The sequence below is a fragment of the Ambystoma mexicanum genome, chromosome 4q (genome assembly GCF_040938575.1).
Source record: "Ambystoma mexicanum isolate Mex_15411 chromosome 4q, UKY_AmexF1_1, whole genome shotgun sequence".
NCBI classification, from domain to species: domain Eukaryota; kingdom Metazoa; phylum Chordata; class Amphibia; order Caudata; family Ambystomatidae; genus Ambystoma; species Ambystoma mexicanum.
The window spans coordinates 907,246,224-907,318,312 of record NC_090928.1 but is presented as its reverse complement, the minus strand read 5'-3'; positions in this window follow the sequence as shown (position 1 = coordinate 907,318,312).

Below are 72,089 nucleotides of genomic sequence, written 5' to 3'. Positions count from 1 at the left end.
ACAGCTCAGGGCTTCTTAGGACGCGCACTCTTGCATGCACTCCTCGTGACGAGGTGACTAGGCCACGTCATGCTGATGAATGACCACCTGATCCAGAAAGGCAAAGTGATTCACCAATGCGGACAGCTGAAAGTATCAATGCATGTGCTATCGTTCACAGGGTGCATATATCCTTCTTGATTGTGACAGGCTGACTCAAGCCTAATAAACCAGAGGGGGCATCATCACTGCTGAATAATGCCCGCCCCCAGCTTCTTAAATTGCAGAAGTGCATTATTGCGTTCATAATGACCCTTCACGAGTTGTAAAAGGCTGTTAACACTTTGCGGTAAAATAAAATGGTGTATGCAATTGCAGCTGTTTAAAGAGCACACCAGATGTATTAGACAGAATTCTTTGGTGTGTACTTAGTTAGTAAACACTATTGTACTAATAAAGCCTTGACTATATCTTTTTGGGGAATTGCAATTTTCTGCAATTACAGTGTGTATATTCTTTAGCTGCAAACTACTAAATGAGACCATGTGGCAGGAATATAGTGAACATTGAATGTATATCAAAATGAAAGGAGGGTGTTTTCCTGTGGATTGCACGCATCGCAATGTTGGGCTTTTGAGCTGTACCTTCCTGTTCATATTGAAAGCGCAATTGAAAAGTAATAGCCCCAGAGTAGGAGTATTTTATTGCCAAACAGGGGGCATTTTGTCTCCATATTTTCTACGTTTAACCTTCTGGGAAGACCTTGCGCCGCATTACGAGTTTGACGGTGATTCTAGGGGAACTATTGACAAACTCGTTTAGCATTATCGCCACCCAGTCTTGCGGATTTACTGCAGGGTTGCGAGTGGGGCAATGGTGGAGTTAGTGCCCAATTTTGGAGTCCATAGGATTAGCTGGGGATTTGGGCAGATGTTCTGCAAGTTTACAGTGACGTCAGTGATTCACCTCAAGCTTTTTGAAGGTGAATTCTCCACTTCTCCTCCAACAGAAGAATTCCTTGTTTAATGGGGCGATATTAATCGTGGCGGCAGGCCGACCCTTTCATTAATGGCCCGCCGCACAAGTTAAAGGCCCAAGAGAAGTGAGGGTGGCAGTGCCGTTGCCGAGGGTCGGCCTGCCACCGCGGTTAATATTGCCATTAGCACCCATGTAGTTCTCAATAAGTGTGCTAACCATGTTCTTTTTTATTTAAAATATTTTTTTTTAAACGTACCCTTGGTGTACGGCTCGTCGCCGTGCAGTGCATCTGTCAGGTAAGTCCATTTTGCATATTGCTTACTGTGACTTCATCAGCATGGAAGACAGACTTTGCTGACAGTAGCACTGAGCGACGCCAGTCCGCACAACAAAGATGTTTCTTTTTTTATTTTCTATGGAAAAAAACACCATTAGCACACATGTAGGAAACTACATGGGTGCTAATTGGTGATGGGTGGGCAGGGAAACGAAGGGAAGGAGAAGCTAGTTGCACAGGCAGCTCAGAACTCAGGATTGTACCATATAGTACAGCCCGCATTTCCGAAGATCCTGATTTAAGAGTGCCCCATCACACGGTGCTAATTGGTGTTAATTCTGTTACCACCATTTTACTGTCATGTTTTCCCTGTATTATCAAACTCATAATGAGGCCCATTTGTTTTCTTTAAGCAGGCAAGTATTCTGTAAATCGTTTGTCTTCTCCCGTGTTTCCAAACATGTTTACAGAAATGTTTACGGGAAATCAGGTTCCCATTGTACAAGTAGTTTAGTGTTAAAGATTAGCCGAGTTGTTAGCAGGGTGCTGCAGAAATCAGAATGTTTGGAATGAGGTCCATACCAGGGATTATTGACTGCATTTTGAGTAGAAGTCAATAATGGCTGATTATGTCCTTGAACAGGAACTATTGTGTTTCTGGGAAGTTGCCTTTGGCCACTTGTAAATCCATTACATCCATGTTCCCCTTCCTCATCAAAGTACTTACCAATGAAGACGATACACCTTCCAAGAGACCAAGTTCCAACAATTCCTATATATTTGTCTCCCCCCCCATATAATCCCTCCCCCTGGGATGTGACTTGTAATGCACCTGAACTGTGCCAACATCCACCTGTTTTTCTTTCTGTGCTTCCCGACAGTGAACCCCGAGGAGCCCTATTTGGCTGTTCTTCTTTTTTTACTGAAGTTTTTCATTGGATCGTTCCTGCATCAGTCCCTGCTGGTCTTGGACAAAGGAGGTGGAGTTCAACCCTGGACCTGGTGAGGATGTTGGGTGCCACAGAGGTTGCAAATGGCAGCGCACCTGAGGTGCCCAAGGCCTGTGGGTGGCCGTGAATCACTCTCTCCAATCCTGAAAGGGGCTGAGGAATAGAGATTGATTTACATCTGAGATTATGGGGCCAGAAACTGTGAGGCTGCTCTAGACCAGGCAGCTTAAAGGGAATTTGCATATCGTTGTGTCCCACCCCTGAAATTCCTGTGTGGATGCTGTGGGCATTCCCTGATCAATGTCACAGATGGAACTCTTGGCATGTGAGGTGAGGGACTGTTCCGAGAGTAGCTTTTAGATACGAGAGTGAGAGAGAGAGCATTGAAGGACACGTGGATGCTAATAGATCCTATTCTTATATCTACTTACAAATGTACAAATGTACATCTGATGATCTGATCCACATGAGCTTGAACGAGGATAGCACAGGGGCAACGTGCTTGTATTGGAAGTAAGACCACGCAGAGCAACAGAGGTTCGAATCCCAGATCCATGCTTAGAAACCCAAGTGAGGTATTAAATGTGTTATAAAAAAAACAATAAAATAAATTAAGAGAATAATACATTGTTACCCTGCTGAGACTAGCCTGTAGAGGCATACATTAAATACCACATTTTGGCTACCAAGTAAACCTAGCTGCTGGCGGATAGGTAGCCAGAAACAAGCCTCCACAGCACCCAGAAAAAACCATCCATTTGCCGTGGCCACTCCAACTCCATTGAAGAGCCGTAGAGCGTCCTGTGTGAAGCAGAGTGCCATGGAGCTAACCAGCTAACAATGAAGCGGACAGAGGGCGCATTGCGCCTACTGTGAGACACTGAAGCCAGCTGTAGAGTCAAGTTGCGAAAAGAGAGAGAGAGCGAGCATCAATGAGAGAAAGGGACACTCATGCAGACAACATGGAAGGCACCAAAGCTGCTAAGCACCTAGCTGCATTGTATGAAGGGACCCTAAGTGAGAGAGGGTATGGCCAGACACGGGTCCCTTACTCGATGCGCCATAGGGAACCAAGTTGCACCTCACCGAGGAGGCCCAACAAAGCCGAAACATGTCTGGGGCTGCTTGTGGTTACGAGCAGAGGGGACCGTGCATGGCAATTCGGGCAGGGCTGCTCCCATTGGTGGCAGTACCTTACTGATTTGCATATGGTTGGACCCCTTTTGCAATGGTGCAGATGGGCTAAACAAAGGTGGTGTGGAAAGTTGCCCAGAGCAATGCCGTGGTTCAGATTAATCTGAAACCTTCCACCTATCACTTTTTTGGTTTTAATTTGTCACCCTATGTGAGAGAGGGTATGCCCAGACATGGACGCCTTGCTCGCTGCGCCATAGGGAACCCAGCGACACCTCACTGAGGAGGCCCAACTGAGGAGGCCCAACAAGACTGAAACATGTCTGGGGTTGCTTGTGTTTCCATGCAGGGGGACCTGGCGTGGCAGTTCAGACAGGGCTGCTACCATTGGTAGCAGCACCTGACTGATTTGCAAATGGTTGGACCCCTTTTGCAATGGTGCTGCCAGGCAAATAAATTGTAGTGTAGAAGGTTGCTCAGAGCAATGCCAGTGGTTCAGATACACTTGAAACCTTCCACCCATCACCTTTTTGGTTTTACCCTACTGAGACTAGCCTGTAGAGTCATCTTTATGTACACCATTTAAATACCACATTTTGGCTACCATGTAAACCTAGCTGCTGGCGGAGAGGCAGCCAGACACCAGCCTCCACCATCCCCAGAAGCAACCAACCACTCACCCTGGCCCCTACGACCCCGTTGAAGAGTTTTGAGTGCCGCTTGCAAAGCAGAGTGTCATGGAGCTATCCATCTAACTATGAAGGGGACAGAAGGCGCTTTGAGCCTACTGTGAGAAACTGAAGCGAACCCAGTGCAAGAGAGAGAGAGAGCATCAATTAGAGAAAGAGACCCTCATGCAGCCAACATGGGAGGCGGCAAAGCTGCTAAACACCTGTATGTATGTCATTGGCTGAAGGGACCCTAAGGCGCCACTGAGCCAATCACCTGCCAGCAAAGTATCTCGCAATTCTCCAGCCATGCTGCACCACAGGGGCCTATACTACAGGGCAGAGGTATACATAATGCCTCCAGGCATCAAAAGCATATTGCCTCTGAACAAGGAATGAACATTTCACACACTATCACCAGATAAATGCCACAATGCAACAAGTGCAATGCCAGTTTGTAAGAAGTGCTTTTCTCACACTGTAATACAGCACTGCAAAGACATGAACAGCACTGACCCACTTGGGGTATCTTACCTATTCCTTGGAGTCCAAGTTCATAATTATGCTCACCTGAAACCTAAGTACACATATGAATACTGGGACTCATTAGGGAGGCTACCAGAGAGAGGGGGCCACTTTGTTTCTGGCATCCCCTCTTAATTTCCACCTCATGTACCCATGGACCGTGGAAGAACCAGGAGGGTGTGTGAGTGCATTAATCAAGCATCTTATGAAATCAAGCACGAGGACTCTCTGTTATTGAAAGGAACTGTATCTGTACTGCGACCACATAAGGTCACCTGGTTCAAAAACGATGCCTTTGCGCATAATAAAAAAGCCAACCCCCATTACTGCGACTAAGGGAAGTGGTGATTGCGGGGGTGTTCCCCGCTCCTCTTAGTCGTGACATTGGGTTTGGGGGTTGCAGAGGTGTCCCCCGCTTCCGTTAAATGAAGAGCGGGGTACAAGAAAGTTTACAGGGGGAAAAAAAGAAAAAAGGGACCCTGTGGTGCCAGCGCCGAGCCACGTAAGTGGGTGGGAACTTACTCTGCATGGATCGAGGGAAGTCGGTGGCACACTTCCGTGTGTGCCGTTATGGTAAGTGGCGAGGGGGGGAGTGCCGTACGGGGATGCAGGCCACAGTGCTCTAACTGATCACTGTGCCGCGCTGTAATGATCATCAACATTTTCGCCGGCGGAATTATGGGTGGTGCAGTGCTCACATAGAGTCAAAACGGCTAGCGTCATTTGAACACTATGTGATCACTGCAAGGACTTGTGTCACTCCCAACCTACACTCACTTCTCATATCTGTAGAGTGCCCCCCCTTCTAAAGGATGAGTGAATCCATCACGGGTTTAGTTGTTTGCCCAGCATCTTTCATATGGAGCTTGTGGTACCAGCATTATCAGACAGGCAATACACCCATTTGAAATAGACAGAAGTGCAAGCATGCCTTGCCAGTACAGTAGCGGAAGCAGTGACAACATTTTTAGAGAAAGGACCCTTCAACATCTTTCACCACTGCACCACATAGTGATGTAGTCCATGGCATTGGCGGTCAGGGAGAAAACGCTGAAACCTAATGGTGTAGCAAGGACCCCCTATTGCAGCACCCTACAGCAAGCAACACCAAACCTTGGCAACCACGAATGTGCGTTATTACATGCTCAAATTGATACAATGTAGAGGAGCAGCCGCATGCCTCTGCAGGAAGTCCCGCCCCCCTACTACCTATATGTTGGGAGCCTGAAATAGTGCCATGTTTGACACCAGCAGTTGTGACCATTCTGCAGCGAATATTCGAGAAAATGTTTTCAATGAGAAAGCCATATCAAATGTATTCCTGAAGAGAAGACAATCTAATGGAGGAGCTCCCCGAAGGAATATGAAAATGAGAGAACGAGAAGCTGGTGATATCACAAGAGACCAGTGTGATGCCCTGAAGAATGGCTGAGAAAGAAAATGTATAGATCACATAGAAACCGATAACGAAAATAAGATTCCAGAAACTTTAAAGTACAAAAGAAGATTGCACGTGTGAGAAGCACTGCAGAGAATGCAAGCCGTTCAATAAATTTAGAGATGCAGCAACGTAAGTAGATTAAGTAATCTTAGAAGCTGGCTATAAGTAGTGAATAGACTGCAGGCCGAGCCGCCATTGTATCGAAACTGGACATCAGTGTCACAAATATAGTAAGTTCAAACCCATGGAAAAGAAGAAGGACCGAAAGCTGTGTTGTAGCAAAGAATTAGCTGTGATCATGGAAGATTCGAGCAGGGCTGTCAGGGTGTGAAGACTGAAGCAGCCAAGACTGGTTATCTATTCCTGAAGGCAGTGAACGTGAGATGCTGACTCATCCCTTGTCAAGGTACAAAGAAAGAACACCATGAGTGTCAACTTTTATTAATTCAAGACAATTAAATGCTGCAAAATGGGCAAAATTGTGGTCTCCAGTCATGTGAGTCAAGGATGGAAATAGAGTTGGGCATGCAGTTCCAGAACTATGATAGCACGTGCTAACAATCCCTTATATTCCCAGAGACAAGAATACACTGCAAGGCCAAGTTCAAAGACAATCTTCATGGCAGAAGGCATGGGTGATGAGATACATTGGGCAGAGGGTAAAAGTCATGTACACCTCCTGGCACCTGGGTATGAGCTAACGTGCTGCTAATGAGCTGAATGTTCCAGATTGGCATGAGCACGCCAACCAATTATAGAGGGCCATATAACGAAGGGCCTTATAGTTGGAGAGCCAATGATATACTGTATACTTAATAATGATGAAGAAAGATTTGCACTAGAGGTGGGCATAAGTGGTCCACCTGACAGTAGATGTCCAATCACAACCCAACCCATTATAGAAAGTATACTTAGATGTTCCCCTTGAGCGTATAACAATCCCACGTTGGCCTCTCTTAGTTTGCCACGTAGTATGACATCACGTATGATGAATTTTTAGTATATTAGTGTGATTTTATATTAAATGCTTCGAGAGCTCTTGTGCAATGTCCGTTGATGTCCATTGTAACTCCGTTTTAGACAATTGATATTAAAAGAGAAAACCACTTTGCCATCTTCCTGAGTTGCTTCGATTATTTGGTGCCAGAGTTATTCTGCATCCCATCCATTGCATGCGTGCTATCCAAAGGGCTCTGACTCTCAAAAACATAAACCATAACGCCAATCAAAATGAAGTTTGGCACAATGGAGATGTGTATTCCTGGTGAAAATTCACTACATTTAACTGAGCAGCACTCATGAGCACCCATATAAAAATGAAACAACAACAAGGCACTTGTTCATGCATTAGTGTTTCATTTTGTTCTGAAGCAATGGCGTAATGGTGATTGTGACAGCACACAATTGAACAAATCATAATTACCAGGACATGTTCTTTTTTACCACTTGTTATGAAAAGGGAATTGTGCAGGTACTGATTGTAACACAAAGGTACAACCAAACTGGACACAGTGTACATTAGTCTAGGGACATACATGTGCAAATTATTATGAATGCAGGTGCTAATTGACAAGGTAGTATTCCTTGCTTTTACTTGAGGCTCAATAGTGCAATTTAATCTAGCTGGAAAGTTGAGGCACAAAGGGGCAATTGAACGTGGTGCAAATGTGCACCACATATATGATGAAGCACAAAGGCACATGTAATGTTATTACAGAAAGCTGCAAATGAATCCCGATCCCAGTATAGCACAGCGAGTGGAGCGCTCGCTTTGACATCTGTGCAGAGCCTGCTGATGCAGGTTCGAATTCCGGCAACACCAAACTCAGCCTTTCATCCTTCTGAGGTCGATAAATGAGCACCACACCACTGGATAATTATAAGTAGTGCCATATATAAATTACTATTATTGATGTACCCTGGCATTGTTCCTGGCACAAGTGGGAGGGTCACTTTTCAAGGCACAAAGGTGTAAGTGGTGTAAGATGGCACTTACATGCAGGAAATCCAATGCAGGCATTAATGTGTTAGCAGTCCAGGCATTATATCAATGACGTTTAGATGGTTGCTGCAGTATAAATGTGGCGGAAAGCATAAAGGTACATATTAAACTGTGTACTAATGTATGCTGGTTTCCTGCCATCGAAATGTAAAGCAACTGCAGGGTTTAGTTACCTTATAATACATGGCAGCCTGCAGTATCTGCATAAAAGCCAGGCTAGTTGTGACATCATAACTGCTCTCTAATCAGTTATTAAGATTCAGTTGTGACGTCATAATGCCTCCTGCTTAAACCAGCAGAGAGAATTTCAGCTGTCACTACAGCACTTAATTAAAGCCGTGAAAAGCTTTCACATTCCTTGCTTAGTTATTTTCTATGGCACATTGCAGCTGGTAATTGACAAGGAACAGTTTGTGCACTGCTGGAGTTTCCATTTGCTGATGTGAGCAAGAACCTGCATGGTATTACTTATTTCAAAGCACAAAATAAACGTTATGTTTTCAATACATTGGGTCTCATTATGACCTTGGCGGTAAGGGGTAAACGGCACCGTAAAAGGTGCCAGCGCCGTTTACCCCGTACCGCCTCATTACGAGGTCCCCTCGTGGGACCCAGGAAGCAATGCCTGGTCAAACCAGGCGTGCTTACCGGGTCCCGCAAGGGGAAAAGGGAGCAAACAACGGGCAAACCCGTAATGGCCCGGTTATTCCTCATTCTGAGGACACGGACCTGGACGCGATTTCGGCGGCAGCCATGCCGCCAATAGCGGCATGCTACCGCCAAACTCGTAATGAGGGCCATTATCTTGAACTATTTTTCTGTGACACATTAGGAGCTGCATTTTTGCTTTTTAAATCCAAATTCTATATTGATTATATGGATCAGCAAATTCGATGATCTCTTACATTTTATTTAGCAAGAGACAAGGTATTAAATGGAATGGCAGGGTGTGGCCATGTATTATAAGAAACAAAATACCATAACATACATGAAAAGGATATTGCAAGTCACCTTGCAGCTCCGTGACCTTATAAATGAACTCGGCCTGTGGCTTCATTCCTCTTTTTGGTCACGAAACTCCTTGGTGATTTGCAATAATGTATAATATGCAGTAGGGGGTACATTGTCCCATATATAAAACTGTCCAGTAAGCATGGGAAATATTTTGAGAATCCTTAATCCCACAGGTCATGGTTACTTCTTCCGTCTGCCAGTGTGAGAGCCATTTTATGCAATAGTCCTAGTAGTTAATCCTGACCACCGTATCTTTCTGCTCCTCCGGGATCCATGCCCTCCAGCCATAGGCAACCTCTCTCTTTTGCCACTATAAGTGAGGAAGGTTTATTCTGAGGGCATCCACAGTGTGGTGTCAAAGATGGAATTCTCGGCATAAGAGGAGAGAGAAAGTCCTGAGAGTAGGTTTTAGATGTGAGAGTGAGCGAGAAGATGAATTGACCGTGAGATGCTAATAGATATTATCCTTATACCAACATACAAATGTACATCTGACCAACATAAAGAGAAAAATAAATCATTGTGCTACTTAGAGCAACCTCCAGAGTCACCTGTGCGTGAATTATTTAAATACTACGCATATTAGGGGTACTACATAATGACCTCTTGATCAAGCATCTCATGTCATACAAGTACAGGGGCTGGAGCAATTCCTTATCTGCAGCTTCCATCCAGGGGCAGGCACGTGCTGGGTACTTGGCCACAGGGCTCATGGAAAAGGGCTGTCCACCCTATGCTGATGAAAGGGAAGGATGTGACTTGTGGGGCCACTTCTCTGGGCCTATATATGAATTCGTTTTGAGACAAGATTCCTTTAAATGTTAATGTACCCTCCATTATTATTGTTTGGTTCTGGAACGTTTCATGGGTGCTGGGAGATCTTTTAGGTTGTGCCAAGAGTTCTGGTACAGGTTTTGATAATGAAGATCCCACTTAGAGCTATAGTGAATTGTTCACATCCAGAAGAAGTTAACTCATCATGGCAGTAGTTTGTAGGGGGTTGAAGGTACATCCTTCTTTTGCCAGATTGAACAACCAGGATGTTTTCCCCGAGATGGGTGGACCCTGCAATACCACCACGAGTTACTTCTTTTCGAGTATGCAGAGACATTAGTCTTACGACGGCTGTTTTTTCCAGGTGAAAGTATTTGTGTGGGGTTGTCTGACATCTAAGCCCATACTTGTGATCTCACTAGCTGAGGACCAGAGGGGGATCTGGCTATTTGACCTTTTTAACTTAAAGTACCATACATGCCTAGCATAGTTTGTTTCCCTACCCTGTCTTTTCATGCCCCCTGTTGCCGCCTCTCCTCCATGCTGATTGGTGGAGAGTGGGGAAACCTTGTTTCCTCACTTGGTGGGCTTCAAACAGGATGACATTTGGATCTACAGCAAGCCAGTGCAAGCAGGTCCTGCTGTTACCGTCGTGCTCCAGGTGAGTGCCCCTCCTCATCCCCTCCATCTTCCCTTCTTTTTCCCCTCTTGTCCTTTTCTCTCTTCTTCTTTTCTCCCGCTCTCCCCTCCCCACCCACTTCCTGATTCAGTTAACTCCTGCCTCCCATCTCGCCATACTGCCCTCTGATTGGGCAGAGCGTCCCCTTCTTAAGTCAACCTATCAGGGCAGCTTTTGCCCAGGTATCTCTCAGCAAATGGCCACAAGGCAAAGGGCAGCTCCCCTACCAAGCAACTCCACTCCTTGTTTGTCCTTGTTTGCCTGGAAGGCCTGACGCAGGCAACCTATAGCAACGGATGGTGTGGGCAAGGAGTACAGCAATTACTGTACTCCATTAAAACCCCATCACCCTGATTACCTATGATAATATAGCCTATTTGTGTAAGGTATCCATATTTTGCTTTTAGCCCATTTGTTTGAGCCAGCAATATCTCGACTTTAGCCAATTGTGTAAGGTAGCCATATTTTGCTGTTAGCCCCTTTGTGTTACTCAGCCATATCTCACATTTAGCCAGTTGTGTAAGGTAGCCATATTTTGCATTTAGCCTAATTGTGTAAGGTAGCCACACATCAGATTTATATAGAATTGTGAAGATTAACCATGCTCACACCTAGATAGATCCGTGAAGATTGGCCATGCACATCACTAGATAGGATTGTGAAGATTAGCCATGCATCACGTTAGAGAATTGTATAGATTAGCCACCAGGAAGATCTTAGAGAGTTGCTAATGTTCTTACTACCCTGCTCCTGCTCCCCTCCAATACGCCACCCAAGTACTATACTCTGGGGTTTCTCCTCCAGCCACCTGCCTCCTCTCCTCAACAACCCATTTTTTATGTGTTTCTCTCAGATTCTCAGATCTACATCTTGCCAGCCTCGCATTATTTCTTAATCCAGCCCCTTTCCCCAGTTTACCAGACCTTTCTTTCTCTAGCCAAGTGTGTCTCTTCCTTTCTCCGGCCTCCTAGTTCCTATTTACTCCAGTCCCTTGCCCCTCCTCTCTACCACATCCCAGGTCTCTCTTCCAGCCCCCTGCCTCCTGATCAAGCGCCTGTTCCTTCTGCTCTCCTCTTCCTCTTCAACCATCTCCAAATGTGCTCCCTCTTCAAACTCCCACGCCATTTTGCTTCTCCAGTTTAATTCTGTACATGCCTTGTCCTGCCCGGAGGGGGGGTTCTTTGTCTAGTGAATTAATGTGTGTATGCTAAGTGGGTTGGATTTCGGATTGGTGGTTCTCTGTGTCTGGGCAGTGCTCTTGCTGTTCAGCATGTTCTGGCCCCAACCCATTTGTACCTGTGAATTAAGCCTTTTTAGTGGCATCTGCCATATTGGATTGTTACATTGAGAGTGCACGTGAGCGGATGCAGTGTGCAAGGTGAACGCCATACAACCCACTTTTGATCTCTGAAGACTCCATCAGCACTCTGTAAGTTAATAACATAGCATTACATAATAGGCACATTTCTAAAGGGCACGTTCACCCCCAAAGGGGCATCTTGGCGCTAATAATAGATGTTTATTGTTACCCAATTTATTGGTACTCCTTTTATCGACCTCAAAAGGATGGAGGTCTGAGTGGACTTCGAACCTGTGACCATGAGGTCAAACACAGGCCCCTGTAGTGAATGCATTAGTCCACAGAGCCACATCCCTGGCTTGTTAATGACACCCTCCATACCATAGCTCGCATACTCATACACTTGCTCTCATTCCTCGTGCGTCTTTCCCAGTGCTCAGAGTACTTTTCACAGTTTAACCCATAAGGATCATGTGCATATTTCACATATTTCAAAAGAGCGGTGGAAATGAAATGTGGGAGGAGCAACTTAATGGTTTGGTGCCTTGAGGGCCATTCAAGGGATAAAAAGACAGGCACTTCTTCCACAATGCCCATACCAGGAACAGCCTCAGATGAGAACCTCCCTTCTCCCTCTCTCTTCCCGCCCTCCTTTACTTTTTTCTATGCACTTACTCTATCAGTATTGTCCCTGGACCTAGTATGATAGCAACAAATGTTTGTCTCCTCCCCCCTTCCTTTACTTGTTCGCCCCTCCAGCACTATCTGAAAGGTTGTCAGCCTAGTACCATAGTCACTTGTTTTGTTCCTCTCCCTCTTTTTTCCTCCCCCTCCCTCACCTCTTGCTAATCTCCAGCTCTACCAGAAATGTCATCAGGCCTAGTACGGTAGTGGCCTGTCGGTTTCCTTCCTATGTGTGTTTTAGCTCTTGCACTATCTGAAATGTCGCCAGGCCAAGTGTGATAGTTAATTTCACATTCTTCTTGTTCATGATCTTTAAGAATGTCATCGTATTTTCCCTCGTTCCCTCCCTTGCCATGAAGCGCTTTGAAACATATTGTGTATAGGAGCTATATAAATAAGTTATCATATCATATCATACTTTAGACACTGTATTTGTAGGGTTTACAACAGACAAAGTTTATCATGAGGCCTGTGAAAGTACCCAGTCCCCTGGGTGATCCCACTATCCTCTATTAAACACTGCCAGGGGACATCACAACAGAAATTCCTTTTGGGAGTTAGCACCACCAGTTACCACTGGCAGATGGGTGGAGGGTGCGGCTCATTTGGCATGGGGTCAGGCCCAGGATAAATGCATTCCTGCTACCAGTCTAACTGGCTCCAATTACTTAAGTGATATTTGAAGGTATTGGCAGCTGGTCAAAAAATTGTTATTTTGAGAGGGCAGCAGTGGGTTTCCCCAAAGCCTAATGCATGTTGCCAGGAGGGTATTAGGTGATTGCTTCCACCCTCGGGAGGTGGGCATACATGGAGCAACACACAGCCCCCTCCACGCTGCAGACATGTTTCCACACATTGGAAATAAAAAACAGCCAGACGTACAGACACAGTGGGGCTTCTTCTGCATTCCCACTATGCACAGGCATTACCAGATAGCTGAAATTATTACTCTAAGTAAAATGGAGCTCACTGACATAACACTTCGGAGTGAAGCACATCATGGTTTTATATATAAAATAAGTAGAGCTCTATGAAATGAGATTATGCATAACTATTAATGATCCGGGCTTTCAGTTTCTTAGTTGCTGTTTTAGTGATGTGTTATGTTGCATCTTACTGTGTCACTATTGAAATGCATTTTTGTATTTTGCACTGTTTTTATGGAATGTTCTGTGCATATCCAAAATAAACATAATGACGATTGATGTAAAATAATTGAGCATCAACGTCTGTTTTTGTAGTTCTTTTGGTGGGGTTGCATGATATTTTGGGACTGCTAATAAGAAATGACAATCTGAAAAATTGACATGGGTCACACATGTAGCAGCAGCATAATATATATGCAGCACACGTACAATACCAAAAACATTCAATAGAAGACCAAATCGGCAAAAATGTCGAACAGGGCGGCCACTTCCAAAGGGCCCGACCGCTCTAATAAAAAGCAAGTAGTGCTTAGATCACCCATAGTAAAAGTAAATGCAACTCCACCGTCTTCATTACAAAAGGTTGTAATTACGCAAATAAGCAAATAGCCAACATGTTGCTGAACCTTTCTGCTTTATCATGGTAGAAAAACATACAAAAGGACTCAGTGTCAGTGCAAGGAAATAATACTAGATTACCCGCAAATGAGAGCCCATATTTGTAGTTTTACACGAAAAAAGCAAAGAAAGTGCAAACGCACTGGTACAACATTAAAACGTCACTGTGCAACAGCGTAATGTGCATAATGCTAAGAATAACATTCTTCTAAATAACAACAATATCTCTAGAGAAGCCAGTGCTTGGAAATAATGAGAGAAAAGAGAATATTACAAATTAAGACAGTTCATCATATTATAGCAAGTAGAAAAAATAATAATATTAAATGAAAACAATTCAGAAGGGGAGGCCTTTAGCTAAATGTGAATCATAAAAAAAAATGATGAAATATTACTTTGATAATAAGCTACGGTACACCAAATCAGAACAGTGTGGCCAGTTATAAGACATAAATGACATATATGAATTAAGTGTGAACTCATAAATAACAAATTATACAATATATATCTACAAACCACTGTATCTCAATTGGAATGCATATAGCATTAAACAATAGGCCTCAAATTAGATAAGAAAAAAGCACCTAACAATGATGTACGGCTTATGAAACAAATTCCACCCTGAAAAGCAAATTGAAAAGAAAAAATCCATAGAATAAAGGAGCAGAATTAAATTAGTTGTAAAACAGCTATGAAAGAATGTCAAAAATTCAGCAAAAGCAAATAGAGCAGAATGATTTATAAAACGACGTCATACCCCTCTACTGCATTTTGTACAGAAGGAAACTTTGTTATTAAATCTAACAATCCGTCTGGAGTCAAAGCGACTCAAGATGAGCTTGTGATTACCCCTACATGATTTCATGGGTTCTCTGCTTAGACCTACCCATTTCAGTAAATTGGTATTCCTCTGATGGAATTCAGCAAAATGTATAGCTTCGGGATAGTTGGGATCTCCTTTTTTAATTGTTGTTACATGTTCTTGAACACGTGTCTTAATCTTTTGTACTGGACTCCATATGTAAAGCCTGGGACAGGGACGGTGAAGACATTGAAGACTACAAACAAAATGGTGCATACTGTAATCAATTCTGTCTATGATGTAGTGTTTCCACTTAACTCCCAGTAGTTTCAAGCAGGAGGTCTTTAACACCAATGTACAGATGCTGCAGGAGCTACAGGGAAATCACCCTGTGAAATATATTACAGGGTCTTTGGTAGCGTTGCTGAACCCTTAGGAAGAGCAGTTATCTGGTGTCATATATCTTTGGCGCTGTTTGATGAATCCCCATGAAAATGTGCAAAATAGGTATTGAGCCAACTCTGAATTATTTTTTTAAGTTTTGCGTGGGGTCATAAAAAGGGGGCAACGTTAAAAGAGGGGTCGCAAAACCTTTGAAATCCGTATAGACAGGCATGGAAAACATTGTTGCATGCAGCCACAGCTCAAACCAATGGACGGATTTGCACCAAACATGCACGAGGAGCAGCGCCCTATTCCCAAATGCAGGGTTTCACATATTGGTGTTAATCCATCCCAAAGATTTTTTTTAAATGTCCAAAATGTAGGTAAAAAATGAGGGCCATCTCCGTCCGGTCTGCAGGCTCACTTCCTAGTTCAGTGTCAGCTGATGCCACTGAGCCAATCACGGAGCCACATAACATTTGCGGACATTGGACACAGCCGCTGATTGGTCAATTGAGAAATGTGTAGTGCATCAAAACCTTTGAAACAGATGCCATGTTGGATTTACAATCTGCGCCCATAGTCCGCGAACATTGTGGTAAAAACATATTCAAAAACACAACATTAGACTTGGCAAACAAATGAAATATGTCCAGAAAAAGGCCAAAATCATGTGTTTTTACTATTGCGGTGCCCGTGAACATCTCATATGTTTGGGGACATTGCTGTGATGCTCGTGAACTTGACAAATGTTCGAGGACATCCATGCGTATGTGTGCATCACAGGGTCGGTGAACAGCAGTTATTAGACAGCTTATAACTTTGGCACTGTTCGACAAAACTGCACCCAAGTTTTAAATCGGAATATAGACCCAACCCTGAATTTGGTGCTGTTTTGTCTAGAAAGGGCAAAATTAGAGGGGGTCCCAACATTTTTTGTGACAGCTTATAAATGTGGAGCAGTTTCACAAATCCGTACCAAAGTTTTCAAAAATATTATAGACCCAACTATGAATTGTACAAAGTTTGAAGGGATGTTTTCAAGCTGGGGTAAATCTGTATGGGGGTCACACCATTTTCGATATGGGGATAGGCTTGAATGGGAAAACAAATTCTGCTTGCAGCTACAGCCTGAAGTTCTGGACGGATTTGCAGCAAACTTGTGCGAGGAGCATTGGCAAAGGCCTGAAAATATGCTTTTGCACATCTGTCCTGTGTTGTATTTTTTTAAAAGTATCAGCATGTGGGTACAAAAAATAGTGATGTAACTTTGGTGCCTGAGGCCTAGCTCGTGGCCAGTGACAAGATTGTGCGGATCACCAGGGACCAGTTATGGGGTTAAAGTGGGCATGGCCAGCAGTGATTGGCTATGTGGTTAAAGTGGGCAGCGGACCTGGCACCCGGCAAGGACAGGTGCAAAAAATAGTAATATAACTTTGGTACCCGAGGCATAGCCTGTGGCTATGGATGGTGGCCAGATTGTCCAGGGCAGGCCATGTCCAGAACAATCTGTCCATTGGCCAGGCAATCAGAACCAGCCAGGGGGTAAAGAAGAGGGCCTGGGCATTGAAAACAACGTTAAATCTACATTATGGTTGCAAGCTAAAATCGAAAAACCAAAGACATTTGCCAGTTATGTTAAGCGATGCAACCATAGCTCGTTCGACCGCCATGCACTGCTTAGACTAACACGAAGGACATCACAGATGGCATCATCAATGACATCAGTGATAACATCACATAGACACCACTGCTCTGTAACAATCCTGAAGGAAAGTCCCTAGAAGTGTCGCTAGCAACATATGAAGGGTTATCTGGAGGCCTCTCATGAACTACTCCATGAATCACAAAATGTACTTATTGAAACAGAATATTTCTACTGATGTTTTGTTGTTAATACAGCAATCTAAAAATACATACACATAGGCAAGGTCTGCAGCATGGACCATAGTAGTAGAGTATTCGTAATCTGGTATGTTGGCCAGTAGAATCATATGTCCAAGCCTATCAGAATCTTGACTAATATTAAACTTGGAATCAATAGCTAAAAATACAAGAATTACTAGATACATGTGCTAGTATAAAAAGGTTATGAAGCGCATCGATGCATACAAATCTGAGGCACATACAGGGAAACTGTAGTAAAGAGGAAACAAATATTATAACCAGAGAATGACATTAAGATTAGAGTTAATCATCATGCATAATCATCGCATTGTCTGTCTGGGGCCTTCTTATTGTTACATTTATGTGCACTGTGAGTTCAGGCCAAACCTTAAGAACATAGCATAAGATTAAGGTGTACATACACAGCCTGTTTAGAGTATGTGTTTCATGCTGGCCATACAGTATGAACTGATCAAGTACTCTGCTTAAAATTCTTACTGTCCCTGAACAAAAACAACCACCCTGGATATGTGTTATAAGTGATGTCATCGATAATGCCATTTCTTATGCCATCTTTGATTTCCTCGGTGTTAGTTTCCGGCGAATTTCATTGTTTTTTCAATTTTATCTTGCAGCCATTACGTTCCATTAGCAAAACATTTTTCAATGAATTTCATAGGTTTTTATTAGTGCAACTTAACCATATTTCAGTAAATAATATGTAAATCCTCTGCAAGAACTCATATTCATATGGCAAAGTGCAGAGACATAACTACCTTCCTACCTTCACAGAAACACCATATAAATGCAGACAGGAGAGAAAAGGTCTTGGGCTGGGTCTTAGGAAGAAGCCCAGAATGGGGGCAGTAAAATAGAGGAAGTTGGAGTATGTCAGGGGCAGGAATTGGAATGCCAGGCCATGGGTGTAAAATGAGGATGCGTAGGCTTGTTAAGCACTGTGTGGCACATTGAGTGATCAAACTTTCACAATTTAAATACAGAACACATGCAATATTCAACTTTTAACTATCAGATAAAATAAGCAACTTGGTACAGTATATACATAGGTTGTACTCTGTGGCTCCATGAAGAGGTATTGCTCTCACCACCATCCACTCAATCCTCTGCACCCAACTCACATTCATATTACAAAGTGCTGAGAAATAAATGGAAGTCCCACCTTCACAGAAACCACAAAACAGGGCAGCCGAGACACAGGAGAGAGAGGGTCTGGGATTGGGTTTTAGGAAGACGCACAGACTGGACCCAGAAGAATAGAGGGATGTCGCAGAATTTTGGGATCAGGAAAGGGAATTAAAGGCAATGAATGGGGAGGCATATGCCTGGCACAGTTTGTTCTAGTTAGCTTTACAACCCTAGCAAACATGGCTTATTTGTGTTCACTATTTGAATTATGGCTCACCTGTAAAAATGACTTAGAATTAAAAAATCTGAACTGAACAATATTTTCAGAAATAAATATCAATAACCTTTTGATAAATACTTGGATTTCACTCAACAACCATACTGTCTGACACATCTGTAACAGGTGCATTAGCCATGGGGTTAGTTTTGAACTGTACCATTGTCTATATATCAATATCCTCATTCTTTCTCCTAAACACCCACGATGTTATTGAGTGACAGGATCATTCCCCTGTTATTAATATAACCAAGCCCGCATTACCTTGACAAGCACTTTAGAAAGTTGTGACATGCATACTCAGAAATCCACTAAACAACGTTAACAAAGTTATCCAGAGGAAGGTGGTTCTGCATTGACGGAATCTAAACCAACAACTGCAGAAGGAACTCATAGTAGGGAGCTCACTGTGACCGTGGTGGTAACAAGCAAGTTGGTATTGGCAATAATGCCTGTTTCTGTGGCCATACTCATTATGAACGTTAAGGTTTTTACCTGACGCAGTATTTGGTTAATTCTTCTTGCCGCAGCTGCCGCATGATTATGGACTGAAATACCTACTGACAATTAGAGTCATTTCCCCATAGTCTTAACTACCCCATTAAGGGTGGAGGTAAAACTTTGTTTATGCTCCTCTTTTTATCGCTTAAGTGAAAGCGGTTTGCAAGCACAGCCCCCTTACTTTTTGGGTTAAATGGTACAGGGGGCTACAATCTCAGATTACCTACCAGAAATGTTAATTGAATGAAGGTCCACTCTTCCTCATCAGAGTACCTGTTCATGGGGGCGTCCCCTCTTTGAGGCAGGCACACTAGCCTCCTAATATCTCAATATCATCTATGCAATATCTTTGCATACATGCACTTATCAAGCCCTCCCCCATAGATCTCCAGGCATATGATAATACTATCCACCTGAATGCACCGAAGGACGGACCAAAGCTCTGGGTGGACTGTCCCAGATTTAACAAGAGGTTGGTGAGCGTAGAAGATGAATGCGCCACAGAATTGGCCACTGTAATCTAGTGACTGCAGCGAGCAGAGGAAGATTTCATAGCACACGGGCTATGACCAAAAGAGATTAAGGGAGAATCTGTCTGCAGAATGTGATAGCACACCCTACATTAAAGGTGACAAGGGGGTAGAAATAGATTATGACAATAGCTTGAAATAAAGAGATGAATGTCCTGTCTGTCTGAGATTACATTCTGGAAGGTCCATAGAACAAAATGAGGGGCACCCTACAAACAAGAGCCCCAAGAGCATCTTATCTCTTGATTGATCGCCAACATGGACATATCTTTCACTGACCTAATCTTCACGAGAGCTGAATCTAAATGTTCAAATGGTGTGGACTGGAGAGCTCGGAGGACTACGAGGAGGCCCCAAGTAGGAAGGGGAGACCTTGCAGTACGTCTGGACAGTGTGTATCTTTTACGCAGTCTAGTAGCATACAATTCCACAAGTAAGCCAACTGGCATATGCAGCAAATGTTTAAAGGTAAGGTGAGGCGCTGGAAGGGTTTTACAGGGTGTGGGGGGTGAAGTTTCAGACTCTGTCAAGTGAATGGAAGTAGATTAGGCGACCAACGAGAAGGTTGGCACAGCATTCAAGGTGGCGGCATACCAGGGACAGGTGGTGAATTGCGCTAGCTTTGTCGATGAAGAGGAGATGGATTGAATTAATCTTTGAACTTTCACGAGCATGAAGTGTTCCTTTCTTGGTGAACACCTTCTAAAGAAGTTGATTTGCCAGAAGTGAATTTATTTGGCCAGGTTGGAACTGGTGCACGTTAAGCCCATGTTTAAGACGCACAAATACATCCACGTCATTGTGTAACTGTACATTCATTCTCAGGATTTGCGTACTTGTGGATTCAAAGCTCATTTGCATTCTAATCTCTGCACGCTCTATGTGCATGTTTGGTGGTGTTGTACATCAGTCCGTTTTCCACTGATACTTTGCTGCATACTCATACTCAGTTTCAGCATTTAAGCGCTTTGAAACACATTGTGTATCGGCGCTACATAAATAAACTATCATATCATATCATGCACTAATTACACACACACACCAAATTACAAACATGGCGGCTACATTTATTTAAGTTGTGTAAATTGCTCAGAGGACACCATATCCATGTGCACGTCCATACCCATGGGTCCCCACAATGCATGTATGTTCATTTGCATGACAAAATGCAACAAAAAAAAGTAAAACGGGTTATCACGTTTTTATTTCACATTGTGATGCAAAATAGTGTACAATCCTACAGCAATTTCCTCAAGCGTTGACAACATTTACAATGGAGAGCTATGAACCCACCTTTCTTGTGCCAATTATAAAAACAGGCAATTGCCATAGGAATCCAATGCATTTATTTATTTATTTATTTATTTATTTATTTATTTACTGTTTGCTTTTTAGGCGCTTTTACAGCAAATTAATTCGGTTTCAAAGGGCCCACAGGGCAACATGGAGGGAACATGGGAGGAAGGGGCGGCAGATCCTACATTGCCGTGTGAGTATTCAGAACGTGCAAGTGCAGCAAGGAAGATGGCAGTGTGGTAGGTGGTTCAATGCATTGGTGGCAATCATGACGTGAGGCAGGCAGATACAGTGATTTTGTTCCATGTCCCTCCTTCCTAAAAAACGAAAATGCACCTGTTTTCAAACTCTGAGGGCTTGCAAGAGGACCCCACATAGTGCATTCAACACATGTAGTGCTCATTTTGATGACTCCACAATTTGTTGTTTACGAATCAAACAATGTTCCTGCATGATCTACGGTGCGCAAAGACTGCATCCGCAGAGAATGCGTGTCTATCTCTGCCCGCATTATATGCCTGTGGGAGGGTAGGCTGAAGATTGCATGATATTCTGCCTGATTTCTCCACCTGCAAAAATTAGGCAGAATCCATTTGGATTCATGTACATTTATGTAAACGCTTCCCACAGTGCATATATTTTTCGGTCAGCATTTTTAAAAGGTTGTCGCTGGGTTTAACTTTTGCATGGATACCTGAACAAAATCTAAGCACAAAAACAAAAGTAGAACAACACCTGCATTCTACAAGGATACCCTGGACTTCACCGGATGAATCAGGATCATTTTCATCATGCACGTCTTATGCTTTTAAAGGACACAAAACAAATAAGCTATGAATTTGACACTATATTTACTTTTAGGTAATAGATTTATTTTGTATTTTCTTTTTACATTTATTATCGTGCTAGTTGCGGTTTATTATTGTGAACATGGAAACGATACCCTGTCTGGCCTTGGGGAACATCTCAAGCACTCCCATCCTGCCTCCCCTGTCCTCTCGTGCTTACATCCACCAGAGAGACGCTTTCCACAAGGGAGCATCAACTCCAGGATAAGATGGCCGCTGCTGTGGCACCCGTATCCACAGAGACCAGCAGACCCGATGTCCCGCCTCCCACACCCTCCGATAGGCCTTTGCAGTACATAACTACTGGAACCCAGGGTAGCCGGCAGGCTATGCCGGCCCCCTATGAAGGACCCTGTGCAAGGATGCACCCTGTCTGGCCCTGTCCGGATCCTGGCCACATACTGCCGGTAAACCATTATGTATGCACAGCCAAAAATCCTCTTTTTGCTCCCCGCCTATGTGTCCCCTCTATACTACCCTTTAGTCACTTAATCCCACCTTCTTGTTTCCTACCTGACGCAACCACAAGCAGCCCAAGGCCCATTCCTGCACACACTGGTGCATGTTCTATGTTGCAAATTCATACGGCCACAGCTCGCAATGCTCTTCGCTATTTGCCAACGCAACACCTGCATATCTAGCCGCACTCCCCGTTCACTAACTCTCTGTGCATTACCCATGCCCAACTCGGCCAGGAACACTCGCATCAGCTCCAGAACCACCCCATAAGGTAAGCCATGCCCTTTTGGCCGACCTGGGTATGCCCACAGCAGTCCCACCTGCATAAAACGTCCCTACTCCAATGGCCATAACCTTAGCCAAAACCTCGTGAAGTCAAGGATCCGGACTGCTCCCTCGGCTCACAGCCCACAAACAGGCTTAATCACCTCTCCAGTGCTCACACGCACACAAAATGCAGGCATCACAGGCATTTCCCTTATGCAAGGCTCCTCAGCCTCTACACAGTACTGTTCTGAAATTAAATGTCAACACTACTACCCTGCAAAATACCAATGCTGCCCCTCTATTGAACCTTCTTTCTACTCCTAAGTCATGTGCTAGTACTACCGACATGCCAAATGTTAGCGTTGCCCCTATGCTGAACGTAGATACTGCCTCCAAGTCAATTGTTAATACTGTTGATGTGCAAAATGCTAGTGCTAACCCGATGATCTTAGACACTGCCCCCAATTCAATTGTTAATACTGTTGATGTGCAAAATGCTAGTGCTTCCCCGATGATGATCTTAGACACTGCCCCCAATTCAAATGTTAATACTGCTAATGTGCAAAATTTGACTGCTGCCCTTATGCTGAACTTAGACACTGCCCCAAGTCAAATGTTAATGCTGTTGATGTGCAAAATATTAGCGCTGCCCCTATGCTAAACTTAGACACTGCCCACAAGTCAAATGTTAATACTACTGATGTGCAAAATGTGAGTGCTGCCCCTAGGGTGAACTTAAATACTGCCCCCAAGTCAAATGTTAATACTGTCGATGTGCAAAATGTGAGTGCTGCACCTATAATGATCGTAGACACCGCCCCCCAAGTCAAATGTTAGCACAGTTGCCTTGTATAATCTGAATCTTGCCCCAAGATCCAATCCAAGCATCACCCCAATGACACAAGCCAACACTGTAACCATGATCAACAACAGTATTTCTCCCCTGTACAAAGCCAACAACTTGAGCCCGGCCCGCACCAGTAACACCTCCACACCAGCTTTAAGCTCAACTTCCATCCCTGTTCACAACCTCAATTTAGCCTTAATCAATAGCCGTTTTCTGACCGCACATGCCCCGGACATCCACAATCGCTTAACTAGTAACAAACTAGACACCCTGGTCATCACTGAAACCTGGCTTCATGCAGCCTCTGGCCCTATGCTGGCACTCTCCATCCCACCAAGTTACACCATCTATAGAAGCGGCAGTCTAAACTCTAGAGCAGGTGGTGTAGCCTTTATTGCAAAGGACTACCACACCATCAGAGAAATACCTGTCACCCACGATAACAACTGTGACATCCTCTCCCTCAAATGGACTAACTCCCCTACAATCACAATCTCTATTCATCTCATCTATCGTCCACCAGGACCTACACACACCTTTGAGGAAGACCTTCTTCTCCTTCTAGGCCACAACCTCAAAACTACATCACAAGTGCTCCTGCAAGGGGATTTCAATCTAGGCCTTAATCACACCCCACCCTCATTTGCCCACAGCTCTTGCAAACTCACTAAGGAAAAACTCATCCCCTTCATCAAGGCCCTCAACCCTGATAGCCTAGAGACCACTGACCCAGTGTTCTTAGCACAACACTACTCCACTACCCTTACCAACGCCATTAACACTATTGCCTCTTTAGCTGCAAAAAAAGCCAAACCAGATGTCCATACAAACACCTGGTACACAGAAGAACTCACCACCCTAAGCTCTAAAAAAGACTGGCTGAGACAAATTGGAAAGACTCCCCCTCTGATTCATCCAAACATGCATTCTCTAGCTTCTCGAACAAATATAAAAAAGCCATCTTACATGCTCAGGCCTCCTCCCTAAACACAAGAATCACCAATGCCTACTCAGACTCCAAGGAGTGATTCTCCATCCTATCCCCCAAGTCTCCTCGATCCTCAAGAATGCTACATGGTGCAACCCTATTCAGAATGCCCTCCTATTCAAATTCAACACATTGCAATAAAAAATCCAAGCAAAAAATCATGCATTCTGCCACAATCCATACCCACGTATACGACGAGCGCCACCACTAGCGCTATCCCTGCTGTTTTGCTTCAGCAAGGTCACCATCCATCAAACATCCTGCATCCTACAAGGCTTAAAGCCCTCAAGATGTAAAGGTGACATCTGCCTGGCACCACTGATCAAAGACTGTGCCCACGAACTAGCCCCCTTCATCCCGTTCCTCCTCAAAATCTTCGACAGAGCAGCATACCTACAAATGCAATGCCACCTAGGAACTAACCAAGTTCTAGGCACCTGCCAATCTGGCTTCTGCCCGGGCCACAGCACTGAGTCTGCCCTCCTAGAGCTTAAAATTCAGATGATACTATCAGAGACAAGGGAAAGCTGGCCATGCTCCTCTCTTTGACTTGTCAGCGGCCTTTGACCTAGTCGACCACAACATCCTATGCCACCACCTCACCTCCTCTGAAGCCTTTTCCAAAAAGCTGCCACCTGGATTGCATCCTTCCTTAATGAGAGAGTGATGAAAGTCTTCTCTGACAATGCTTGTGCCACTCGATCCCCTATCAATTGTGGGGTTCCCCAAGGATCATGTGTCTCGCCTACACCCTACAACATCTACACAAAGCCCCTCTTTGATCACCTAGATTCACATGGCATAGCTTATACGAACTATGCTGATGACACACAGATTCTCCTTCCGCTGCCAGGAAGATGCTGCCACCCGCAGTTCTACCTATGCCACAGTCCAAGCTTGGATGGCAACCCATGACCTCTTCCTTAACGACGAGAAGACTGAGCTTCTCATCATTGGTTCAGAAGCTAGCTTAAAAACCCTTGACTGCCAATACTCCACTTTCAACATCAACGCATCTCTGATTCCCGTTTCCTCCTTGGTAAAAACACTGGGAGTCCACCTTTACTAGTGTGTCAAGTAAATTCCATCTCCTCTGCAGCTGCTTACTCTACGAAGCTACTCAACGCTGCCAGGCCTTTCCTATCCAGAGACAACTGCCTAATGATAGCCCAAGCAGTAATAGGCGCCAGGCTTGACTACTGCAATGTCTTCCTCATGGGCACCTCCTCCAGCAACATAAAAAAACTTCAAGCCATTCAGAATAATGCCTTATGCACTGCCCTCAATATCCCATGCTCTGAGCAAATCTCGGCCGCCAGAAGAGCTGTCCACTGGTTACCTGTTAAGAAATGAATTCTGTTCAAGGCTCTATCTATCACCCACTAGTGCATCTCAAATACCGACCCCACCTTACCTAGGACAGAACATCGCCAAAGAACAATCCAACAGGCCTTAACGAGTCATATATTCCCACAGATTACTCCAACCCAAGTTCAAACGAACCAAAGCAGGAGGTTCCAGTTTCTCAGTCTTAGCTTCCAAATATTGGAACTCCCTCCCACCTGCCCTCAGAGAGGAATAATCCTATTGCGCCTTCCGCAGAAACCTAAAGACATGGTTATTCAACTCACATGGTCCCACTCATCCCAAACTATCATTGCTGTAGGCAGTGCTTTAAGTGGGGTAAGAAATTGAGGGGGGGGCCCTCGTTTGGGGGCGTGGCTTCCATTGTGTGCATGGCCTAAAACGTGCACAAATCATTGTAAGGTGCGCAAACAAATATATAAATGTATGTGAGCATTTATATATTTGTATGTGCACTACTATGGTTTGTGTACCTTTGAAGCCTTATAAACATACCAATGTTACGTATTTCTAGGTTTATAAAAAGGTGGCTTGAAAAGTGCACAAACCATAGTAATTTAGGCACACTTGTGTGCTTACCTTACTATGGTTTGTGCACTTTTCAAGCCACCTTTTATAAGCATAGACATTTATGACATATTTCTATGTTTATAAAAGACGGCTTGAAACGTAAACAATTCAAGGCATCTTTTATAAAGCATTGAGGAAGGACAAAACCCGAGGTGGCTTTGTCCATCGACAAAGCTTTATAAAAGATGCCTTGAATTGTGCACGTTTCAAGCGGTCTTTTATAAACATAGAAATATTTCTACGTTTATAGAAGATGGCTTGAAACGTATACAATTCAAGGCATCTTTTATAAAGCTTCGCCAACGGAGATAGACGCCTCGGGCTCTGTGATCTATCTGCTCTGAGCAGATAGATCACTGAGCCCGAGGCGCCTTTCACCCTCTGCGAACCCGCGGGCTCCGTGATCTAATCTGCATATTAGATCATGGAGCCTGCAGGTTCGCTGAGGGTCAGTGACCTGGCGAGGGCAAACAAAGGAACTGTAACTTCCCTGATGACCCCTCAGATGAGGGGTCATCAGGGAAGTTACAGTGACTGACAGAAGTGCCAGCCAGCCTCAGTGATGCTGTGCCTGGCTGGCACTTCTGTCAGCTCACCTGAAATTAAACTGGCGGGCGCATCTCCCGTTGCGGCTGCGGCCGCGGCGGGATAATGCATCCCGCCAATGTTGTGTGGGATGGGGGGCCCCGGCAGGGCCCCGGCTCAGTCCCACTTTTTGGAGACTGCCCGGGCCCAGCCCCGGCAGGCCCCGGCCCACTTTAAGCACTGGTTGTAGGTATGAAGGGTACCCCATAGATATTGCCTCACTTAACTCTATATTCCAGCAAGCATACCAAGCTATATTTTGTATATGTATATGCTCTACCACTCCGGAGACATTGTAACTACACTTATACCTATACTCACCCTGTGCCCATGTAAATGGTAAAACCCCCTGATGCCTACGGGTTTGTGTGCGCACTACAAACGAAAAACAAAATACATAGATTACAATCATCAGATGTAAGATTGAATACATGAGATGTGCAGCACTTTTCTCACTATCAGCGGCAGGAAATCTCAAGACTACCGCGCATCCACAACATGACAACGTAATATCACCCCCAGGCTACTAATAGCCTCAGTGAAAGTTCTGCTGGCCAGTAAGGGAAGCTCTATACATGCAGCGCAACGATGAATATCAGTGACCTGGAGCCTAACCCCAACCCACTATCCATCTATTTGCATTAAAAAAAAGGTGAAAACTGGTTAAAAAAAAGAAAATCGACCAAACCACATATACCTGCTCACCATTATGTTTTAATTCCTAACAACATAACAGGTGCATTTGTAAAGCACACGTTCACCCCTGAAGGGGAATCTTGGCGCTAATAATAACAGATTTTTATTGTCACCCAACTTAATGGTACTCATTTTTATCAACAACAGAAGGATGAAGGGTTGAGTGGACCCGCCAGGATTCGAATCTGTGACCATGAGGTCAAACACAGGTCCCTCTAGTGAATGCATTAGTCCACTGAGCCACAGACCCAGCTCTTTTGCAATGTTGTCAGTTTAGTTTGCACTTTTATGTGTCATGGACTTTTCCCACTCCTCCCCTTCCTCGTTCCCCTTGGCCCTGTTTCCTTTTCCTCCATAGACCCCGGTTTGCCTGCCTCTCTGGGCAGGGTCACAGTTCACATCTACACAGACAAGACCCTGAGCTTTATGGCCAACATAGTGGTAACGTGAGTAGCATAAACCACTAACAACAGAAAATAATGTTGAAGCTTGTTCTGTCCATTTCCCCCACTTTCCATTTTATTTCATAATTGTAATTAATTTATTGTTTTGTAAGGCGATAACTGCGAACACAGTTGCATTGTCAGATGTGTTTGTGGGCATGTGAACAAAATGGGTTTTGAAAAGGCATAGTGCACAGTGTATGTCTAATGAGCCAGTCAAAAGAAAGTAAATGTGCAGGGAAGTATAGGGTGTTGCAAGCAGTGCAAGTAGAAAATAGGGAGCGGTCAACACAAACTCTACATGGAAGAGGACAAGATGTTCTCAGATACCTTAAAATACGCACCCACCAAACCTCAGGTCGACATGGAGAAATTTTTGGATAGGAAATGTGGCTTGTTTAGGTAGATTATCACTGTACTGCTCTTAACAAGGGTGCAAACCTTTGGTTTTCACTATGTAATTGTAAATTCCCTGCCCCGCGTACTGAATATGAGCAAGCGAGCAAACTAAGCGAGGGAGGATAGTAGTAGTACCAAAAGTGTGTATCGAGCGCAAACATATTACCAGTACTTGTTTCAAGGCACTGTACACGCAGTAGAAACACAATAAATATGTAGTAGAAAAGTACATAACATAGCAGAAATAACAACTCCCTTGTACCCTCTACTTTACGTACACTGAGAGAAAATGTGGGTTCGCCATGAAATAATGTTTTCTTTAATAAATATTTTTTTTTAATCAAAATGCTGAGGCAATTATCAACACTTGAACTATGTCAACAATTCAGATGCCAAGACAGAGTAAAGAAGAAGGAAAGAAACTCTGGTGCGATTTCCCACCAGGGACCACTCTATAACACATTGCTAGCAAGCATTGAAACAAGAGAGCAGGACAAGTGTGTATTTTTTAATATCAATCTATTTAGAATGCATGTACCATCAACTGATAGCAAATATCCTTTATGGTAGTACCCAAACTGATCGTTTCCAATTGATCATATCTGCCCGCCCACCCCCCCCCCCCTCTGATTGGCTGACTGGTCTGCCTCCCTCTGGCCTACTCGACGGCTGCTCCCCCCGCTCGCTTCTTTGTTCATCCGAGCGTGGGAGAGCAGTCGCCGGTAGCCTGAGGGATCTGCGGGCTAAGTGAAGCCCTGCCTGGACCTTGCGGGCCTCCGTGAGTATATTTGCTGAGCAAATATTGTAATTTTTGCATTCGCGCTCTGAGCGCGTTGTTGTGCCTGCATACCCCCTCCCACTTCCTGGTCCTCCTCTCCCTTCCCGCCTCCCTGCCTGCCCACAACCCCCTCCCCTTCTCCTCCTCCCTCTGCCTATATCCATCCCCTTCCTGGGCAGCGCCCCTGGCTAAGGGCCCCTTAGGCAAAGGGCGGCTCCTACGGTTGCGGCTCCCTGTGTGTCTGCAGGTGTCCGCAGGGGACGCCAGGCACCTGTACTTCTATCTCCACCTTCTCCCAGCCCACCCCATCTTTTTTCCTGGTCACTTCGTTCGCATGGTGTCTTCACCTCACTGTGTCCCACAGTTGTGGTAAACTAGGGTTTTCCCCCCTCGCAGGATTCTCAAACTTAGGTGGCCTCTGTACCTAATATGCACTCACTGTTCTGAAATGTGGTAAGCTTGGGCTTGCCGCTCACTTCCTGCCTGCGTGCTCTCGTTTCGTCTGTCTTTCCCTCCCACTCCCTCCTACTCCATGGTGCTCTCTATCTCGCCTATCTTCTCTAACTGCTTCTCTATTGACTATCCTGCTCTCCTCACTAAATCTGGTAGGAAAAAGTTTAAAAAGGACATCCTGGTCTCCAACCCAGGCCTCCCTATCGCTGACACCTACACTAGTTCCTGCTCCAAGGAAACTCTTACTGACATCCTCTTTTTCGTGCCTTCACCTGACCTATGGACCCTTCATATGGTCTCTGTGCTCTCTCCTTTCTCCTCTTTTCCCATTAATGTTGGCACCCGTTGGGATGTCCTCTTGGCCTCCTTCCACTCCTCTAAGGCCATCATTAATGTCTACGCTAATGGGACCGTCTTGGTCTAAGGTCCTCAGGCCAAACTTCACCTCTTTGTTAGACGCTTCCCTCGCCTCATCAACTTCCTTTCCTCTCCTGCTGTCCCGCCTCCTTTGTCCTCCTCTGTCCTCGGCTACCTTGCCTCTAACCTCCCTCCCTGCCCCCTCTCGTGCTCCTTCTTCACCTCCCTCTTCTACACCTCCGCAGGGCGTACCTCTGATCTGTACCCCTCCCCGGAAGTCCTTCAAGGATGGCAACCTTCTCCACATTGCCACTCTTAACTCTCGCTCTGCCATCAAGCATTCCTCTGATATCTGTCACCTTCTTGAGGAACTGGACCTTGACGTCCTCGGTCTCACTGAGACATGGTTCACGGCCAGCTCTGTCACCAGCTTTGACACACTCCTACCTGACGGTTACAAGACCCTCTCCGTGCCCAGACCCAACCGTGCAGGGGGGCGCATAGCCCTTATCTTCCCTGAGTGGATTGCTACCACTGTCACTCCTACGCAGACCTACTCCGCTTTTGAATGCCTTGTCTGCCGTCTCTCTCTCTCTCCTAGCCATTCCCTTACCGTAGCTACTATCTATCGGCCACCTGGTCAAATCTCCTCCTTCCTCTCTGAGTGGGCTGACCTCTCTTCCTCACTCCTGTCCTCAACCACTCAACTCCTCTTTCTTGGTGACTTCAACATCCACTTGGATGCTTCCTGTCCCCCCACAGGACTCTTTTGTGACCTCTGCGACTCTCTCTCACTCTCTATTCTCCCTCTCTGGACCTACTCACTCTGCAGGGCACACTCTTGATGCTCTGATCTCTTCCGACCTTCCCCTCTCCGTCCCTCTCTCCACTCCTCTCTCCTGGAGTGATCACTTTCTCCTATCCTCCCACCTCACCCTCCCTACCCCACAAGCAAAGCCACCCTCATCACTGCCACCCACCTTCTCGGTCATCCGACCCATGAAGCGCGTGTCAGTTGAGGCTTTTTCTGCCACCTTCTCGCCCCCACCTCCCCCTTCGGCTGACTCCCACCCTGACACAGCCCTCTCCATGCTCCACTCTGCTATATCTGAAACTCTTGATATCCTTGCCCCTGTCATGAGAATCCGCCTGAAGCCCAAAGCCAAATGTAACTCTTGGTATGACTCGGATCTCGTCACCCTTAAACGCAAGTGCAGGGTGGCAGAGAGGAAATGGCCTGCTTCATGTTCATCCTCTGACAAACTGGCCTGCCGCCTGCTCCAAAGGCAATACCGTCTCTCCGTTCTCACCAAGAAGAGAGCCCTTATCCAAGCCCACATCTCTGCAGCTTCTAACAACTCGGCTGAACTCTTTAAAATCTGCAAGGAGCTTGCCAACCCTGCTGCTGCCTCTACCTTTCCTGTCCCCTCCCAGGTCCTCTGCACTGCACTGGCCTCTCACTTCATCTCTAAAACACAGGACATCCTGTCTTCACTCCCATCCTATCACCTCCCTCCCTCTCTTCCCGGCTCTTCCTCTGGCCCTTCTACAGCCACCCCTCCTCCCTGCTTCTCTGCCTTTCCCCTTTTTTCTGCTGACGAGGTTTCCAGACAAGTCAGATCTATGAAAGTCTTGTCTAAACAGGTTCACCCCTGTTCCTCCAAAACTATCAAGGACCAAATCGACTCCCTGGCTCCAGCCCTGGCTGACTTTTGCAACCACTCCTTCGCCTCTGGAGTCTTCCCTTCCCTCCTTAAGCACTCCCTTGTGCACCCTCTTCTTAAGAAACCCTCTTCTGACCCCTCCTGCCCGGCTAACTATCTCCATCACTCCCTTCCTGGGCAAGCTCCTGGAGAAACTGGCTATCTCCCAGCTTAACCTCCATGCTGAATCTGTTGGAAGTCTTCACGACCATCAATCTGGCTTCAGAGCCGCCAGAAGCACGGAAACTGCTCTCCTGAACATCCGTGAGGACCTGCTCTTGAATCTCGACTCCAACACTCCGTGTGTTCTCATCTTGCTCAATCTCTCTTCTGCCTTTGACACTGTCAACCATGCCATCCTGCTCAACCGTCTCCGTGATAACCTGGGTATCACTGGTCAGGCTCTGGCGTGGCTGACCTCTTTCCTCTCCAATCGACCCTCTCAGGTCCAACTGGGGTCCTTCCTCTCTGACATCTTTTTCTCCACCTGTGGTGTCCCCCGGGGATCTAATCTTTCCCCCTGGCTGTTCAACCAGTATCTGGCACTCTTTGCCCACCGCATCGCCTCTCTCTGCCCCAACTTTCAGTGCTATGCGGATGATACCCAGCTCATTTTCAGGCTATCCTCGGCCTCCTCCTCTCCTTCCCTCATCTCTGACTGTCTGTCTGCTATCCAGGAATGGTGTGCCGCCAATGACCTCTGCCTTAATGCCAGTAAGACTGAGATTCTACTCATCGGCACTCCCACCCCCTCCTTCCCTGCAGCTCTCTGGCTGGCCTCTCTTGGCCCTCTTCATGCTCCTACCTGCAAGGCAAAAAACCTTGGGGTTATCTTCAACTCCACACTCTCCTTCTCTCCTCATATATCTGACGTCACTAAAAAATCACACTACCAACTGCACCTCCTCAGAGGTACTCTTCCTTTCCTCTCCTTCCCCCAGAAGCTCACTGTCTCCCGAGCCCTGGTTATCTCAAAGCTGGACTACTGTAACAGCCTCTATCTTAATCTACCTACCTCCACTCTCCGCCCTCTGCAACTCATCCAGAACAGAACTGCAAGACTTGTCCTTGGCCTCAAGCCCAGGGACCGTATCTCTCCAGGACTGAAATCTCTACACTGGCTCCCAGTGGCTGCAAGGATAGAGTTCAAAACCCTCTGCATTGTCCACAAGGCCTTCTGGGGCATGGGGCCTAAATACCTTCAACTCTCTCTTCCTAAATATCTTCCTTCCCGAGCCCTTCGCTCATCTGTGTCCAACTCCCTCAGGGTCAGCCGCTTCTCGAAGCTACGAGCTGGGGGTAGATCTCTCTCCGCGGCAGGGGCCTCCCTCTGGAACAGCCTTCCTGCCTCCCTGAAACTTGAGGAGAACCATCTCCGGTTCCGGAAGCACCTCAAAACCTTCCTTTTTGCTTCTGCTTTCTCTCTCTCTCTCCCCTGCTAATTCTTCGCTGAAACTGCACTGAATCTGCAACTGGGCCACTCTCACCGACCCCGGTCCTGGGCCCAGCCACTCTCCACTTGCACTGCCTCCCTGGCAACCTCTGCACTGCGGGACTGTTTCTGTATCCCTACAGCCCCCCCTTCCCAGCACTTGTCTGCACTTACCTTGCACTTGCCACCAGCTGGCCCTCTTTATTTATTTATTGATTTTATTCTTCTTACCTTGTTCTGCACTTCCCCCCCTCCCCTTCCCCTTGCACTTTCTCCCATCCCCATCCCCATGCACTTGCGCGATCTGAATGACACCTGGCCTATTAGGATCATTGTCTGTCTTCCCCTTGTTCCCCTCTCCCTGCCTCATCGCGCCTTGAAACACTTGTGTATAGGCGCATTACAAATGCCATATCATATCATATCATATCAAATATGGACGAATTCGGCCAATATCAATCGATCATTTGAAAAACTATCAGTTTGGGTAATCACTACCAAACATGGGGAGCATGGGTTGCTGGGGTGTCCCCTGCTCCCCATGTTTGGTAGTGATGTCCTTTGGGTGTAACAGGGGTGTCCCCCGCTTCCGGCGGTTTGAAGGTGGGGGACAAAAAAATCAAAAAAATAAAAAAAGCAAAAGCAGACCTTGCGGCGTCGGATCCGACCCGCGTAGTAGGTATGGATCCGGCACCGCAGAGTCAGAAGATGAGCGGGCCCCAAAAAGGTAAGCAGGGGGAAGTGGAGGGTTTCACTTTGGCCAGATTTAGCGGCAGCAAAATTGTCTTCGCGGCCGAATTGACTATGCTGCGAAGAATTGTGCCACGGCCAAATCGTATACATCCATCATTTATTGCACTTTTCTACAAACTATGACTCATGAGGGATTTTTATAATGTTCACTATATAAATGGTTAAAATTATAACTATATATGGGGAATCATTATACAGTATTATCCATATTTGAGCAAGACTTGTCTGCAGCAAACCCTGAACTGAATCATTGCTGGGTGATCTCAATTTTGGCACTTAAAGGAAATAAGTCAAAGTGATGTCAAATTGGTCACTCTGGGACGAATAATATGCCAAGTCAGGAAGCTTAGATTTTACCCCCAGAATTTGAGCCTCTGGATTTGAGTCTTAGTTTCGTGGTCCAATCGCTACAAGTTTAAGACAGCAGAGATGACTACATCTTTTCGTTTTCCATCTTCAGTTTTAGGACCCACATACATTGTTTTCTGCATAGCTATCGTTGAAGGGCAAGCAAGAACTTTGTTCAATACATTTCACTTAAAAAGATTCAAGCTAAATTATACATCAAGCTAACAATATACAGGAAAGCGTCACTTACTGTGTGACAAGGGAGGGACGAATGTGCCTAATTTTGCTGCATGCCATCTAGCTTTCGCTGCATGACATATACAACTGTGTCTGGAGAATTCACCCGACAAATGGACATGTGCAGAGAGCAATATGAACCCAGGGTGGTGCGGATCACAAGGAATGGACATGGAAAATATACCTACCATCGACAGAATTTTTAAGAGACCGTTGTCCAAGTTACTAGACCAGGAACCATTTTGTTCTAAAAATGGATCCATCTGGCTTAACCCAGAGGTGAAGGTCAAAAAGAAAAAGCTGTTCTGGCCTTCCTGATATTTAGGAGGGGTGATATGGATGGGTGATCTCGTAGATAGTGGGGTCTTGATTACATTTAGGAAGCTTAACATAGACAAGAAACTCAATGACTGCAGATATGCTGAAGACTTTGTCCTGAAAGCTGATATTGGCACCACAAGAACCATTGCGGATAATTATCTAAGGGAAACTATTGCAGTTGGAGCACCAAGGTCATATCAGTTCTGCAGTGTATAATCTCTTATTGAGGACCAGGAAGGGGAATTCTTCATTACTGGAGGCTTGGACACAAAAGCGGGGAACAGGCATGACTGAGGGAAGATGGGAGGCCATATGCAGGAACATACCTATGATGTCTTTGAATTGGGGTGAAAGGGCAAGACTTGTTCGATTGCTAAATATAGTTTATTGGACTCCTGATAGATGGGAATGAGTGATTGTATCCTATTTGTTCGATCCAGCAATTTTGTTTTGTTGTTTTGTTGCAACCTGTGTTGTCGTCTTGCTTGTTCTGTCTGGATCCAGTGCTCCTGGCACATCTTTCACTTAGCCAAGTTTGGGTTTGCAGTCAAGGTTTCTTTCGGGATTCCTATCTGCGTCATAATGTCCTTGGACTTATGTTTCGAGACTGATAATGGAAATCTTTCAAGAACGTTGGGATGTTTTTGTATCAAATATGGGTCTGGGGTTTCAGGCATAATGCATGTTCTATACAGTGCCAAGGTTTTCCATGCTGCTATTCCGTGAATGGAGATTAGGCCCATTTTGTGTCTTGTAACTACAGGTGAGACCCTTCTTGGTAGCTTCAAAACCTGTCTCTAAATAGACCTTCTAGTGTGTTCCACATTCTCCACATTCTCCATGGGCATTACAGCTGTGCCTCTGCCCTGTATGTGAGTATTGGGACAACTTTCATCTTGTAGAAATTCAAGATCAGTTCAAATGTGAACTTGCCATATTTTTGATGAATTGCTATAGCCTGAGCTGCAAGGTTTTTTGCACGTATCCTTAGTTTCAGTTGTCTAGACTTATCTTCCATAATTGAGAGTATAGTGAGTCCCAAGTAGACCATCTCTTTCACTATAGGGAGATCAACCTCCTTTAAAGTCCATTTGAAAGTATTCTTATGTCTTCTCGTCCTTTGTATTAATATCATGATGTTCGATTTTCCTTCATAGATTTGCTTGATTTGCAGCCCATTTTTGAGAACATACTTCTGAGGCTTGCCAAGCTTCTCTGTAGGCCGATCAGTGTCTGGTCCATCAATACTAGATCGTCAGCATAGAGTGACCATGCTGGGGGGAATCCATTGATTCTAGGTGGAAATGCCCTGACATCATAAGGAAATAGATTAAACAATGTTGGAGCTAGAGGGCAGCCTTGTTTTAGGCCTCTCCATGTGAACATTTCGCTTGATAGCAGGCAATCCGAATTCAATCTTATCTGGACTTTGGTGTTTGTTTAAAGTGGTTTTATTGCTCCTAGTAGATGGGGGACAGTTCCAATTTGCCCCTTTCTCCATAGTAGTTGCCTGTCAACACTATCAAATGCTTTTATAGGTCTTTGAAGGCAAGATATATTTTGATCTCATTTTTATTGCCTTCAATTTGAGAAGATTGATCAAAAATAGATTGAGGTTTGGTCCTACAACCCTGATGAAGCCCGATTGTCGATGATCCCATCTTTTCACCTTTACTGCCAATGCCTGAAGATCTTTCAGTAGTATAGCTGTGTCGCGTTTTCCTAGGACATTCAGCAAGTTGATCGGCCGATGGTTGTTTGGGTCTGTTGTATTTCCTTTCTTGTAGATGGGGATTACAATAGCTTTTTTCCAGGTCTCTGATATCTCTCCCCTCTTCAGGACAACCTTAAACAGTCACACAATGAACAGAATCCAAACTGCAGGATCAGATTTGATGGATCTATAAGTCACGCCATCTGGGCCTGGAGCAGTTCCTCCATTTGCTCTTTTTATTAGGTCTCCCAAGTCCGTCTCATCAAAGGGTATGACCCAGTTTTCATCTGTTGCTGCATTTCTAAGAATTGCATCCTGGGATGTTGATGATTTTTTATCAGTTGTGATATGCCTCTGATGTTTCTTGACGCCATTGCTCAGAGCATCAATTCTGCTTCGGCCTGATTTTGTTGTACTTTGTGGGGAATTAGCTAATTTTTGTACTTTTGTTTTCTTCCTTTCAAAGCTTCAACATGTGGCTCAGCCTTTGAAAACCTGATCTTCTGGAGATCCGATCTTAATATGGATTTCTTTTCAGCTATAGCATTGTCCTCTGTGTGTTTGTGAATTATTTTTATTTTGCCATGCGTGTTGGTTAGCTCACTAAAATCAAGAAGTAGAAGGAGATAATTTACTCCTCCACTTTACTTGCTCTGAAGAATGTATCCCGAGAGGATTTTATCAACATCATTCGGTAGAATGTAAATCCGATTTCTACCTTCCGATATGGATATGTCTCTGTGGTCAGTATTGTTTGCTGTTAATCCATTGTCAATTTCAAAAGTGAATGGTCGCTATTTGTTGTTTTAATTACATCTAGCTGTTTTTACATAGTTTCTGGTCTCCTGGCAGACAAAGATGTAATCTAGAGTCTTTGATTTGATTCCATTTCACCAGGTGTAGAGAACTTGGTTGGGTAATATACTCGTCCATGATATCTGTGATGCTTCCTATGAACTTCTTAGCTTGTATAGAATCCAGGATCCAATATAGATTGAGTATTAGGAATCTTCGATGGAGCATTTTTGGGTCTTTAGAGATTGAGAGGAGGGTCCCCTTGTATAAAGTGGTTTACATTCCAAGATGAAATGATCCTTATGCCTCTTCCTGATTTAACAAGAATGCGCAGGTCGGATGAGGCACTCCCGTTTTTGCCCTTGTATGCAGGATTTAAGTGCGTGCTGTAGCCATTCACAGTTGGGGGAGTTGTTATCCAGGTCTCTTGTAAGCATAGGATTTGGTATGTTTTTAGGTTCATGTTACTAGCTTTGTATACATGTCTAAATTCTCTTGTGCTTCAGGATATCATTGTTAGCTGGTCTCTCTCATCTGGGCTATTAAGATATTTATAGCAGTCTCAGGTTTATTTTACTGAGCGTCAATCCCAGTTTTCCTTATTGACCTCACCTTGTTTTTTTCTCTGAGTCTTTCTCTCATATGGTCTTGTTGGAGTTACAGCTAAAGGTAATTCTTAATGCTTGGAATTTTCTTGTATCTATTTTGGTCACCCCCGAGTCGTGGTGTTTCACAGGAGGCTTATTTCACTGAATTCTTGAGTTCCAAGATGTTCGTTGGTAAAATGTGCTCTTTCTGATCCATCGTCTTGCATTTTGGCGTGATGTACTTTCTTTTTGTTTGAATGCTCACGTCTGGTGGGCTCTTTTGTATTTCCTCCAGTAGCTCGAGTCCCAAAAGCAGGAGAAGGTTAACTATTTAAATAAGGAGCTTGTAACTCCATTTGAGAATAAGTGCTTCTTTTTTCTTCAGTTTAAGTATATTATCAACTATCTTCTGCCTTTCTGCCATTGTCAAAAAGGGTATTTGTGAGTCCGCAAGCCTTTTCTCATCCTCGTGTGACTGTTCCCCAGTATCAGGTGTTTCTCCCTCATGCCTACTCTCATCGAAGATTTGGTTGTTCTCCTTTCCATCCTCAACATCTTCTATCGAGTAAGTTGAAAGATTTGATAAATCCACTTCTTCATTGTCATATTGGTCCTCCTGTATTCTCAGTTCCTGGGTATTCTCAGTGAAGACGCACCCCATAGCTAAGAGGTCCTGTGATACTACTTTATTAGATGTTTCTTTGTTCCTGGCTCTTGGTTCAGGATTTATGCATTTTGGGGGATATGAGCTATTTCGGAAAAAAGCTTGTGCCCCATTTGTTTTTGTCTTTTTTGTAAGGGGAGGGTTGAGGTTTTTATTCATCTGTTTGATCACCTTGGTCAAGTCGCTGGGTTTCCACTTCTCGCTCTTCTGGAACACAGGATAGGGGATTCACTCTTTGATTTCTATGGGAGAATCACCCTGTTTGTTGCTATAGGCATTTGATTGTTTTGATTTTTAAACGTTTCCCGGTCAAAGATAAGATCCAATTCATTTGTGCTATTTGGGCAGGCTTAACGGCTAAACAGCTGATATCTAGAGACTGTGAGTCTGCCAAACATCCATCTAAAGCAGTGTGAATTCAGCAGGTATCCAAGCTCTCTCGGACATAAAGAATAATAGTGAGACAGCAGAAAGAACCAAACTGTATGAGGACATTTGGTGCAGGAACTTGGAAATGGCTATATTGTAAAATGTTATGTTTCTGTTGTATTCAATAGCTTATACGGAGAGTTGATGGGAGAAGTTTGGGGAGGATGTAGTGGGGACTGAGATATTTCTGGAGTATCTCTTTTTTAAATTAATGTTGTAAAAACGAATAACATTTTAATTTAAAAACTAGGAAATCTTAATAGAAACTGGTTTCCAAAACATGTATGATAAATCTCTTTAGAAAGAAAGAACGAAACAGGTGTGTGCATTGGTATGCAGGATATGCACAGGATATGCACAGATAATAGTGGCAGTCTCCAACCCACTGAACGATCTTTCCACTTGTGCACATTGTGTACATTGCATTACCAACATCACAGTTACTGTAAGTGACTTAAAAGCAAAATAACATTTAATCTCTTGCAACATCACCATTGCCCATAGCTACATTATAGGGGTGAGTGAAACAGTTCATGCAAAACTCGAACCACACGAATTTTGGTTGGTTGGACACACACACTTTCAGAAATTCCCCACAGGGTGGTCCAGGGGAGGTTCAGATGACCTAGGGGTTCAAAATGTGGGCCCTGATAAGAGGGGGGGCACCACTTCCATTCCCAACAGGGCCCTATTACATGTTTCCATTACTCTTGCACTAGAAATAGAAAACTGTTTTAGAAGTGCTGAGAGGTACTGTGGGATGTTGGGCTACCGGAGGATTTCATAGGGGGTCCATGGTGTACATTGTGAGGGTCCTAGTTCACACCTCTAATGTTGCCCACAAACTTTCACATGTTAAAAACATTTGATCATATGACCTGCAAAATTCTGTGAGGAGTCACTTTTGTAGTAGTTCACCCACCCGTACTAAGTTAGGATGAAGTTGGAGCTCAAACAATTCAAGAATGTCTATGGGAGCAGAGTGAGGGTCGAGCTCTGTCCCTAAAGAGCACAAGGGTGAGTCGACCCTGTTGTTCCTTTGTATCTATGTTTTTAAATTTAAGGAACTATTTCATGATCACATTCACAGCTTATTGTAAAGAGTTTTGTGAGTGTAAAGAAGATTTGTTTAACTGAGGATCACAAGAGTCTGCATTTCTGTCACATCAAGGGGCCTATTCACAAATAGTCTCAGGGTGGTGATTAGCATGGCAAGGCACTCCATAGCACTTCTCATTTTTTAGTTTGCAGAAATATGTGTTAACGTTTGGTTTTCAAAAGCTAAAATAATCTCTAGTTGTATAGGGAGGAAATGAGATTACTACATAATAAAATAAACCAACCTGGCAGATCTAGAAATCCTTTAAACATTTTTAAAGAAAAACAGAGTTTTAGTGTATCTCTAGTTTCCCTATCCTGACGGAAAAACTAATTATAAGGACGCCCAGTAACGTGAGTTTAAAAATCTCATCTATTTTTTTACTGCCTTTTCAGGATTTAAAGGCACACAATAAAAGAAGCTGTGTGATAAGAATACCTAGTTCTAGTCACATACCAAACACAGACCGCGAGATATTAATTTTGCACAATTAAAAGAACATAAATGATTCTTCGAATGAAGAAAACGTGTTGTGCCTGTCGAACAGACCTCATTGGAATATCCCAGGCAACGGTTCATAGACTATTTTGTGACTTAGATGTATTGGCTTGGGTGCAAGCAAAAATGTGGGTAGCTTCCAGGAGCCTTGTGTTTTCAGACGTAAGAGCTTGTATCAGTTTCTATCACTGAAACATGAAGAGTAAATTAAGTGTCTTTTCCCCAAACAATTACCATTCAAATGAGCATTGCGACAGTGTCTGCTTACTTGACCACTATTAAGGAGTTACCCTTTTAAATATGCAGAGATACGTTAAAAGGGTGTTCATTCATCGACAGTAATTACTTTGTGATAATTTAATACAAATCAATTACTTCACAATGACTGAAAAATATGAGTAATTAGGGGTTAAGTAGCAAAAAGGGGCTGGGGAATGTTGTGGGTCGGGGTACTAAGGAAGAAGAAGGGGGAATGGAGGGGACCCACAACATTTTAAAACAATGATATTAAATTGAATTAATACATTACAGTCAATATAATGACATGGAACCGTTAAAAGGGCATGATGTAAGCCGAGGTGTTGGGGTGGGGAAGCGGTGTCCAGGGTACAGGGTCATACAGATGACTGTTCTGGGGGTCAGAGAGGTATGTGAGGCCCATGTGAGTTGGAGAGGTCACGCTTGCTAGCGGCACACAAATCCTAGCGAGATTTCAAACTCTCTCCAGAGAGCTGGAGAGAGTTTGAAATCCAGGGGGTTCCGTGACAATCCAGGAGTTCAGGCAGTCATGCCTCTGCATCTGCCCCTGAGATTTCACTGAACACCCACATGTTTACTCTGACCTTTGGTGTGCAAGCCCCCCTCAAGTTCCATCCTTAGCAGAATGCAATCAGAAGTAGGTGCAAAGCAGTCAGGGGACTGCACAAAAACAGTGATTGTTCCCGAGAATGTGTCCTTATTTTACACATGTAAAAAGTAGAACATTTTATTTTCTTCATTAATCATCTATTAAACAAGAAATTTTTAGCAAAATATGTGTGTTCTTTTGTTTTTTTTTGCCGAGGTGCATAAGAGTCTTTAACACGATTCATCTAAGTCTGGAATAAAATCTGTTTGCTTTATTCCCTATTTCGCAAACTGCAACAGCGGTTTGTCAAAGTGTGAAAGATTAAATAAGCAAGGCTTTTATGGAGTGAATGCGAATACTTCTATAGCGTTACAGCATTTCATTGCTTCTCTGTTGTATTTGATCTATAGAAAACCTAATACATATAGCTTAAAAAAGAGCCAATATGCTTAAATCATCTTCGATCCTACTCACAATACACTCTGATTTATTGGCACTGTATCAATTTTTCGTTGATGTATGATGAGCAACTCACTGCTGCTCTCTTCTCGAGATGATTTTTATCAATCTCATTTGCAATGGAAAGTGTTTGGGGTGGTTGCAGGTCAGCATAGTGCTCGTGTGGGGTGGGGTTGAAGCTGTTTTGCACAATTCGCATTATGATATAGGTTGGGTTCAGTTACACCTAAGATCATCTATGTAAAGCTCATTTCGAAGCACCTTCAACCAGCTACCTGCTGCCAGAATTCCTGTTGCCTCTTGCAGTGCGGGCCTCTTAATTACCTATGGTGTAGAGTTTCCCTTCCCTAGCAGTTGTTAGGGAAAGCTGAGGACCTGGACACGTAGTCTGTTCTATCCTTTCCATGGCAGCCATTTCTTTTGTTTATTTTTTTCCTATTTTTTGAATGACCACCATTGAAATGGAGAAGAGACTATGTGGCTATTTTTTTTGTTTACTTTTTTTATTGTTTTCAACGGCTGCAACAAAAAGAGAAAACAGACTTCATCTTCCCTTCCCTGGTGGCCATTTTGTAACTTTTTTATTCTTTTGCAAAACGCCAGAGATTCCCTCAGGCCTATAACTGTGGGCTCCTGGGCATTACCTGAAATGTTAATGCCCCCACTGCTCAGGACTTACTGCTTACATATCTACTGCTGTGTTCTGGAAGTAGTGGCTCTGCTAGGCTTCACCACTTTTCCAGAACCATCCTCCTAGTTGCCCATGTTACGCGACCCCATACCTCCTCACTATAACTGTTAAATTAAACCAGATCAAATTTCTACTCAGGCCCTCATTAAAAGTCTAGCAGATTTTTCACAGCAATCAGCACTTGCAGTGAATAAAGTTACTACATGTGGTAATACTGGGAATCTGCCTAATTATGAGAATACCACCAGTAGGTTACCAATGGTTGCACATTCTCAGAGATACAGCACGCATTATTTTTGTGCTTCTTTTCTATACATTTCTCCCATTGCTTTGTGGATTGAAATATATTCTGTACAATATAGGGCCATATTAATGCTGGTCAATATAAGGGGCAGGCAGGGCCAGTAATGGTCCACAAGCAGAAACACAAAAGGTTCTTACTAGCTCTGTCTAACCCTATATTCTATTAGTCCAGAGTTTCTTCTGGGTTGCTAAATGCATTTTTGATTATTATTGTTTACAGTAAGTGTCTTAGAGTATATTGTGTGTGCCCAATTTCCCTTGAAAAACCCTATGAACAAAGATTTCCATGGTGGTCATTGGGATGGAGCACGCTGGAGACAGAAGAGAACATGTCAGCCGAGAAGGACGGGAGGGCGGAAATCGATGCAGTCCGGGTGTGAAGGGAAAAGCAAATGGAGGAAAGGCAAAAGAGGAACAGGCCAATTTGACTGAAAATAATGCCAGACACTCGGGGGAGACGCAGAAGTGGCAGAGAGAACAAAGCCAGTCACTAATGGATTTCAACTGCATTCATGGACACCTGATTGTCCATATAGTCTCCCCCTGGTGCTATTTCTTAATAATGACCCTCCTCTACATTACATTCTAAAATGGTGATGCTAATTGTGTCATCCCTTTTGGGGGTCCCACTGAAGTTTATTTTACATGTAGTTTAATGGATACTCTAGTGCACCCCTTCACTGCATGCACAAAGAACATTTCAACCTTCTGGATTATGTTCATAATGTTTACCTCCTCCTTTTAGATGTAAGTAAAAATGTAAGCATGCTTTGTGATGTTTTACGCTTAATAATCAGTTGATCTGCACCACATACGTGTTGTGGAATTTCTCCTACAGTAAATACCCAGTAATATGGAGCTGTAAAAACAGTACGCGTTTGAAACTCAGCCTTTTTTATTTGTACTGCCAGATTTTGTACTTTAAATCACTAGAGACCATTTCACATTCTTGGCTTCTCCATAAAAATACATTTAAATATGGTGTAAAAAAGTCTTGTTCTTTCAAACAAAATACTTACTCAAGATGGCCCCGCTTGTATTTCCATAGCGGCCGGCAGGAACGCGGAGCAGCAGTGCCGCCGCCAAACCTATCAGCCAAACGGGGTGAAGGGTGAAGGGGGGTGGGAAGGGAGCACCGAACCGAAGGGAAGGGAGGAGAGGGGTGTGGGAAGCAGCCATCAGGAGGATCGGAATGTGGGCTGAGATAGTGGGATTCAGACTGTGATCTGAGTAACCTGATTGGTTGGCTCACCTATCCCGGGTGCTAATATAGTATTGCTGCCCTTTGCTCAGCCAGAGAATATCTATGTAATAGAAACAGAGTTTCATATAAGACTATGGTATCAGTTAATTACATTTCCTCTACCCCAAGGGCAAGTAATACAGCATGTCATTTTTAGAGAAGGAAGGAGCCAGTGCCTCTTTGCTTGTGGAATTCCTTCCCCTGTTGTTGACTTCTGATCTATGCATGGATGGCTGAATGATTGGCACTCTTTTTCTATTGCACATTTGTAACCCAGGGAACGTCCCACATTTTTCTGTTAAATTCCTGAGAAATTCTCCAGCAAAAGAAAACATTGCTGTTTACCTCTACCTTTAATAAATATAACAAACATCGTTATTTTATTAGCTAAGCAGGATATACATAATATATTTTCATTGCTAAATTCTGTTTAATGTTTCCTAAAATGTTCCTTTTTTTCTGAACAGACTTAAAAATGTCCATACATTTTAAATCACTAGTTAACATGCACATAACACTATGCAACATTGATCAATTTAAAGTTTGTATTGATTATTTTAATGACTGGCCTCTTTATTTGACCAGAACAAAAGGCTGGCTGAAGGAAAACTGTTGTGTCAATACAATGTATAATTATGGTTAAAAAGACAATACAATCTGCAGACTGGAGCTCATACAGAGAGAACCTAAAACTTTAGTAGAGATATGAAGATGATATTCTGATTTTTTTTTCAGGTACTGAAGGTCAGGAAAACAAGTTCAGCAAGTAGGTCAGATTGCAGAATCCTTACTGAAGGATCACATGTGTTTAAAGTAGAGAGGAGGTACATTTTCTGGGCCCAACCATATATGACAAAGCATAGAGGCTACTAACGAGACCTAACACAAAGCCAGCTATTAAGAACTCACTATTATTTTACCTATCGTCCAGCCTAGGCTCTTCAGAGATAACCCGCCTCATGGCCTTTTCTTACGGTTACATAGATCAGCTCAAAAAGAGAACTCAATGAAGTGGAAGTCAAAGGGTCAATAGTTTTTGAAAAGTGATTCCAGAGGGGGGAGGGCAGAACCAAAACAGCTGCTGACTGGTGTTTGTGAGTACTTACACACTTACACCAATCTATCACACAAGCGAATATATTCTCAGCAAACATTAGCATATACTCAATTGTGGAGAAAGAAAGATGGAGGGACCTCCATGTGCTTTTAGGAGAAAGTCCAACATTGAGTGCCTCCTGTTCAGAAGTTACACAATGCGCAAAACTGAGCAGCTGTGGTGGCCTACAGAATGTGGCCCATGTGGGACATGCAGTATGAGTGATTTCACTGGGATTGACAGAAATGGATTGCCTGAATAGATAATGGTGCCAGCAGCAAGACATCAATTGAAATACTGACTGCAATGGTAATATACCAGATAGTCTGGCCATGCTACAAGAGATACATTGGGAAGACCAACTAAAAAGCCTGGATATGCATTACAAAGCATTGGATCTGTGTTAGAAACAAAGTGCAAATAGCTCCCATGCTACCTACAGCAGAGGACAAACAACTGACAGTAATCCAACAAAGAAGAAACAGGAGTGAAAGGGTAGCAGAGACGATACTGGGCGTGAAGGAGCAAATGTTTTTTTTTTATCACAAAGAGTCACGTGGCAGGGTTGCTCGTGAAGATAGAATTGACTTAGTTAGGTGGAAGAGAAAGGTTTTGTGGTGCACAATTCTTTCTGTGATTGTCCCCCTGCAGTCCAATAAACCAGGCCATTTGGCTATGTCCATTCTCAACACAGAGGCTTCCACAGTTGACCTTTAGTTGATGTTTGCACTTAATAGAGTGATCGAGTGCGTTCTGTGACCCTTTCTAGGCTTTACGTGGGCAAAGCAGCAAGGGCCATCCCCACACATAAAAAGGAAAACGGAACTCAAAAGAAAGTTAGCGTTTCCATCTGTATTTCCAGTATGTCAGGAGAATTTAGAGCCTGGGTCTGTGACAAAGTTATATGGAGACCTCATCGGTCCCGGTCAAGAGAGTCTGGGGGCCAGGAAAAGCTGCTTGCTAGGTATTGCAACCCCTGGAGCCAATATGGAGGGGATGCACCACACCACTCCAACACTACCAAAAACTTGAACAGATGGAAAGTATGCCCTTTCCAGACCTCTAACCCCAGTTGCCAGCAAAGTAATGCCATTTTAGGCACTGGGAGAGAAGCACACTGCCATGAGATTTGAGTGCATTATATCCCCTGGGAAGACCTTATACTTAGGGAAACACCACCAGACCCATCCAGAGGCAACGCGGACTTCCTCGATTGGAATACATTTCTTCCTGAAAGCAAAAACTAGGAGCCAATTTCCGAAATGTCCAAAGTGGATATGAATCCAGACATGGTATCAGGGGAACATAAGCAATCAGGGGATCCCATCTCCAAACCACAGGGGTGTGGGCAGGCGGGCTTTCAACCTTCCCTCATAGCATTACAGCACACTTTGGGAACAATACATGTCTCCCTCAGATTCTCCAGTGGATTGAACAGCAACAAACAATTTGACAGGAACAAGAGAGACCCAGCCCTTGAAAAACACTCCTGCGGGTCTCATGGCTTGAATCCAAGTGTATTCATGAGGCTGTTTTTTCTGCCACATTTTTAAGGGTGGAAACCAACATGTATTTGTATATAGTGTGGCACTTTCTGTTATGTTGGTGTTGTCATGCCTATTACACGGGCTGATATTGTGTATTCTGTCAGACAAATGCATTGCACTTTAGAGTAATTGACATTCCAATATGTTTACTTAAAGCTGCCATTTAATGTGCCATGCCACTATTTGGTTGTGCTCGTCCAGACACTGCCCCTTTAAGACATGTGGTAAACAAAGATTAACAACACGATTAATGATGTGCGTGCTGAGACCGAATCAACACCAGAGTTTATATTTAGATGTGCACTTTGCGCTGATAAGAGGGGCAGCTGCTAAAGCCAAATTCTAACTTGCCACCTGGCCTTTTAAAGCTTTGCACTGAATGCTGGACTACCCAGCCTGAAGACCAATCAGAACTCAGGAAGGGCCCATATGACTGCCGCAGCATATCACTGGGAGGTCACCTGGCCTGAATTAAACAAGATACTATTGTGTGTCCACAATGAGGTTGAAGGGGAATTGGAGTGTAGTCAAGTGTGAGATAACTGTGCCAGAGGAAGAAAGAGAGCCGAAAGAATTGGTAAGGGGGAAGTTTCTGCGACAGGAGGGAGAGAACAGGAGAGTGGAGGAAGGAAGGGAGAGCATCATCAGGAATAGGCTGCTTTGACAGAAGAGAGATAACAGAGGAGGGATAGCAGGCAAGTGGAGTAAGAAAGGAGACTGTCACCAGAGGGAGGTTGGTGAAGAAGGGAGGGAGAGAAAGGGTGTGTGGAGGAAACGTGGAGGTGTGTCTTTCAAGAGGGGTTAATGAAGGGGAGGGAAAGAACAAGTGAGTGTCGGAGAAAATGTAGAATGCCATAAAAAAGAAGAAGCAGGGGAACTTGAAATAGCCATGGAGTAGATTGAGGGAGGAAGAAGTCACTAGGGAAAGGAAGAGGCAAGGTCATCCCTAGGAAGAGGGATAGAACCCAGAGAGATCGGGAGGATATGGGAATGGATAACCCAAACTGGTAAGCAAGGAGACAAAGGAGTGGTAATGTCGTTTCCAATTAAGCTGTGGTATAGCCTAACCTGTGCAATACTGGAGGCCGCAGCCCAGAATCTGGCCATAGATACAGGAAGAGCAGGACAGTGAGAGAAACGTGTTAGTCTTCAGTAGAGACAGCCTAGAGCCTGCACTACTAATACCCTCTAGCAATGCATAAACAAATGCCTGTTATTCCTATCAGGCATCCACTTATTACTTTGTTGTACACTCATCAGAAGGACATTATGAATTAATTTGCTGACTCACCGCTTATGCCTCACCAAATGGCTCTTGCCTTCATCCACTTGCTTGCTCATTCACTGAAATCATCAAATAAATCACCACTTCCATGAAACGGCGATGGCCACAGGTGGAACATTTAAAGGAAAATGCAGCTGTAAGATTCCTTATCACTATGTTGTGAGGTAATCAGAGGGGTATGTGGTTCATTGCAAATCCCTCCCTCACCCTCTCACCTGCTTACCCACATAGTTACCTGCTTGTAAACTCACTCACTCGTCAAGTTGCTCATTCAGTCACCTGCTAGCCCATGCGGTCACCTGCGTATGTATTCACTCACTCGCTCATTTACGTTATTGAATATTCCATTGTAGAACGCGGCCACAGATGGACACCTGGCAAGAAGGGCCGCATTGCAGGTACATTTTAAAGGCCGTATAAACTCTGCATTACCGTGTCAAATCGACATCTAAATAACTCGTCAGAATTTGGCTTTAGCAGCGGCCCTCTTATCAGCGCAAAGTGCACATCTAAATATAAACTCGCACGCACATCATTAATCTTGTCATTAATCTTTGTTTACTACATGTCTTAAAGGGGCAGTGTCTGGACGAGCACAACCAAATGGTGGCATGGCACATTAAGGCAGCTTTAAGTAAACATTTGGAATGTCAATTACTCTAAAGTGCAATGCGTTTGTCTGACAGAATGCACAGTATCAGCCCATGTAATAGGCATGACCACGCCAACATAACAGAAAGTGGCAAACTAGTAAATACAGATACATACATGTTGGTGTCCACCCTGAGGAATGTGGCAGAACACACATCCTCATTAATACAGTCTTCACAGCACAGAGAATTTACCAAAAATAGTATTTGTTTTCAAATGTGCAGCTTTCAAGAAACAGAGATTGCCAGGGAAAGTTAAACAAATGAGAATGAACATTCGTGTCTCACCTTATAATTAGAGGAGTGTGAATCTTTTGTTCTGCCAGTGTGATTTGTAAAGTGTGCAATTTTGACACCGCGCAAAGTTGCAAAGTTTGTATTGTTGTCACTTGCGCAGATGGCGACTTTTTTGCCTGCACAATTCACCAGTTCTCTTTGCAACTAAAATCATTGGACGGGTGTGTGTGAATGCAGCAGCTCACACGAAAACATTTGTGCCAAATGATTTGGAAGCATGCCCATATTTGTGAAGTGTTGATCTTGTTCTGGTACACTCCGCAGAACCCAGGAGATGCCCGTACACATGTGTGGAGGATCATTCACGCTTAGTGCGCCTGACATATGCGGAAGCAGACGCCATTTATGCACACAACACATGCTTCAGGATGCCTGACTTCAGCTGCCTCTCTCTCTCGGTGACTGTCCCGGAGAGTTGTGTCTGTCTTCTTTGGGGGAGGTCCCCTGCTTGGAGCACACAGTTTAGTCGTGTAGTAATGGCTTCCCTCATATGTTGCCTCTCATACCCAGAACCCGGAAGTTGGGTGAGAAGGAATACCCTCTCCAAGTAAGAAGCACCATGTGGGAGAAGGGTATCATTAAAATGGAGCCAAGAACTGGTGGAAAAAGCACCCCCCTACCGGTCCGTCATCACTTGGAAGGTGTGTTACGCTGTGAGCCAGACTTGCTTGTGAGCCTCAGCGTGCAGATATGAGAGAGAGGCTGTGAATCCCAAACATGCAACAGCAGCAGAAGTGGCGGGAAGTGAGAGCAAGCAAATTGTGAAATCTGTGTCTCATTTAACTTTTAAATTGTTTGAAAAACTTTAAACTTTAAATTCTGAACTGTAAACTAACTGTACACTCTAAGCTCCAAATTCTAAACTAACTGCAAACCGTAATCTCTGAACACTAAACTGTAAACTGTGAACTCGAAACTCTAAGCTCTGAACTCGAAACTATAAATACTAAACTCTAAATTAACTGTAAATTGTATACTCGTCAAACTCTAAATTATACTATATTTAAATACACAGGGCCTCATCATGAGTTGGGCAGTATCCCGGCGGTATTACCGCCCCATGTTAATAGCGTTACCGCCACCCGGGCCGGCGATATTAGCGCCGGATTAAGGGTTCGGCGGTAATGGGTATTCCCCATTCTTTCCATTGAACCCAATGGGGAATTTTCGGCACAATTAGCGCACGCTAGCATCTCGCTAATTGCACCCTATGCATTTACCCATAGCTTAGAGCTGGGGTAACTGCTGACAGACTCGTGATTGGGCAGACCGTTAAATGCGGCGGTAATAGCGTTACCACCGCATTTAAGGGCTACCGCCCAACTCGTGAGGAGGCTCACAATACTGTCATATATTGTATGCTATATCTATACTAAATACTATATAACTATCGGTGGACAGTCATAATATCGAAAAAAAAATGTCGACAGACAAAAATGTCGACAAAAAAATGTCGAAAAAAAAAATGTCGACTTTCGTTTTTTTTAATTATATATTTATTTTAGGGGTTCGGGAGTTAAAAAAAAGGGAAAAATTTTAAAAAAAATTTAAAAAGGGGGGTTGGGGGGAACCCCCCCATTTAAAAAAAAAATGCATTGAAAAAAAAAGTCGACATTTTTTTTTTCGACATTTTTTTTTCGACATTTTGACTCGACATTTTTGTTGTCGACATTATGACTATGAACCATAACTATCTCCTTTCGCAGAAGGAGCTGCTGCAGGGATCTTGCAGAGTCACAAGTGAGGCTTTGCAGCAGAGGAAGTTTGACCTAGTGTAGGAAGTGTACCCCAAGAAGAGATAGCAACCTTCAGTGACCCCTGAGAACAAGAAAGAGTAGCCCATCTGGCACCACCACCTATCAGGACCTGCCACCACACCCTTCAGGCACTGCGGAAGAACATACACCGGAAGTTCCAACAAGTGCAAGTCCAGCTGGACTTCATTGTTCCTTTTCTTGTATATTTACTTTACTTATTTATTTTGTAAGGTCATTAGGGTAGTGGGCCACTCTTTTTTGTCCTTTTGCTTTTTCTTTTGTGTTTCGGTGGGCTAACAAAGTTTATTTTTTTCTTTTGTAATAAAAATGTGTTTGCTCGCCTTTGTGACATTTTCTATGTTATGTTTTGTTGTTTAGCTCACTGGAGCCAACATATCAGTGTCACACTGTTCAGGGGGATGGTAGCAGAATGTGTCGGTGATGTAGGGCCTAAGTCACATGGACTAGTAGGCAGTAGTAGTAGATTATGTTGATCTCTTCTTCAATAGCATTTGAAGGCTAACATTTTATTAGTGTGGTTCGCTACTGTTCAATTTCCCAACAATATGATTGGGTGTATTAAGTGAAATCTTAAATATTCTTTGGGGTAATGTGCAGTGTGCATTCATAAAATACATTACACAAAAAACAGAGACTAATATGCAGCAGATAGTTGTTCTAAGACAAACACATAAAAGTCTTGGAAAATGTCCAGGCAAAGGATGAAATTCACTCAAACTCCTTTTCAGTCTTCTCTTGTTGTTTGCTTGTAATGTCTGAGGTCGTTCTGAGAGGGTCATTCTTAAAGTATTTCAGTGGACACATCTACCATTTCCTAAAGATTAAGGAATTATTAACTCACAGATCTGGGTTTAATATAGGTTTTCATCAATTCTTACTGTGTTTGTCGTAACGCGGTCTCTCCAGTGCAGACTGTTGCAGCACCCGTGGATGATGTTTCTCTGGCGTCCCTTCTGTGGGGAAGCCCTGAGGCCCATGGGCTGTTGGCGCTAAATACTAATTTAATAATAATAATAATAAAAATGATGATGATGGAGCCATCTTCTGCATCATCGTCTGTTGAGTTAGTAGTCACAGGAACATGTTAAAAGTCCATCACATGTGCTTGATCCAAAGTCTCATTATCTGTATAAGTATATATGTGGGCATATGGTTGATTTTTAGCATCCATATATATATATGGCAGACAGACGTGTTGGTCGCTGCTACATTTTTCTGTGCCAATAAAGCAGAGGCTTGTCATCTATAGGCAACTGTGCATTATCTCTGAGATATTGCACCAATGTTTCATGTCCTTTCCATCTTGATATGGACATTGGCTCTTTTTGCTCCTTTTGTGGTTCTGGGCTTTTAACTAAACTTATGAAGCTCCTTTAGAAGAGCGCAGGCTTGAGCGTGTGTCTCTGTGCTCACTGGTAATAAAGGGAGACATTTGCATAGCTAGTGACCTCCAGTCTCCTGAAGGAATGGTGGCAGTGGTGGCGGCAAGAGTGATGTCACAGAGACTGGTCTGTGTGGAGGTGGAAGAAGAGGGCATTTCTCCAGTTCCTTTCCTAAAAACCTGCAAGGGAATCATCTCCCTCCTATGTGCCAATATTCAGCCCGGGGTTCGTAGCTAGTATTTTTTCCACATCAAGCTCTGAACGAGGCACAACAAGCAGACAAGTTATGCACAGTAATGCTGACCCATCCATACAAGTCCCTTCATGCTGGTTACCATTGAAAGCAACAACTCAGTTACTTTCCACCTTATTTAAAGGCTAACTTAAGGGAGTAGTAACTTCACTGACGATCCTTCTAACTTTCTCTTCTTGGAAACAGTCTCCTATTCTAATAACAGCCTCCTCTGAGATTTCAAAGTGCCTGCCTCCATGACTCCATAAACCACAAATAGATCATACCCTCTCCCACACATGTCTAGTTGCACCAAAGTCAAACAGTCCCTAGCCTGGTACACACCTGAACTTGCAGAAACAAAATGCTCAATTAGATCCCTTGAAAGGCAGTGGCACAAGAACCACAGCATCGAGGATATCTAACCCCTCAAATTGCTGTGCCTCCAAAACAGACACATGATTTCTACATTATGTCCAAGGCTAAATCGGCTTACTGCACCTCCATCATTTAGGAAGCCTCTAATAGGAGCAAAGCCTTTTTCAAAGTAGTGAAACACTGCTCCAAGCCCACACCTGTCCCAGGTGACCCAGCTTCACAAGAGAAATGTGACGGAATCAACACCTTCTTCATTAACAAAATTCATAAGAGCAGATGTCTCATTGATGTCTCAAGACTATACAGAGGCCCGCTATCCACCCCCCAGTGTGCCCTCCTGTAGGGACTTCACTCTCTTCTCTCCTAAGAATCTCTCAGACACACTGGTTTGCCTCAAAATAACCGCTTACAGGAATGACTTCCTCCAGACCTCCCTCACTACCAGGTCACTGATCCATCACTCCACAGACTCCTTGGTATTGTGAATTCCACTGTCAGCAAAGGTGCATTCCCAGACACTTTGAAGGTAGGTCTCTTATGAACCCTTCTCAGAAACCCTCACTAGACCCAGAGGACTTAGTCAACTGCAGAGCATCCAAAGCCTCATGTTCATCAGGAACGTATTGTGAGAGTAGTTGAAAGCCTTGCCAAAATACACAAGCTTGGCCTTCTCCATTATTACCAGTCCTGACTCTTCCCCAAATGCAGCACTGAGACTGCAACCATCCTTTTGGTGGACAATGCACTACTTATCAGCGACAAAAGTGACTCATGCCTCCTAGTCCTCTTAAACCTTTAAGCTGCCTTCGACACAGATGACCACCCAACACTCCTCTCCCTCCTTGCAAACAATGCAGTCTCAAACAGAACACCACTATACCTGGTGGCTTTCACACCTCACATAGCAAAATTATCAAAGTTGGCTTCTAAGCTAGCATGTAAGGGGAAGACTTGCAATCAGTCCTTCTCCTGCTATGCCTCAACTATCTGGAACTCAATCCCGACATAGGCTTGAAATGCCCCAATCATCCTCCAGTTCCTCAAAACACTAAAAAGTGCATCTGTATAAAACTCCAAGTCCAATGCAGTACTCACTAATTGTAAAGCCCTCAAAATGAAATAAATACAAAAACAAAGATGATAAATATTAAATGTTAAAAATCATCGAAAAGATAAACTCCTCTGAGACACGTATGTTAGTGTTGAACCTGATAATAGATTCCAAGTGCTGGTGTATGCTGTTGGAAAGACCTCAAACCTCAAAATCCTCCTCTTACCTAATTTCATGCCCCACAAGGACAATGTTCCCTTTGAGAACATACATGCACGATGGAATCACATCACTGGTTATAGTGTTATTTTTACTGACAGTCTGTGTGGCATATTCAAAAGGTGCTCAAAGCTGGATGAACCATTTCACAAGTCCCTTTTGATATGAGTGAAAATCACAAATGACCCTGCTTCCCCTTTGTGCTGCACCCCAAACTGGTTCATAGCTCTGTGCTGTTCCAAGTGTCAGGAAAGAACATTTGTGTCCAAATTCCTACAGACTGAACACTGTATGATGCCGAGCTGGAGAAATCCATGTGTTGTATGCAATCTATTCATACTCTTCTAGTCTTTGACTGGAATAGGCAGTGTGACAAATCTGTGAAATTCATCCCTTCTCTCCAGCGGGTAGCCACCCCCTGTTGGGCTAGAGAGATGAGTCTGCTCTGTAAGACCCTCCTAGGGATCTGAGCAAGTGGGCCTCACTCAGAGTGACTCCCCTCTCGGGGACAAGGGCTCTCAGTCCAATGAGGACCCCCCTCATCGGACAAGATTATCTGCATACATGGGACTTGAGAAAACGATTTGTTCCCAGATTTTAACAACAAATACCAATAATTCTCCTCCCGTTCTGTTGGCTTCAGGTATTTCTGGATTACATCTGAACAGTGCTGTCAAGGAAGAAAGACACACCTTGTTCAAATGTGATGACATATTTAAACCCAGTCAGCACTGTGAATGAGACGAGTACTCCTACGCCAGGAGCAACCCCTACAGAGGGAGGAGAATCCACAATACACAGAGGTGAGCCTCTGTAGCATACTTGCCAACCCTACCGATTTAGGCGATAGGATACTGCTTTTTAAGCAGTCCTACCGCCTACCGACTTTCCTGACAGCACTATGGATTTTCAGGCCTGTCTGCCTGAGGCCCAGAGAGCAGAGCACTGCAGCATCCAAGGGGCGTGCTAATGGCCCATTTCATCATTTTGATTTATGACAGGTGTGTGCCTGGCCAGGCCTGCGTGAAAAAGACATTCCAGCTCCGCCCTGTGCAGCCTTGTCCCAGGGCAGGACAAAGACTGATATGTTTAGGATATTTCTTCTCTGTGAAAGATAGTGAGCTAAAGACTCTGGGTAAGTCCCTCGTAACCAGGACTAATGTCTGGCAGAGGGACTCCCAGGACCCGCCTTGTCAATTTGCATATTTAAGTAACTTTGGGTTTCACCCTAAATTACTAGGGGAATCCAGACGTGGACCCCTTGCTCACTATTCTTAGAGAGGCACAGCTCTTCCCTACTGATGAGGTCCAACCAGACCGAAACACGTGTCTGGGGATGCTGTTGGTACTCTTGTTCAGAGGAGAATTGCCTCGCATTTCGGTGCTGGACTGCCCCAGGGCAGGACAAAGACTGATATGTTTAGGATATTTCTTCTCTGTGAAAGATAGTGAGCTAAAGACTCTGGGTAAGTCCCTCGTAACCAGGACTAATGTCTGGCAGAGGGACTCCCAGGACCCCCCTTGTGAATTTGCATATTTAAGTAACTTTGGGTTTCACCCTAAGTTACTAGGGGAATCCAGACGTGGACCCCTTGCTCACTATTCTTAGAGAGGCACAGCTCCTCCCTACTGATGAGGTCCAACCAGACCGAAACACGTGTCTGGGGATGCTGTTGGTACTCTTGTTCAGAGGAGAATTGCCTCGCATTTCGGTGCTGGACTGCCCCAGGGCAGGACAAAGACTGATATGTTTAGGATATTTCTTCTCTGTGAAAGATAGTGAGCTAAAGACTCTGGGTAAGTCCCTCGTAACCAGGACTAATGTCTGGCAGAGGGACTCCCAGGACCCCCCTTGTCAATTTACTAGTATCAGAGCCATCAGCATGACGTGAGAGGAACGCGTCTTCACCACACAAATAAAGAACTTGCCTGAAGGGGCACCAGCAGCTCTGTGCACCCACAAGAGCACCTTTGAATCGCAGACACTGAGCCTGTAAGAATTCCCCATACTTTGTTTCGATAGCCTTTTGGCTTCAGTTGTTTGGAAGATCATTCGGGTAAATGGACTGGTAGGTGATTACTTTGAATGGACTCAGACCAATCCACTGACCTGTGTTGGGTGTCCTGACCCACGTTTGGACTATTATGCTGCATCAGTTGGTGCTGTGGGCTTAGAAAATCCAAGATGGCCGAAAAGCCCACGTTGCCCCAGAATCCAGGAAAACCGCGCAGTTTTGGCGCACACCAAAATGTTCCCCTGACCTGCCACCCACCAGTGCGAGCGTGATGGGCCAGGAGTGCCCTGGGTGAAATGTGTGCCAAAGGAAAAACAGCAGTGCCGGTTAGCTCAGAAAGCGCTTTGAAATCACCATTGTTTCTCTGAAATGCAAGCTAAAAATGCCTATTTTAAACATTGCAAGATATTCAAAAATCTCAATGAACACCAGTAGACATTTGGCAGAAGGTAGACTTGTGTGCATACAAAATCTGGAAAGAGAAAGAGCCCAAAATAATGTTCATAATGAAACTGGCTGAGCTGAGGATGTCAGCAGCTGAAGTGAAATTGGACTTCAAAGCCACTAAAATCGAAATGTTTAAAATAAATGAGTGACCTACTGTTGAGTGCCACATAGTTTGCAAATGTTAAATGTCATAGTTTTGAACTTAGAATCAGTGTTCTAGCTGCATGTGTAAAAATTGCAAGTTTGGTTTGAATGTAGAAAACTGGGAACTAAAGTGACATTTAGCTGAAGCCTGGCTTAAAGAGATTGAATTCTGCTTGACAACTACCCCTGACAGGAGTGGAAACTTGATCAGCAGCTGTGTTCCCAGGCCTGGTTGCATTCTGCTGCCCCTGCCAAAAGGAGATGACACCTCTCTGATTGAATTAGGGGAGTGGCACCTGGGGACTGCAGGAAACTGAACAAAGCACTGTCTTGGGCTCAGGCAGATGTTATATAGGGGGGGTCGTAAAATAGCTTCCTCTTGGGAGAAGTGGGAGGAGAAGTGCCTCTGTGAGCAAGCTGAGCTTGGGGGAAGTGGACAAAACAGAAATTCCACCACGTGCTTTGGAAAACCACACCCCTTTGGGGCCAGAGCATAATTTTAAAAAGATGGATAATTCATAGTGCGGACTTGTAAAAATTATATAAATAATATCATCATTCTTGTGATTTTTCTGTGCACATTTTAAGAAGTGTCAGGACTCTGTTGTATGTTCTGGGGAGTAGTAGCGGAAAGTAAGGTTCTTACTCCAAATGTATGCATGTTAAAAATCTGACACTTTATCACCTGAAACCCATATCCCTTGTGCACATTTGTGTAAAATCTGGAAAAGTTTAGAGGTCGTTATCTGGATGAAAAGGGCAGAATTCTGTCAAAAGTGGACACAACATCTTACAAAGACAGGGAACAGATGGTTTGGTGCTACAGAAAATATGTTAACTGGACATATAATATTAGAAAACTGGTACACAGATAAATGGTTATTTGGATCAGAAATAGATTTGTGTGCAATTTGACAAGGGGAGGATCCTCTGACCATAACCCTACCTCATCACTCTGACTCACTGTTCCCTTCTCAAATCACTCAAATCAGGTCAAAGAGAAATCCTTGACCTATCAAATCGTGAGTGGGTTGGGCAAAGAAAGTTAGCATCCACACCCATTTTCAAAAGACATAAAAAGAGCCACTGGAACCCAGGCAGGGACATTCATTTTCCAACCTTCAACTGAATTCCTGCGCAGCACGCTGACGGAGACTCCAGACTTCAAATCCATCAATCTCCAGAGACAAGAACTTTGAACCCAGACTCCAGAACTTGTAGCAGAGAGGACTGAATCCACAAGCTGAATCCTTTTTCAGCAGGCCTCAAAATCATTTGCAAACTATTCAACAGCCGGGCAAGCTGTTTGAATTCTTTGCCAAGAACTTTTGCCAGAACTGGTAGCAGACCCAGAAAGCAGTGTTGTATCCAGAGAGACCAGAGATCCAGAGAGAGTAGATCGCTGTGCAGTGCTGAGAGCTGACCCAGATCGCTGTGCGCAGAACCAGTACCCAGTGGCAAGAGAACCGCAGCCAATCCTGACCCGATCCGTGATGAAGTCGCATTCCTGTCCAAAATATAGTGTGAGTACTCAGCCAGAACTGTGCAAAACCAATCTCTTAGTTTAAAATAATCTAATTCAAACTATTTTAACCTATTGAGAACTGCATCATAGAAATCGTGTCCCTCCTGTTGATTCAAAGCTGCAAAACTGTCATCTGTCATTCTGAGCTTTACTTTTATTTTGAGAATCTACCTTCACAAAATCGTCCGTATCTCTTGAACCGTTTGTGATAGAAGCGTGATTTGACTTTCATTTTAAAGCTAAGATTCTAGGATTTCCAACAAACCCAGAACTTTCTATTCAATATACTTTTTCCGTAATCGCGCTCAACACACTCAGAAAAAGTGCCGCGATTTGCGATTTGGCTCAAATTACTTCACGTGTCAAAATAGCAGCTTCTTGCTTTCCTTTGCTGAAATTAGTTTGCAACCTGACAATCATTCATAGAGCATTGCTAAAGTGATCCTGAACAAATTTGAAGTAGCTATCACCCACCCTGAATCTCTTATAGAGAATTAAAATCATTTTTAGCATATTTTTCCCTTCTTTGCATACCACCTTTAAAGTACTTTGCCTGTGTTTAAAATCATCCCTGTTTCTCTAAGCTTGCTAGGGGGGAACTGAATTCGTATTGTACTGTGATTGTATTCCTGAAGACTGTGTGTGTTACTTCCACCTCCTTACATTGCATAGAGGGGGGTGAATTGCCAAAAGAGGAAAAGTGATTATATTATGTTTTGCTGATATCATATCAAGTTTATTCCTGTGTTGCTTCTTTTCCACCTTGCATTTCCTTGTACCATATGAAGCATTCTCAGCTACCTTATCCTCTATACTACTCCTAAGTAATTAAACCAGTGTGCTAGTATAACATCATCCATTGTTGATCACTCACTGTCATATGTCTAAGTGTGATATCAAATATTAAATTATTATAAAAGTGTGATATATATCTATTGTTTAATTTTTCAAATAAACCTTTTTAATTTGCAAAACAAACCTACTTCTTGGCTCAGTGGGGTCAGGGGGATTCTAAGAGAGGAGCGTTATGTAAGGGTTTATCATCCAGAGTATAACTTGTCATAAAAATATATAAATAAGGGCTTCCCTTGGGCGTCTCAGACGAGGCACTGACTTAGTGGGATTGCTGAATTGAAGTCGCTCAACAGAGTGGGGGCTCGTAGCCGGGGATTCTGGATTAGATCTATCACTTGTGCAGATTAATACAGTGTGCTAACTGACAGAATATATAAATTCTGTTGGATCACCACGCCGTGTTACACTGTAAAAACACCCATCAAAGGAACGCTCTAAGGAAACGGTCTGTTTTGCAAAATAAAATACAAACTTCTGTAAGTCAGGAAGGAAATCAAGTTCCAGAATGACAACCTTGGTAGATATCAAAATAGCCACAGAACACCTCTTACATAAGCTATTTGTGAGAGGTGAGTGGGCTCATCAGGACCAGGCGGTCTGGTTGCAGGCAATCGCACCCCAGATCACAGAAACAGGGTCAGATATATGGAGAGATCAGGGTCCCTTACATGTGGCCCTGAGTGAACTATATATGGCCCCTAAGGCCAAGGATGAGCACAACAAGATTGCCAGGGTAGCGGCATATTTATATTTACATATGGGAGCCATACAGGACAAATGTGATGAAGGCCAAGATCTGGCAAATAGGCAACTGATGGCATTAGAGAAGGCCCAATCTGACCTGGTCTCCTCTGAGCAGAGGCTGCAGAGGAGCCAGGAGTCAGAAAATGATAGTAGGCAGTATATTATAAAAATAAAGGAGGAAATGGATATCCTGCAACAGGAAAAGTCTGACCAGGATAACAGATTTCTGGCCTTGCAGAAGGAGTACCAAGAAGGTTTGGACGCCCTACTGCAGAGCCAGAAAAAGCTGGAGCAACAACTGGACTTCAATAGTGCATGCGCAGAGCAGGTAGTCACCCTGCAAAGCCACCTAGATAGGGAGAAGACAAAGAGCAATAAACTGATTTTGAAAGACCTGGATACCCAGGCAGAGTTTGAAGAAGAACGCCAGGAAAGGGACACCTTAGGCCAGGAAGTCTGCCAATTAAAAGAAAAAATTGAAGGAAATCACCTGGCCCTCCAGGTGCTGGGTGACCTCCAAAAAGAGCATCAGAACTTCTTAGAGCACACAAGGAGGGTGGAAGATGCTCTGGCAAGAAAGGAGCAGGCCAGTAGGGATGGGACTCAGGAGGTAACCCTCCTGCAGCAAAGACTGGCCCAGTATTCCAGGACCAACCAGGAAGCGCAGAGAGAAAATGAGGCTCTCTGTCAGCACAATGATAGGCTCCAGCAACAGGTAGCCATGTAGGAGAGACTGATAGAGTCTAGTAAGGCCTTAACTGAGGAACTGAAAGTGCAGGCTCTTGCATTGCAACAGGGAGCAGGGGCTGACAGAGATGAAGTTCGCTGGGAATGGGAAACACCTGAGCATAACCTCAGGAGCCCTAGTACCAGAGGCCTTCATCTCTCCCAGTCCTTGGACTCTGCCACCCCCATGGCCCCTGGCGCACATGAGCACAGGGCCACAGGGAGGGCAGATTACTATCCAGCCAAAAGTATGGGGTTCATAGGCCAGCACCTCCCAGGAATGGATGGGCGGGCATCCGGGTATGGGCACCTAAGCACAGTGCAATTTAGTGGGGAACCCCAGGAGAGTAGGCCCACTAAGGGCATCCTGGAAACCTCCGCCGAGGTAGGTCAGTAAGGGGGTACCCATCAAATCCTGGCAGGGATCTGAAGACTCCTCTGAGTGGCCCAGGACACAGGAGACCAGGTCCCCACATTCTTCCAGCCATTCCCAGGCTCGCAGAAACCGGGAAAAACTGGAAGATCAGACGGGAACCTCTGGGAGCAGTGCCTCTGAGTCATAGGATGAGTGGACCAGGGTTACCCTAACCAAAAAGGCCAATAAGGGAAAAAGGGCCTTGCTTAAGGACCCCTTAAAGCAGATCAAGGCAATAAGGAGTGTCATCACGCCTTATCACAAGAACCCCAAGTATTCTGTTTGGGAACACTTAGAGCTCTATGAGCAAATGATGGAGACTTTCCATTTGAAGGACAGCAATAGCTGCATTCAGTATGTCAAATGGACATTCTCCCCAGAATACTCAAGTTTCTTTGCGGGGCTGGAGGACCAAAACCATTCAAGATCGTCCACATGGTGGTCAGTCATTTTTTGAAAAAAACTATGTCGAATGACAATTTTTTCGAAAAAAAATGTCGAATTCCGTTTTTTTAAATTATATACTTATTTTGTTTTCTGGGAGTAAAAAAAATGGGTAAAACAAAAAAAAATAAAAAAGGGAGGTTGGGGGGAATCCCCCATTTCGAATAAAAAACGTATAAAAAAAAATCGACATTTTGTTTGCGACATAATTTTTTCGAAAAAATGACTTTCGACATTTTTGCACTCGAAAAAATGACTATAAACCGGTCCACATATAGGGCGGCCATCTTGAAACATTTTTCTGTTCACTGGAATCCCCAAGAGGCTCGCAAGGCAGCCTACAATTTGCAATGTGGGCAGGATTAGGCCCCACAAGAATTAGTGCAAGAATTGAAGCGTGCCTTTGCGCAGACCACCAGAAGGGTGCGCACGGATAGCAGAGAATTCATCAACACATTTTTCCATGCACTCCTAAATACATAATGACCCAGCTCGTGAGAGATTTTCACGAGAAAAGATCTTTAGACTGGGTCATTGAGCAAGCCACCCGCATCTATGAGGTGCCGAAACCGTTAGAAAATAAGAATCAGCCCAAAAACCCCAAAACCAACAGCACCCCTGCTGCTGCCAAGGTGGCAGAGGGAAAAGTTGCCCCAGTTTTAGATTTGGAGATGGGGGGCCTAAAAACCTGCCTGCACCGAACAATTCACAGCCCAGAAGGCCCTCGGGCCAGTCACAGACAGGGAGTCAAGGAGGTAATCCCACAAATGGGGTCCCTCGCTCACCTAACTATGTAAGTCCCCGCTACAAGGGAAAGAGACCAATCCTGGGTTATGTGTGGACTCCTCCAGCCCAAGGGGGGGATGCAGCCAAGCACCTGATCCAGGGAACTTCCCTCCTAACTTCCCACAGGAGGGCAGAAATTCCCCAAACACTGGGCAGAACTTTTTTCCCAGGTATCGACCCAATTTCCAACCCCAAAACCATCCATCCTTCTTTCCCCAATTCCATGAGCCCAGACAACCTAATCCGGGAGAGGGGCGGCCAAGGGTGGAGGGGTACCCAATCTTCCCAACCCGGGGCACTACCAGAGAAGGGATAGCTACCCTTCCCGGAATCAGCCCAGGGGAGAAAACAGAACCCCGTATCAGCCTGAGCGGGTTTCCCAACTTGATCGCCAGGTCCAAAATATGGCACGGGATCTGGGTCACGTACTGAGGGCTCAACAAAACCCTCAGATGAGCATGCCATGGCAGAATGCCCCAAACTCTGGGCCTGGTGCTCCAGAACAATGACTGGGGCAGCACCCCGCTAACCCACTGGTTCCCAGGGAGGAGGCACAAGGGGAAGGGGGGTGTAGCCTTGGAGGAAGCTTCCTTCCCAACTTGTAAACAGCCCCTGGAAAACCAGGAAACGGAAACAAAATCTCCTACCCCTGAAAGTCTGCCACCCAAGGAGCAAAGAGGAGGTAGGAGAAACAAAGGACCCAAACAGACCCATTTTGTGGAGGAGGTACAGGTCTTCCAATTTGAGGGCGAGGGATCCTCAGAGGATCCTGGGAAAAGGATCTTCTCCTTCAGAGATGGGGGAACTCCTTCAAAGGAAAAATGGGTCCCAAGGGATTCCAACCCAGACTGGGTAGATGTGGGGATTGAGCCGTCGCCGCCCATCATTCTATCCGAGAACCAACAAGACCGAAAACCCCTGGTTCAAATCCATCCTGGTGACGGCCTCCAAAAAGGGGGGGTGGCCCAGAACCGCAACCAGGAGAACCCAAAACCGCATCAATAGACTGGGTAGATGTGGGGATTGAGCTGTCGCCGCCCATCATTCTATCCGAGAACCAACAATGCCAAAATCCCATGGGTCAAACCCATCCTGATGACTGCCTCCAAAAAGGGGGGGCGGCCCAGAACCGGAACCAGGGGAACCCGAAACCATTTCCAGTTGCCAACTTTTTCTTTCAGATTCCCAAGGCTCTCCACAGAATTCTGCCCAAATTTCTTCTCTCTCAATGTCCAAAACCAGAAAGTTAGCCCACCAGTTGTCCAAAAATGTGCATTATCTGTGCCCCCTTGAGGAGAAGGAGGGAAGATATTATGCCCCGGTACAAGTACAGGGGCAGGGTACAATTTTGGCGCTGGTGGACACTGGATCTCAAGCTACCCTTCTGTCCAGAAGGGCCTTTGATGAACTGAATTCAGGTAGGGGGGAGAATTACGGTATTCCTCTCACCTCTCTTCCTGGACAACTCCAGAACTTTGACGGGAAGGAAATTCCCGTCAAGGGGACTGCGGATTTGGACATCAAAATTGGGCGACACAAGGTAAAACACCCAGTCATAGTAGTGACTCCGGAGGGCACCCCTTGTTTACTAGGGAATGACCTCCTGAGAAGGTTGTCACCCCTAATAGATTGTGTAAACAAGGTCCTCTGGACCCAGACTAGCCGACCAATAAAATTAAAGCAGAGTGTCAACCATGTTAGTTTAAACGGCACGTGCCACATGGTTGAACAAAAATCTGACCAAGTAGAATTTCACTTCCAGAACAACCAGATTCCAGACGTGACGGTAATATCAGTAGGACAACAGACTGGTGATGGGGGGTCCTCTCTATTTCTGAAAATCAACCTTCCTTCCAGTTTAAGGTGGTATTCCTCACTGGAAGGAAATACTCTGAAATTTTTTACTAATCCACAATCAGGCATTCCCACTCCGATAGTCCAGGAAGATGTGAAATCAGCTCAGAGCCTGGCTGATATTCAGCAAATTGGAGAGCAGTTGTTCATCCCTGTTCAGTTAAATGATGGGAAGGACTCTGTTCTCGCTCGAGTGTGTGTGAACAACGGTAAGAGCTTCATCAGCGAAGCCATGTTCCGCCAACTCCCAAAAGATCCAGCCATTCCCACATTCAAACTGATAGACAAATGGGAAATGGATCTGGAAACACCCAATTCCAAACATCTCCTGCCAAGCAGGTGTATGCTCAAAATCTCCATTGGCAAAAAGAGCATAGTGCATAATTGTTGGGTCGTGCGAGACGTCACTGCCACCTTTTACTTAGGCAGTGACATTCTCAATCGCTTTGCCATTAGTTTTGACCTAATAAACTTCAAAGCTTGGTCCCGATTAGCGGATAATCCTATGGGTTTTGATGATCCAGAAAAAGCATTTAGGTCCACTCAATTGCTACCTTATGCAGTTGAAATTCAAATTAAGGAGGAAGTCACCATCCCAGAAAGGACCTGACGACTCACCCTGCAAGTGAAAGTTAAAAGAGGACAAAAATTGAAAAACCCTGATGCTTATATTCATCTAAATGCTTTCCTCCAACAGCAAGGGTTAGGGGTAAACCCAACACCATTAGTCAACATAGAACATGACACCATTCCAATAGAGTTGGATAACAGCGACTGAAAGAGTATTACTGTAGCCGCAGGCACCATTATAGGAATGGCGGTTGATGACCGACATTTCTCCATTGATTTAGGAAATGAACTGTTAGGACCAATCCCCAAGGACTGTTTTGACAGTGACAGTGATGACAATACAACACCAGACAGGATCTTTACCCAGCATCGGGGGAACTTCCTGGTGTACACTTCTTGCCCTTATGGTAAGAAAGATGTGACTTGTGACTTCAGAGGGGATGAGGTGATTTTCCAGGTCCATGAGGGATACCTTTCCCACCTGAAGCCTCCGGTCCAAATCGGCACTCTGACCAGGGACTTCTCCAGCCAGCTGAAGGAGGCCGCTGAGATAGCAAAACCAGAAGTCTAACCAGGCTTCAGGCAGATGGTGGAAGAGGGTGTCAACCTAGCTGATGCCTGTGTGACTCTGGAACAGAAGAAAAAGTTGAAACAAGTTTTCTTGGATTTCTAAGATCTCTTTGTGGTAGACTCATATGACTGTGGTCGCACCGACATCCACACAACAACAATTCCCACGGACCCTGGCATGACTCTGGTGTTTGTGAAGCGATATCGCTTGCCTCTCGCATCCATGGAGTCCCTTACTGAAATAATTAAGAACCTTGAGTCCCGGGGAATAATCCGTCCAGTACACAGCACCTTCAATAATCCGGTGCTGGGAATATTGAAGACAAACGGCCAGTGGAGACTCTGTGCCGACCTTAGGGAGCTCAACAAACGGGTCCATACTTCCCGATGGCCTCTGCCCTACATTGACCAAGGGCTGGCCAAGATTCAGGGGTCACAGGTATTCACTGCAATAGACCTGACCAATGGATACTGGACCCTGCCTGTCAGTAGGGACGACCAATACAAACTGGCTTTTACCTTTGGGGGCCAGCAGTACACATGGACCTGGACTCCCTTCGGATACCTCAACTCCGGCAATGAGTTCAAAATTTTCCTACAAAAGGCCATGCCCGACCTGGGTGCAAGGGGTAACTTGGCTTATGTAGATGATGTCCTCATCAAAGGTTCATCTGTGGAAGAACACATAGCGGAGATCCGTTATGCTCTGACACAGTTGAGGGCTGCCGGAGCAAAAATTTCCTTTCAGAAAGAACAGTGGTGTAGAACCCGTGTTAATTTCTTGGGGCATGAGATTACTCCTCAGGGTCTCTGTCCCCAAGAAAAGAAAGTGGAAGCACTTAAAAAACTGAAGGACCCCACAACTCTGCGGGAACTAAGGAGCCTCCTTGGACTGACTAATTACAGCAGAAAGTTCATTGAGGGCTACGCAGAGATCACCAGACGCCTGATTCATCTCTTGAAGGGGGGTCAAGTGGGAATTGGGTCCAGAACAATCCGAGGCAGTAAGACAACTTAAAAGAAGCCTCTCACAAGCGCCTTGCCCAGCTTACCCTGTCAGAAACAAGGAGTTCTTACTGGAGACAGGGTTCTCTAATACGTGCTTGACAGCAGTATTATACCAAAAGCATGACAAGGTCAATAAAGTAATCTCCTATGCGAGCAAAACTTTATCCTCTGTGGAAGAAAAATTCAACGATTGTGAGAAGGCACTCCTGGCAACTGTGTGGGCATTGAAGAATTACCGCCCGTTCATCCAGGGGGAACACATCATAGTGGAGACTCCACACCAGCCTCTGCAATACCTCCAAAGTGACAGAATCCAGGCTGAAAATGTGAGTAATTCCCGAATTACTTCCTGGATTCTGTCAATGCAAAGCTTTCCTGTGGAGGTCAGATATGGCCAAAACAAGAAGAGTCCCCTCGCGCAAGGTCTGGCTGACTTGCATGATTGTGCCAGAGAAAACTGTCTCGAGGACGAAAGTCTAAAAATCAGGGACAACATGGAGGCATACCTTAATTCCCCACACAAAGTCTTTGAAGAAGACAAGTGTGAGGGAATTCCCACTGTCTATGTGGATAGATGCTCTTACCATGTTGACAACAATGGGGAAGAAGAACTGGTGGCCGGCGTAGGGAATGCATGGTTGAATGAGTCCCCAGAACCCTCCGCTGGGTACAAAATCGGTCCCCGAAGTAGTCAAGTAGCAGAGTTGATGGCTGTGCATCAAGCAATCCTCACTGCTGTCCAACATCGACTCCACGAACTGGTCATAATCACAGATTCAGATTATGTACAGAACAGGTTTGTGGAGCACCTGGTCAATTGGAAAACCAGAGGCATGCTATGTGCTAACAACAAACCCCTGAAACATGGGAAGTTAATCCAAAATATTGATGATCTGGTCAAGGGTCATTCCAAAGTAGAGGGACCAGACAAAACTGGAAATGACTTAGCTGATCAGCTGTCCAAAACCGGGTCCATCCAAGGGGATCTAATAGAAATAGAGCCCCTGTTGGGGGAAATCCAGGTCACGGCTATCACTAGGTCCCAGACAAATGCTCACAATGATCTTTCAACTGCACAATGGAGTAAGGAGACCCCTGATGCTGATTTAATTACGGCTCAAAAGGGGGACCCAATAATTGGTAAGTTTTACCAACACATTGAGGACCTTGAGAACTTTCCCCTGACGGATACCGATTACATTGGGAAAGAGGACCTTAGAGTGTTGATGAAATGTCCAAAGATGTTCCGAATCCAAGACGGTTTGTTGGTAAGGAAATCCCAAGCTGGCCATGATCAGTGGGTGGTCCCTACCTCATTCCGAAGCCTGATGTTAAGTCACGTCCATGATGCGGCCACCGTCGGTCATAGGGGGTTTCATACAACACTTGAGATCTTAAGAGAGGTTGCATACTGGCCACACATGGGGCAGGACCTCGACCAATACTTGAAGGGGTGTCTGGTGTGTGCACAATTTCAGCCATCATCCCTCACACACCGTGCGCCTCTCCAAAAGAGGGGGATGACACTGCCATGGTCAGATTTGCAAATCGATTTAGTAGGCCCTGTGATTCGCTCGTCTAGAGGAAACAAGTACATGTTGACAGTAACATGCTTGTTTACCAAGTGGGTGGAATTTCTCCCGGCCCCAAACTGCAAGGCAGAAACAGCAGCTGCCCTGATGATTAACCACATCTTTTCCCGTTTTGGTCTACCTCAAAGGATTGAGTCAGACAGAGGTAGCCATTTCACCAGCAAGGTAATGACAAAGATGTGGGAGATACTGGGAGTCAAAAGGAAGCTACATATCGCTTACCGGCCAGCCTCTTCTGGTGCAGTGGAGAGATACAACAGAGCCATTGTGAGCATATTAAAAAAGTTTGTGGCAGATTCTGGGCCAAGTTGGGATATCCGATTACCTCTGGTCCTAATGGCCATCAGATCTACCCCTTCATCCGCAACTAAAATGTCACCGTTTGAGCTGATGACTGGATGCAAAATGGTGCTTCCCCAGCATTTGATCTACAGGACCCAAGAGCAGACGTTTATCAATACCTCCACAACTCATGAGTATGTGGAGAATTTGAGAAAACACCTCCAACATGCTTTTGCCTATGCTCAGCGAAATCTAGAAAGATCAGCTGATAGCATGAAGACCCATTACGATTTGAAAACTTCCAGGAAAGTATATAATGTGGGAGACCGGGTCTATCTGTACAATTTCCAAAGGAACCAGGCCAAACAGCGAACTATTTTGCCTACATGGAAGGGACCGTTTGAAATTATAGACAAGATCTCCCCAGTAGCTTATAAGATCTGCATCCCCAAAGGTAGTTTGGCAGAAGGGGAAGACGAGTGGGTCCATATAAATCAGTTAAAGTGTTGCCATCCCAGGCACACTCTGCAACAACTGGAGGAATCCTCTGGAATCCCAGAGGGGGCCGCTCCAGAGTAATTCAGTTCCAACCCTATTTTATCCCACATACAGTCTCTAAAATATTATAATTCTTAAATGCCAATGTATCCTGTTATATCTTGTTTTTTAAAATAAGACTGCAAAATGTATCCGGATGTATAAAATGTATATGTTCGCCACACCGTTAATAGTGGTGGAAAAATGTCTAGGAATGTGTATTGCCGCTTTGCTTTATCATCCTAGGAGAGAGGAAACCATGGAGACTGACCAAGGAGAACGACCCGGAGACCGGGAGCAAAGATCCGAGGGGCCCGGGTTACCGCCCAATATTCCCATCAGGACCGGCGAGGAGAACTGATCGATCCAACTGTATGGAGGAAAAGATGCTGAACTGTGCCATCTACGGAATTGGAAGAAGATGATGCGGACATCCCAGCGCGTGGATCAAAACATCCTTTGCACCCGACTCCCCCTCGACTTGAAATCAAAGCGCAGTCGGGCGGGGGGGCCTGTTGGGTGTCCTGACCCACGTTTGGACTATTATGCTGCAACAGTTGGTGCTGTGGGCTCAGAAAATCCAAGATGGCCGAAAAGCCCACGTTGCGCCAGAATCCAGGAAAAGCGTGCAGTTTTGGCACACACCAAAATGTTCCCCTGATCTGCCACCCACCAGTGCAAGCGTGATGGGCCAGGAGTGCCATGGGTGAAATGTGTGCCAAAGGAAAAACAGCAGTGCCGGTTAGCTCAGAAAGCGCTTTGAAATCACCTTTGTTTCTCTGAAATGCAAGCTAAAAATGCCTATTTTAAACATTGCAAGATATTCAAAAATCTCAATGAACACCAGCAGACATTTGACAGAAGGTAGACTTGTGTGCATACAAAATCTGGAAAGAGAAAGAGCCCAAAATAATGTTCATAATGAAACTGGCTGAGCTGTGGATGTCAACAGCTGAAGTGAAATTGGACTTAAAGCCAAAAAAATCAAAATGTTTAAAATAAATCAGTGACCTACTGTTGAGTGTCACATAGTTTGCAAATGTTAAATGTCATAGTTTTGAACTTAGTGAACTTAGAATCAGTGTTCTAGCTGCATGTGTACAAATTGCAAGTTTGGTTTGAATGTAGAAAACTGGGAACCAAAGTGACATTTAGCTGAAGCCTGGCTTAAAGAGATTGAATTCTGCTTGACAACTACCCCCGACAGGAGTTGAAACTTGATCAGCAGCTGTGTTCCCAGGCCTGGTTGCATTCTGCTGCCCCTGCTAAAAGGAGATGACACCTCCCTGATTGAATTAGGGGAGTGGCACCTGGGAACTGCAGGAAACTGAACAAAGCACTTTCTTGGGCTCAGGAAAATGTTATATAGGGGGGGTCGTAAAATAGCTTCCTCTTGGGAGAAGTGGGAGGAGAAGTTCCTCTGTGAGCAAGCTGAGCTTGGGGGAAGTGGACAAACCAGAAATTCCACCATGTGCTTTGGAAAACCACACCCCTTTGGGGCCAGAGCATAATTTTAAAAAGATGGATAATTCATAGTGCGGACTTGTAAAAATTATATAAATAATATCATAATTCTTGTGATTTTTCTGTGCACATTTTAAGAGGTGTCAGGACTCTGTGGTATGTTCTGGGGAGTAGTAGCGGAAAATAAGGTTGTTACTCCAAATGTATGCATGTTAAAAATCTGATACTTTATCATCTGAAACCCATACCCCTTGTGCACATTTGTGTAAAATCTGGAAAAGTTTAGAGGTTGTTATCTGGATGAAAAAGGCAGAATTCTGTCAAAAGTGGACACGACATCTTACAAAGACAGGGATCGGATGGTTTGGTGCTACAGAAAATATGTTAACTGGACATACAATATTAGAAAAATGGTACATAGATAAATGGGTATTTGGATCAGAAATAGATTTGTGTGCAATTTGACAAGGGGAGGATCCTATGACCATAAACCTACCTCATCACCCTGACTCACTGTTCCCTTCTCAAATCAGGTCAAAGAGAAATCCTTGACCTATCAAATCGTGAGTGGGTTGGGCAAAGAAAGTTAGCATCCACACCCATTTTCAAAAGACATAGGGCCTCATTACACGGTAGGCGGTAAGGGTTTACCGGCCCATAATGAGGCCCATAAAAAGAGCCACTGGAACCCAGGCAGGGACATTCATTTTCCAACCTTCAACTGAATTCCTGCGCAGCACGCTGACGGAGACTCCAGACTTCAAATCCATCAATCTCCAGAGACCAGAACTTTGAACCCAGACTCCAGAACTTGTAGCAGAGAGGACTGAATCAACAAGCTGAATCCTTTTTCAGCAGGCCTCAAAATCATTTGCAAACTATTCAACAGCCGGGCGAGCTGTTTGAATTCTTTGCCAATAACTTTTGCCAGAACTGGTAGCAGATCCAGAAAGCAGTGCTGTATCCAGAGAGACCAGAGATCCAGAGAGACCAGATCGTTGTGCAGTGCTGAGAGCTGACCCAGATCGCTGTGCGCAGAACCAGTACCCAGTGGCGAGAGAAGCGCAGCCAATCCTGACCCGATCCACGCATTCCTCTCCAAAATATAGTGTGAGTACTCAGCCAGAACTGGGCAAAACCAATCTCTTAGTTTAAAATAATCTAATTCAAACTATTTTAACCTATTGAGGACTGCATCATAGAAATCGTGTCCCTCCTGTTGATTCAAAGCTGCAAAACTGTCATCTGTCATTCTGAGCTTTACTTTTATTTTGAGAATCTAACTTCACAAAATAAATCTCTTGAACCGTTTGTGATAGAAGCGTGATTTAACTTTCATTTTAAAGCTAAGATTCTAGGCCTTCCAACGAACCCAGAACTTTTTGCGTATTCGCGCTCGACACACTCGGAAAAAGTGCTGTGATTTGCGATTTGGCTCAAATTTCTTCACGTGTCAAAATAGCAGCTTCTTGCTTTCCTTTGCTGAAATTCGTTTGCAACCTGACAATCATTCATAGAGCATTGCTTAAGTGATCCTGAACAAATGTGAAGTAGCTATCACCCACCCTGAATCTCTTATAGGGAATTAAAATCATTTTTAGCATATTTTTCCCTTCTTTGCATACCACCTTTAAAGTACTTTGCCTGTGTTTAAAATCATCCCTGTTTCTCTAAGCTTGCTAGGGGGGAACTGAATTTGTATTGTACTGTGATACTGTGATTGTATTCCTGAAGACTGTGTGTGTTACTTCCACCTCCTTACATTGCATAGAGGGGGGTGAATTGCCAAAAGGGGAAAAGTGATTATATTATGTTTTGCCGAAATCATATCAAGTTTATTCCTGTGTTGCTTCTTTTCCACCTTGCATTTCCTTGTACCATATAAAGCATTCTCAGCTACCTTATCCTCTATACTACTCCTAAGTAATGAAACCAGTGTGCTAGTATAACATCATCCATTGTTGATCACTCACTGTCATATGTCTAAGTGTGATATCAAATATTAAATTATTATAGAAGTGTGATACATATATCTATTGTTTAATTTTTCAAATAAACCTTTTTAATTAGCAAAACATACCTACTTCTTGGCTCAGTGGGGTCAGGGGAATTCTAAGAGAGGGGCGTTATATAAGGGTTTATCATCCAGAGTATAACTTGTCATAAAAATATATAAATAAGGGCTTCCCTTGGGCATCCCAGACGAGGCACTGACTTAGTGGGATTGCTGAATTGAAGTCGCTTAA